The sequence below is a fragment of the Vipera ursinii genome (genome assembly GCF_947247035.1).
Source record: "Vipera ursinii genome assembly, chromosome: 1".
NCBI classification, from domain to species: Eukaryota; Metazoa; Chordata; class Lepidosauria; order Squamata; family Viperidae; genus Vipera; species Vipera ursinii.
In genome coordinates this window covers 272,926,461-272,998,549 of record NC_139512.1, presented here as the reverse complement: position 1 = coordinate 272,998,549, position 72,089 = coordinate 272,926,461, and the positions used below count along the sequence as shown (strand labels likewise).

At 39.7% G+C, this 72,089-nt stretch overlaps 1 protein-coding gene and 1 long non-coding RNA gene across 2 annotated transcripts in view; one reads left to right on the top strand and one right to left on the bottom strand.

The window, feature by feature from the left end:
- Window positions 1-11,213, top strand: part of LOC310631954 — a 177,230-nt gene extending 166,017 nt beyond the window's left edge. The window contains exon 2 of the long non-coding RNA XR_014490746.1: window positions 11,173-11,213. This is a non-coding gene — a long non-coding RNA (uncharacterized lncRNA). The remainder of the gene's footprint in view (window positions 1-11,172) is intronic.
- An 11,241-nt stretch (window positions 11,214-22,454) lies between these two features.
- PPP1R14C (protein phosphatase 1 regulatory inhibitor subunit 14C) lies at window positions 22,455-71,323 on the bottom strand. The gene is made up of 4 exons (XM_083348744.1): window positions 70,895-71,323; window positions 29,112-29,195; window positions 28,589-28,621; window positions 22,455-22,960 (listed from the first exon to the last, which is right to left on the bottom strand). The coding sequence occupies exons 1-4, from the start codon at window positions 71,198-71,200 to the stop codon at window positions 22,886-22,888; spliced, it is 498 nt and encodes a 165-aa protein (XP_083204870.1). The 5' UTR covers window positions 71,201-71,323; the 3' UTR covers window positions 22,455-22,885.
- Between the last annotated feature and the right edge of the window lie 766 nt (window positions 71,324-72,089).

Below are 72,089 nucleotides of genomic sequence, written 5' to 3'. Positions count from 1 at the left end.
TTTGGCGGGTCGAATCCCGAGTGCCGCGTAACAGAGTGAGCACCTGTTACTCGTCCCAGCTTCTGCCAACCTAGCAGTTCGAAAGCACATAAAAATGCAAGTAGAAAAATAGGGACCACTACGGTGGGAAGGTAACAGTGTTTTGTGCGCCTTTGGTGTCTAGTCATGCCAGCCACATGACCACGGAGACGTCCTCGGGCAAGCGCTGGCTCTTCGGCTTTGAAACGGAGATGAGCACCGGCCCCTAGAGTCGGAAACGACTAGAACGCATGTGCGGGGGAACCTTTACCTTTACCTTTATTATGTGTACATATATGTGTACACATAAGTACATACAAATATACAAACAAGTATCTTAAAAGCAGTTTCTAAAAAACATACTATTAATTCCTACATAGCAGTGTTAATGAGCAATGTTTGCCACAATGCTATTTGGAGGGAAAATGTTTAAAAATCTGAGAGCTCTTCATTCTCAGCTTCACATCACTTGGGAATTACTAGTTTCAGACATTGGTCCATTATGCCTATACCAGATGTTAGAGAAATTTAATTTATATTTGAACAGCTTGAAATATATTTTTTTTTAAAAAAATAAAAGAATATTTGGCTGAATCATTTGCTTTTCTGGCACAGTCAACAGATCTTCTCCTGCAATTATCGCATGTGCATTATCTTTGTAAAAGAAGGTCCATTATTAACAAATATTGCTGTCATAACCATAAACTAGCTTTCTAAAAAATATTTATCATCTAACTGATTTTGTGATATGAGCAAAATTTGTAAGATTAAAAAAAAGATTTTTGGCAGTTATACAGATTCTCGTTAATAATGAGAATGATAACATGATAATGAGAGCAATAGCAATAGCACTTAGACTTGAATACCACTTCATGGTGCTTTACAGCCCTCTGTAAGCAGTTTACAGAGTCGCATATTGCCCCCAACAATCTGGGTTCTCATTTTACCGACCTTGGAAGGATGGAAGGCTGAGTCAACCTTGAGCCGGTGAGACTCGAAATGCCAAACTTCTGACAGCCGGCAGTCAGTTTAGCAATTCGAGTCTCACCAGCTCAAGGTTGACTCAGCCTTCCATATTTCCAAGGTCGGTAAAATGAGGACCCAGATAGTTGGGGAAAGGAAAAGGAACTATGCAAACTCTGATAAAAATGTGTCTAGAAGAACCCGTTTGCACAATAGATTATGTCTCTTTACCTTTGGTATTAACATCAGATGGATGGTTCCTAAGAATTTCAGTAAAACATCCACAAAAAATACTGTACAATAGGACTGTGCAAATCCTTCAGCAGAGGTATTTAAGGGACTGTGGAAGCACAGAGCTGACTTTAAGATCATTAAAGTAGTCACATCTTTTCAAGGCATGCAGCTGCTTCTGTCATTATTTCACTGAGAAAAACATGAAGCCAGGCCACAGACACAGCCAAGAGCAGCCTCTGAAGATCCTCTTTGCAAGCAAAGACACAGATGCTTTAGTAATATTTCCTAGAAGTGCTCCACTGCATTCTGAAATCCTCTTTCAAGAGATTTGCCTAGCCCAGTGGTGGCGAACCTATGGCACACATGCCAGAGGCGGCACTCAGAGCCCTCTCTGTTGGCATGCATGCTATTGCTGCCAGCAGCAGGTCCATCAGGCTGCCACTGCCACCCGGAGCAGGAGCCCCACCCAGCACAAAGCAGGCGAAGCGGCCGATTAGCAAGCTTGAGTAGAGGTGGTAGAGCAGAGGTCACCAACCATTGTCGATTGGCGGATTAGAAGAAAAGGGAGGGGGAAGCATTTTACATGTGTGCATAAGCGCACAGGGCTGCGAGCACCCACATGCTGCAAATGGGACGGAGCTAATGCCTGCGTGATACTCACTAGCCCTGCCCCATTCTTGCATGGTGCAGTGCCTTGTATCTGCACCCCGTGGTGCGATGGTGGCCATTTTTGCGCCTTGCAGTATGGTGGCCCATTTTTGTACCCCCAGTTTTTACATGCCAGAAGTGGCACTCAGAGGTGTCCCCCTGCCCCCCCCCCCCCGAGGGCACCATAATGCTGATGCAGCCGTGGCACTTTGCGATACATAAGTGGGTTTTGGGTTGCAGTTTGGGCACTCGATCTCTAAAAGGTTTGCCATCACTGGCCTAGCCCTTTTGGAGAGCTTTTCAGGCTTCCTTCATTAACAAGAATTCTGAGAGTGAAAAAGGGAAAAATGGACAATGAAGATACAAGTGGAAGACAAGATGAGTGACTATACAATACATGTTTGTGTTTTTTTGAGAAACCAGCAAAACAAGAGGGTCACTTTCAAGCTGCATGTCTCTGTCAGACATTTACCGGTCTACTATATAGAGCGTCCTCTCATATGGTATTGTGGTTTGGTATGCTGGTCTGACAGCCGCGGATAGGAAAGTATTACAGAGGGTGGTGAGCACAGCACAAGACATTGTGGGCTGTCCCCTGACACCACTGGATGACATCGCCAGGGCTCGCTGCCTTGGAAGAGTGAGGAAAATTCTCAGGGATGACTCACACCCTGGACGGTATCTCTATTCTCCTACCATCGGGTAGGAGATATAGGAGTATAGACAGCCATACCAACAGGCTGAAGAACAGCTTTTATCCGTGGGCTGTTAGGCTTTTGAACGGGATATAATTTTATAAACTTTATGCATGATTGACTTGCCAGGCCGGTGTGTTGTGCAATTAGCTCACATGGTGTAATAAGATGGAGGGTTTGTGTCACTGTAAGTTGGGGGTGGGGGCACGAAGGGAGGCTCAGCCAATCTCAATGTATACATGGTTGTACTTTGTCAATAAAAGGTTCATTCATTCATTCATTCATTCATTCATTCATTCATTCATTCAAAAGTCTGCATATCAAGGCTACTTTCTCTAAAAGTGACTGAGGCCAGGAGACCTTGGAGGGAGCTCTGAAACTCATTTTCACACCCTGCTTAAAGAAGTAATGCAGCTTAGCAGGTGATAATGTAGCTCAAGAACTTTGAACTAGCCTCCAGCTTTCATCTGAATTGTACTGCCCAACCACTGCCAAAGCTCAGAGTACAACCACCTCCTTGGACTCATTCCAGGGCTGTTGGCAAATAGGGGTCAAAAAAGTTAAGAGGGTAACCACAGTTGTGTAACTGGAGCAATCTATGTAAAAATACAGAATACAAACTGACAGAATTGGAAGGGGCCTTGGAGGTCTTCTGGCCCAATCCTTCCTCAAGCAGGAGACCCTATACCATTCTGGACAAATGGCTGCACAATCTCTTCTTTTAAAAAAAACTCCAGTAATGGAATGTCCACAACTTCTGAAGGTGAATTAATTAATTAATTAATTAATTAATTAATTAATTAATGGGTGTTATGTATTAGGGTTAAAGAAACACTTGTATAACAGTCACCACTAGGAGGCGTTGAACTGTAACTGTTCTGGCGGGAAATGGTTTGGCGGGAAGTAGAGGTTCAATCTGATTGGCTGACTGCATACCTGGCATACCTATATAAAGGGTACAGGTAACCCTAGCCAGTAGTACAGTTATGGTCACCAAATAAAGAGCTGTTTGACTGTACTCATCTGCCTGGCATCATTCCTACTCTTCAGAACCCAATACACAACAATAATTAATTGTTCTTGTCAGGAAATTTCTCCTTAATCCTAGGTTGGATCTCTTCTTGAAAAGTTTCCATGATGTGAAAGTAAGTGGCAATGTTTATTATTAAAGAAAAGCAGAATATCTCTTCTGACTGAAAGCATTATGTATTGATGACCCTCAGATCTGTCCCTTGAATTCTGAAAACAGGAGAGCAAAAGGCCAAACTCTAACCTAAAATTAGTATAACTCAGTGCAAATTGATGTGTTATCTTTTATTATGGGATAAAGAATTTTCCTTCCCTGTTACATAATCAGTCATTGTGCATTTTCTATTTTTCCACGCTCAGCAGTTTGGGGTTTCTTTTTTTACACTTGCTATGTTTGTATTGTTCACTGAAGGAAATATAAAAGAAGCAAAGTGATTTCTGCTGAGTTATTCCCTCATGAAGCAGGGAAGAAAGACCCACCATCCCTCAAACAACTGCTGATTCCATATGTGTAACGAATGAGACAGCAACAAGGCACTGTTGAAAAGAGTCCTACAAAAGAAGTATTGTCTAGCTTGGAAACTATAATATTACACTGGCATCTAGTCAGCCATTTAATTTATACATTAGCTGGAAGGCCACTGCAAATACAGCATTAGTTGAAAAATCTGAGCAAGGTTAAAAGAAGTTTTACTTTACTTCTCCAAAGTCTTCAGCTTTAAGGAAGAAAGTTAAACCATGAATCTTTTGTCTTTATTTATGAAGGGCCCTTTCACAGTTGTAGGGATTAAAAGGCAGAAGTTCTTAAGATGTTGACTCCCAGTTGCTTCTACTGGGTGAGACTAAATTTTAAACAAATGTCCTTCTGTTAACCTTAGACCTGTCCTGTCATTTATTGCATTCATCAGAGGCATGGCAAAGATGCCATGCAAACTGATGGGCCCTAGTACAAACATGTAAGTAGGCCAAAGGCTAGCCCCTAACTGGTGCAACCTGTCTGCCTCAATGAATGACCATCCAGGACATAAAGTGAAATGTACTCTTAAACCCATGCCCTCCTTTGATCTATTAACTTGGGTTGATGATATTTTCTTTTCTGAACATCAGTTTTTCCAGGGCTGAATTAGAGGATCATTTCTATCAGGATTGGGATGAGGATCCAAAGACTTGCATTTCCAGCTGCAAGAGACTTCCCTTTCTGTTTTTCCTTTTCTTCTTTCAAATGGTTTTATGAATGGTTCCTTGATGGGATCCATGATCTTTCTTTGTCACAGACTCTACTTCCTCTCTTAATCAATGTCAGTAATCCTAGCAATCCTCTGAGGTTACCTAGCCCAGCCTTCTTCTTTTCCAGTTTTCCTCGTAGTTTCTCTTGAAGAGATTCCAACTGATCCTATAGACCGGCTGATTCATATGTAATCCTTAGCCATGGTTAACTTGTTATATGTGAACTCAGGTATTGTTGTTTATCTGTCACAGCTGACAATTAAGCAAGAATGAATGGACTCAATACAGTTAATAAACCATGGTTTACATGCAGTGTCAGCCATTGTGGCTTATTCAGCCATCTACCATAATACCCAACCAATGAACCCAGTTGGTTATTGATTTTACAAGCCAGAATAAATTGATATTCTCTACAGATAGATTTAAGTGAAATTCTAATGGCTGCTCTGCGACTGTTCTGGAAGATTCATAGAAAAATAAAAAGTTGGAAATTCATTTATTTATACAATTTACATGGCTGCCCATCTCAAACACGTGAGTCTGACCAGCTAACAAAAAATAAAAGCAACATCATAACAAAACAATAAATAACAAATATAGCATCCCAGATAAAACCAATCCATACTATCATTATATGGGCTCAAACACAAACAGGCCTCAGTAATAGAGCTCAAAGCCCTTATGGCAAACGTATGGAGAGCCAGTTTAGTGTAATAGCTAAGGTGCTGGCCTATAAACCAGGAGACTGTGAGTTCTAAGCTTCCCTAGGCATGAAAGCCTGCTGGGTGACTTCGAGTCAGTCACTCTCTCAGCCTAATCCACCTCATAGGGTTGTTGTTGTGTGGAAAATAGGAGACAGCAGTATTAGATATCTTTGCTGTCTTGCATTTACCAAATATATGAGGATCTAATAATCTCTGAGGGAAATGATGTTTCAGAGGGTGGACACCATAAAATAGTTTAATAGTACCACTTAACACTACTTTCATAATGAGCTCTTAGGACTTCATTTGGAGATAGGAAAACCTTGCCTTCTGAATAGTATTTATTTATTTGTCAAATTTATATGGCCATCCATCTCATATAAAGTGATTCTGGGCAGCATACAATAAAACTTACTATTAAAATTTACTACAAAATGAATTAAAACCAATTAAAATAGTAATCATAGATAAAAGTACATATTGTTGCACTCTAACTTTTATCATCCATAACCACTGATCATGTGCTGAATGGAGATGGTATTCATAGCTTCTCCATCCAAATGCTGAAATGTGTAAGAAATTGCAACAGGGAGGATTGATGGTTGGGGATTTTGCAGCAAATTTAGGGGATGGCTTTGTCCAGTGCCTAGTCAATCTTTGGAAAGTTGAGGTGACAAGAGAGACCATAGTAGGAGGATATTTGCCAACTTCAACTAGACCAGTTGGATTACTCTGATTTACTTAATGTGGTTCTGTTCTTCCCTTGACAACCATCTGAGACTTCCAGCTGGCGCAAAATATGACTATGTGCTTACTAGTCAAATTCATCAATGACACCTGAAACTGCCTCTAGGAGAGCTACATTAACTACCACTTTGTTTTTGTACAAATCAAGTAGCAGATTATAACTTATCAAACATAAAAGTCTTGTTTCCCAGCAGAACTTTCCCACCAGTATGGGAAAACAGACAACATAGTTAAGTGAATTTTGCACCATTTTATGATCTTTCTTGCCACAGTTGTTAAGTGAAACACTCCAGCTGTTAGGTTAATAACGCAATTGTCCAGTGAATATGGCTTCTCCATTGACTTTGCTTGTTGGACTGTCATAAAAGATGATTGCATGTCTCTGGGATATTGCAGCCATCACAAATACATGCCAGTAGCCAAGCATCCAAATTTTGATCACATGACCATGGAGATGCTGCAACGGTCATAAATGTGAAAACAGTCATAAGTCACTTTTTCCAGTGGCATTGTAAGTTCAAACAAACAAATGGTTGTAACTCTGTATTTAACCCTCCAAGATGAACTTGGAAGACCCAATTTTAGGTCCAGCTTTAGCCATGGAAACTCACTGGGTGGGTTTGGGCCAGTCACTTTCTCTAACCCAGTCTCACTCAGTATTGCATACACTAATTGTGTACATTACCTTGAGTTCCTGGAGGAATAGTAAAATCTCAGGCTAACAAATAATGATTTGTAAGCAAGATGAGAAAGCTAAATATATGAATATTGATGAAGCAAAGTGATTTCAAAACAGGAAAGATAAGCAAGTCAGATATGAAATTCATTTCCTCATGCTGCTAAAAGGCAAAGAGTTTGTTAATATGCAAAAGAAAATATTAATTAATATGCTATGGAATACATCTCACAAAATTAATAAACATTCATAAAGAACATACAATATTATGTTTCAATGCTTTATACAGATGCTGAAGACAAAATTCTAACAGACAGCTAATGAGTGGCAGATGATAACAGCTTAGCTATTACTTTTCTGGAAAATTGCCAAAATGGAAATACTTACAGATAACATGATTCTGTAACCATCAATCACGAATAAACACATTCTGTGCCTACTAGTTCTCTCAGAATGACAAATATGTAACCCCCGTTCTCCTGCTGCAGTTGCAGAACCTCACATCCAAAAGGCATTGTATCTTTATTGTATCTTTAGCAGAATGGATTTAATGGTGCATTTTATCCCATTCTTAAATCAAGTATATGAACATATGTATGGCCTCATTGATTATTGCTAAAGGAGAACAATCAAATGCTTCTTAAAATATGACATTTCCATTCAATAACAGGCAAGTACTTAGCAACCCACTAACAAAGGTGGAAAGATGCTAGCTTCCTAAGCAACAAAGATAAAGAATGCTGCAACAGGTGTAATTCAATGTAAAAGTGTGAAACTTCCAATGGCTGAAAGAGATGTAGGAGACTTGCCCACTCAGCCCACGAGAGCCTCTTCAAAGACTCTTCTGCCAACATCATCAACAAAGGCTGCTCTAACTGGACCTTTGAAGAAGAGGGAAATGTTGCCAAGGATAACAGGGAATTTCATTCTCTCAATCCTCCCACATGGAAGAAATGAACGTTATTCATTCATTCATCCATTTCAAGTCCTGACCTTGATATTGATGCATTGGGATAGTGAATCCCACTGAATGATATTCAATTTCCCACTCCAATTCTGAGTAATGTTTTTTTAACTAGACAGTATAGTAATAATTGGCCAGGGAACCTAATCCATGGATGAAACCACCACTCTGTTTGCTAATCAGGCTTGTCGATCAGAAGAGAAGGGGTAGCATTCATCCTTTTTTTTTCAACACTAATTTCAGTGGGCAGAGCAAATGTATTTATGCATTTAATCAATCCGTTTATTACTTCCTTCTTACCTGCTTCAATGGCTAAAGCAACTCCAGGCAGCAGAGATGGTAAGAAACAATTAAAACAAGAAGAAGGAGGAGGAGGAGGAGGAGGAGGAGGAGGAGGAGGAGGAGGAGGAGGAGGAGGAGGAGAAGGAGGCGGAGGAGGAGGAGGAGGAGGAGAAGGAGAAGAAGAAGAAGAAGAAGAAGAAGAAGAAGAAGAAGAAGAAGAAGAAGAAGAAGAAGAAGAAGAAGAAGAAGAAGACCCAGCAACAATAAAAATGCAATATCGTTTATTTGGAAACAAGCAATCCCATATAATACTCAACAGGCAGGGTTCAAAAGCACCTGAACCAAGGCCTGCTGGAAATTCTAGGTCTTCATAGCTTTGCTAAAGAGCAGCGGAGTCTGGACTGTATGGATTTTAGGGAGAATGCTATTGTACAAGACAGGGAATAGGGATACGTGAGACCCAAAGAAGCATTTTTGCCACTGTTCCATATGTTAGGGAAAATAGGAGATTTTTCCCCCCCTTGAAGAGGTAAGTCTCTCTTGATCCTACTGCAATATGCTTTCTTTTTGTCTTTTCCAACGCTGAAGTTCAGGCAGCGTACCAGACAAAAACCATATTTACGGTACTATCAGATTATATGATCCCAAATTTTGTATTCAGTCATACCACACTGTTGAGATAGGGCAGAGACTTTTTTCCCTTTAACAATCCATTATTCAAATGTGGATGGTGTCGAAAACTAGAACAATTTGGACCAAAAGGAGAGCACAACATTGCTCAGGGGTTTTTTTCCATTTTTGAAAGCTTTGTTTTATAGAAAACTATTTTAATGTCGTTTGAAGATCTTGCTATAGGGTACCTGTCCAAAAAGATTGTGGTTGGCTGGACAGAAATAGGCAATCGTATAACAGACAGGATGAGGTTTTTTTAAAAAGTCTTTTAAAGTTCTTTCAACAGGGAGGAAAATCATCAGAGGCATATTTAGAATTTATCCAGTCATTTGGGGGGAAAGGGCATTGAGAAGATTTTTTTAAAATTATTATTATCAGCATTTTTCTCAAAATAGAAAGTACTATATCATTAAACCAGTTTTAATGTTTCAGTCTGAAATGCTATGGCAGAAAGCCGAGTAATAGGTCTCCTAGTCAGAAATTGCTCAGGAGAGCCATAATGAGGAATGAATGTTGTGGGGAATGGAAATTAACAAAGCAGCGGGAAGTTTCTTTCTGCAAATTTCTCCACAGGCAGTGCTTACCTGGACAGAAAACTAAATGAATTCAAGTGATGGGCTAAACTGAAGGCTATTTTGCAATATAATCCAGGTTCTTTCCCTGACATTAGCAGAATAAGGCCAAATCTACATAGACCAGATAACCCAGGGTGGTCTTGTTCCTACAATACCCCTTACCTTGGTCAGTGGGAAATAGTGTAAGAATGCTAAAAAGACCTCAGTTTACCCAATCAACTATGCCCAAGGAAACTAGATTTACCAGTAGTCCTAAATAGGCTCAGTTTCACATGGGTTTATCTGAATTCCATTTAGGCAGGGCTTTTTTCCTCACAGAACGCCCAGAACGGAGTTCCGGCACCTTTTTTGGATGGAACCTTGAAGGGTAGGCAAGGCGGGTTGTATGACATGTGTGAGTTCCGGCACCTTTTTCTTTTACAAAAAAAGCACTGCATTTAGGCATTTAAATCAGAGAAGACCAGAACCAGGCAATTGCCTAGTTTTGTTTAGCCAGGCTTTCCAAAGAGAAAAAGAACAAACTAAAAAAGCAAAACAGTCCACTAGAAACAGCACTGCTGAGATTAGAGAACATAAAACATACCATCCAAACCCTGATTGACAAGTAAAACTATTCCTATCCATCCAGATAGTAAAAAAGGGCATTAATGGTATAATGAATAATGTACAGTATGCAAAAGTTCATAGGATATCGAGAATTTCTTGATTACAGAAACAGAGGAGTTTTGTTTGCACATTGTTTGGCTGCTAGTAAAGAAAGACAAAGAAAGTAGCGACTTAAACGTTCTTGTATTTCCTGTAAATATCTGTTCAGATTCTTTTTATGAGTGTTAGCTTTCTAATATCAATAAATATTTCCTAAAGGTTTATCAAACATAAGACTACTTTTATTAATAAATTACTGGGTTTTGCCACAAATGTTTAACTTCACCTAAAAAAGATTGTAAGTTTTTCTTATAACCAATTATCTCTTCTTTGTGGCTCTTAACAATTAGGTCATTCAGGGCTCATAAAAACAAAATACTGCATTTTAAAACATACTTTAATTTCCTTATACTTTTTTGTTAACTTAGAACTCGCTAAATGTTGAGAAACCTTTCATTCAAAAGCCTTATTTTCAGCCGATTAAGAGAGGGAAATTGCCCCAAATTGGGTGAGTGCATACAGTGTGAGCTATGACTGGAGTAACTTGTCAAAATATGCAAACCATAATCTTTGCAAATTCGGGGTGCCTTATTATTCAGCCTATTTATAATACATTTAATACATAGCCAGTTTGGGGTAGTGGGTAAGGCACTGAGCTAGGAACAGGGAGCCCGTGAGTTCTAGTCCTGCCTTAGGCACAAAGTCAGCTGGGTGATCCTGAGCCAATCACTCACTCTCACCCTTAGGAAGAAGGCAAAGGAAGACTACTTCTGAAATCTTAGCAAGAAAAGGGTCCAGAGAGTCAAAAGTAATCATCATCATTATCATCATGAGCCTTGGTGGAGCAGTGGGCTAATGCCTCCTTAAGTAACACCAGCTGCCTGCAATTAGTGCAGGTTCGCATCCCACCAGGCTCAAGGTTGACTCAGCCTTCCATCCTTCCGAGGTAGGTAAAATGAGGACCCAGATTGTTGGGGGCAATTAAGCTGACTTTGTAATAATGCCGCTTGGGGTGTGTGTGAAAGCCCTAATTAGCAGGCATATACATAGAATGAAGGCTACTGCTAAGCTTGTAAGCCGCCCTGAGTCTTAGGAGAAGGGCGGGATATAAATGGAATTAAAATAAAAAATAAATAAATAAATCATCATCATCAACAACAACAACAACAACAAAATTACAAGATTCTCTAGTACTTTAGGCCCTGAGATAGGCAATGCTCTGTAACAGGTGGTAAGACTTTGAAAGTATGCAGACTCAACAAACTAAGCAAGGCTAAAGAAAAAAATTAAGATTTTGGATTGGGAAATATTGCAGATTAACAATCATTTTCTAAATAAAATGCCCTCAGAGGGAAAATGCCCTCTGAAAAGATTAACATTGGCTCTTGGCTGTAGCTGTTTGCAGGCAGAAGCCGGTCACAGTAACTTAAAACAAAACAGCAGGACGAGCAGAGAAGCATTATTCCGATTCAACACAGCAACCTGAGCTTTGTTCCCAGTACATAAATGTAAAGCATCTCTGGGTGTTATCACTAACCTTACATGCAGAGCATTACAGCAAGTTAAAAATAAGCCAAACAATTATGTATGCAGGATATTTTTCTTATCTGATTTATGTTAAACTAAGTTGTAGGCCGTAGGGCAAGTATTTATGCAAATCACTTCATAGAGAGAGATCTCTATGATCGAGTGAAACTGCTGGATGGAAAATAATAGGAGAATGTTCTCGCACATATAATGAAGAGGGCAGCACTGGAGGGAGACATGGAATGCTCTCCATTCCATCCACATATTGGTTTTCAAAAAAGGAAAGTACAAGAGCAAATACTAATTTCAGTGAAGTGTTATCAACACAATAGACTCTTCATCTAAAGCAGGGATGTCAAACTCAATTTCATTGAGGGCCGCATCAGCATTGCGGTTGCCCTCAGGGGGCTGGGTGGGTGTGGCCTGGGTGGGTGTGGCCTACTGGGTGGGCGTGGCTAAAGTGCATATGGCCTACTGGGTAAGCATGGCCAGCTCTACATCATTCGCATCAAGGGTGCCTATGGGGGCCTGGGCAGGAGTGGGACAGATCTGAGGGTCTCTGGCAGAAGGAGGGTCTCTGGGCCAGGGCCAAGGCAGTGGGGGCCGTTCCCTCACTCTTTCCAGGATGGCTTTGCGGGCCACATGAAACCACTTTACGGGCCAGATCTGGCCCCTGGGCCTTGTGTTTGACATGTCTGATCTAAAGAATTTAGTGAGGAAGAGAATTTAGTCCAAAGAACTAAGGGTATTTTGACTACTTTACAATTCAACCTCAAAATCAAGGAAGGCAATTGTGCAATTAAATGACACTTTCTTAACTTTTGAATAGATTTTCAAAATTAATCATCTGCCTTTCAGTGTCTATGGTCTGCATGCTATTGTTCATATAAATATTCAAAACCTGAATTCCCGATAAAAAGTCAAAAAGATAGCTATATGCACTTAAATCCAATATGTATTGGATTTAAAATATTTTTTTTAAAAAAATCATCTACCCAGCATATAAACTAACAAGAGCTATGTTAGCATCTGTTTCAAGTTTGGAGCAGGATGTGAAAATAATTAAAAACAAAAATTATGTTGACTGTAAAATAATATTTACCAAATTGTTTATCTGTGGACATTATTTTTATTTTTATATATGTATGCAATATATGTGTTTTCTTTGTTATTTCATCTCTAGTCTGAATTAGAAATTCTTGTCAAAAATGGGTTCAGAAAGTCAGATCTAAATGAAATTATGTATGATACAGCAAAATATGTATGTATCCTCTGTTGCATATTTTAAAAGTTGCATTCATCTTAATGCACTGATCATTTTCAAAATTATGAAATGTGAGTAGTTGTATACATTAATACTCACCATTTTATCCTTTCTACAGCTGTTGTTGAAATGCACACTCACACATAGGTTGGAGAATTGAGGTCAGAGATCAAAGTATTAAGACTATTTTATATACAATGGGATGGGAGAGAAGATATTTATAAGGTTGTTTTTCTTGAAATATGATGTTTCTAGAGCCAAATTCCTTTCAAGGGTGAAAGAAAAGAGTTTTGATTCCATGAGGAAGTTTTAAGTCTAGCACCAGACAACCTGGAAGAGGAAAATGTCAGAAAGCAGTTCATCAACAAAAACCTCAGTCAGGTTCTGGATAATTTTTCCAAATTCTATCTTACCAAGTTTTTATTTATCTCTTTCTAAACAACTTTCAATTTGTCAGCTGCTCACCTGAGCGGTTCTCTTTTTTCATGGGCAAGCAGAATCAACACATTTATGGGCAAAAAATTGCAAGTGATAATTTATCAAATGAACCCTGTTCATATGTACACAGACATTCATATTACATTCTCTTGCCCTCTGCCCAATGGTCCCAAGTGTCATATTCTTCCTCTGACTTTGTATCCAATCACAATCACATACTATTTCAGAATCCAGTAGTGAGTTGAAGATGTGAAAGGAGCAATGGAGGAAGCAACAAAAATTGTTTCCTATATCATCCAAGTTTACTAATATATCTTAGATTCCAACCTACCATCAACTAATGAGCTCTATACAGTCATATTTCTCCAGCTGATTCAATATACTAATATTTTTATGGCAACACAGTTCATATGTATTGTGAGCAGTCCTGCTATGCCAAATTAGAGTATCCAGAAGTACTATGTTACAGCCTGAAAGTAGATGTCCAAAAGCAATTAATCAACCAAACGTCCATCAGACTCTGCGTAATCAGATTGAGAAGGTTTATGACAATATGCACTTTTCATATTCTTATTCTTGTCAAGTACACTAAGCAAGCTTCCATTTTCATGGGATTGGTTGGCATAGAGCCAAACTCTGAATCTTCTTTGTAGATGCTTGAAATACTATTACGAGAAAGTAGATGCCTTCTTAGATGGGTTGCATCATACTTCACCCCCAAAGCTCTACATCAGTACATAAAACAAAGATGACAAACAAGTTCTGTACTATTTCTCTGTCACATGACACTGAGCGGTATTATCAGAACTGATTCTAGGCATCCTGTAAATGGAAGGTAATGGGAGGGGGACATGGCTTAGAAGACATTGTGGGATATGCTGCCCCATTTAGGCACGTTGTGGAATATACTTTCCCCAGAGGTGAGCCTGGCCACTTTGCTTTTGGCATTTAAGAAGGCACTGGAGACTCTTTTTAACTGGGTGTTTGACACATAGGCCTGAAGGGGATTGGATAACCATTGTCAGTTATAATTTGTTGCTTATTTTTACATGTGCATGTGGCAAGACTGTTCCTTTTGGGGAAAGACAATAGTCAGAGGCAATTTGGTAGAGTAGTTAAGACATCAAACTAAAAACCAGGAGACTGTGAGATAGGTTGACCAGCTGGATCACACATTGGGCCAGTCACTTTTCTCCTTCAGGAGGGAGGCAATGGAAAAACCACATCTTAAAACCTTGCTAACAAAACTGCAGGAATAATAATAATAATAAGTTGGAAGGGACCTTGGAGGTCATCTAGTCCAACCCCCTGCTCAGGAAGGAAACCCTATACCATTTCAGGCAAATGGCTGTCCAGTCTCTTCTTAAAAACTTCCAGTGTTCACCGCTTCTGGAGGCAGGTTGTTCCAGGTTGTTAATTGTTCTAACTGTCAGGAAGTTTCTCCTTAGTTCTAGGCTGCTTCTCTCCTTGACTAGTTTCCATTCGTTGCTTCTTGTCCTGCCTTCAGGCGCTTTGGAGAATAGCTTGACTTCCTCTTCTTTGTGGCAGCCCGAGATATTGGAACAGTGCTATCATGTCACCCCTCACCCTTCTCTTCATTAAACTACACATACCCAATTCCAGCAACCATTCCCTATATGTTTTAGCCTCCAGTCCCCCAATCATCTTTGTTGCTCTTCTCTGTACTCTTTCTAGAGTCTCGACATCTTTTTTACATTTGTCCAGGCAGTCACTGAGAATTGGACATAATTAAATGGAGGAGGAAAAAAAACCAAGAAGGGACAGGTGTTGTGTGTTTTATGCTTTTATATGCTAAACAATGCAGAACAGTTTGGAGAGATCAATAAATAAATTTCATATTCCTCCTTTGCAGGCAAAAATGTTTCGAGAAAATGCCTGCGTGCTCAGAAATAAGCATGGTTCTGATAGGCTTTCTGGCACTCCCTTCCTTTTTGTTCCAAGTTCACATCAGCAATCTAGCTTCAAATAAATCCAATTTATTGCCCTGTGCTTTGTGATGAAATTCAACCAGAATTGAAAAGCAATATTTTTTCCTTCAAGTTTGCAACAAATATAGATGCTTTGATTTTTTTTTATTTGTTATTGACCCCAGGTTTCACTTCTTTACTTTTGCTGTTTTGTAACCAGAGATATTATAACTGAGCTGTAAGATCCTGCTGGAGAAAAAGACAGTCAATGGCCATAGCCTTCTCCTTCCTCCTCAGAAGAAATCTGAGTTTTATTACTTCATATCCTGGTAACAAAATTTACACAGGAGGGCAAAACCAAGCCTTTGATTTAATCAGATGCCAGTTGAAGTTCTGATCCAGCAATAAATGATGAGTCAGGAAAAGTGGAGAGAACAAGAGGACAGAGCATGCATATTTGTATATATATTGCAAATGTTCAATAATTTACAGGGAATGACATCCTTTCAGTACAATTCTGTTAGACAGTAGATCACTCATTTACACTTGTCAAGTAGACAGTTTCCAAGAATTTAAATGGGAAATCAATTTTTGGTACCAAATTTAATAATAATGTTTTATTAAAGTCACGTGCCACTCCATTCTCAGCGATTCTACTAATTTGTAGAAGAGTTTGAAGGTAGTGTTGGAAAGAGAAGCCAGAAAGCCAAGCAGGAGCTTTTTCAAGCATCTGATTCAATCCACTTCCAAACACCAAGCTGAGACTAGGAGACAATACTAAGAAAAAGCTAGACATCATAAAGGCATTAAGTGCTCTCCGGTTCTGTAAGCTGTTGACATGGAAACCCAAAGCAAGTCCTTTATAATTTTCAGAACGTGAAACTTGGAAGCTCATATATAGTGTATTCTAGTTTAAGAACAACAGGAAACAATAGGAAGCATCATAAATCTCTGCTCAGACTGAGAGTTTGCTAGACATTTTTTTTATCCCAAGAAGAATTGCTTAAAAACAAAGTCCCATGTCCAATTAGGACAACCCAAGTGACAGAAAATTCCACTAAGTCTTCAATTTATAACACTGTTGAGAATAGCACAGTTGACTGTTCTGGAAATTATTAGTTTTAATTCCTATGTGGAAAAAAATTACATATAGAAATGTCTTCTATAGTCAGATACGTGTCCAATTTTTTTAAACGACAGGAACTAAACCAGAGATAGGGTTCACAAAGGGTATGTTCAAGGAAGAATGCCCAAGATGGAAATCCAATGATTCAATTATTTTGGCAAGAAAAAAGTTAAAGGAAACGGGAAGAAAAACAAGCGAAACTTACAAGTAGGAGAAGACATTAAAATTCCATTAATAAAGCAAGGCTATGTCACTTTAATCACGTAATCTGGCTGTCTTCTAACCAATATTGCTCCAAAGTAAGCCTTATTGTCCCAAGGACTGAACACAATCTTAGGTGATGTGCCAGGGGCTGCACGACTAGACTGAACTGAGGGAAAAATAAAAATGGATTTAATCTAAATGGCAATCAATTTAAATAAAAGGCAATCAATAAAATATTCCATATTTTTCCCCTTGTATATTAGAAATTATAAATTGATAATCCCGTTAAAAGCTTTGGCCTTTGTAACCTACTCTTTGTTTATCTGCCTCTGCTTTGACATGGCAAAAGTCAAAATACTTTGCCTGATCTGCTGGAACTTTTAGAAAAGCAAATGCACAGAGAGTGCTTGTACAATTTGTGCGATGCACTGCAATATGCATTAAACTTCTATGGATTAAGGCACTAAGCCAAATGCTGGCATTAGCAAAAAACTAGAATAGAACATCTGTGATCCCTTTCTATAATCAGGCAGCCAAGAAAAGAGGTGGGAAGCACTAGGCTAGAATCCCAACCAAGGAACTGTAGGAGTTGAAGTCCACAACGTTAAGACTCATGGACTTCAATTCCAAGAATTCCTTAGCCAGCATAGAAGTTGAAGTCTACAAGTCTTAAAATTACCAAGGTTGGACACCCCTGGGCTAGAAGATCCCAGATGTCTCTTTCCATTACAACAATTTCCCTGTGACAGTCCATGCAGAGTAGTCTCCTGCAGCAAAAGGAAAGGCTCTTTGTGGCATTTTAAGAAGTGGTATAAACTCCTGGGAATAGGGACCTGGTGGCTCAGTGGGTTAGGACGCTGAGTTTGTCGATCAGAAGGTCGACAGTTTGGCGGGTCAAATCCCGAGTGCTGCGTAGCAGAGTGAGCGCCTATTACTCATCCCAGCTTCTGCCAACCTAGCAGTTTGAAAGCATGTAAAAAATGCAAGTAGAAAAATAGGGACCACTACGGTGGGAAGGTAACAGCGTTCCGTGCGCCTTTGGCGTCTAGTCATGCCGGCCACATGACCACGGAGACGTCCTCGGACAAGCACTGGTGGCTCTTCGGCTTTGAAACGGAGATAAGCACCGGCCCCTAGAGTCAGAAACGACTAGCCCGCATGTGCGGGGGAACCTTTACCTTATAAACTCCTGGAGACTACAAGCTACTTCCGTTCTTATTCTTTCAGTCTTTCCTGACCCGCTGCCACTTTCAAAGTTAGCACAGCGGTTGAAAGTTATAAAGCTAAGGTTTTGCTGCCAAAGTGTGGGCCATCCTGGGTTATACCCATAAGATAGTAACATTGCTTTGAACTAACAATTATAGTCTTAGAAATGAATGTATTAAAATCAGATGTTCTGTAGATGCTGGGTCTATTATCTCTTCAACAGGGAGAACAAACTAAGAATAATTTACAGATTGTTCATAATTCTACAAGTTCCCATTGCTCTGGCTCAATGGCCAGGAAGATGCCAGCATTTTCAAATTAATACATACTAGGTGGTCCTTGACTTATGACCATTTGTTTAGTGATGGTTCAAAGATACAATGGCACTGGAAAAAGTGACTTATGACTGTTTTTCATACTTACAACCATTGCAACATCCCCACAGTACACGTGACCAAAATCTGGATGCTTGGTAACTGGCATACATTTGTGACGGTTGCAGTGTCATCACCATTTGCGACCTTCTGACAAAGTCAATGAGGAAGCCAGGTTCCCTTAACAGCGTGTTACTAACTTAACGACTGTGGCAAGAAAGTCATAAAATGGGGCAAAAGTCATCCAACAACTGTCTTGCTTAGCAACAGAAATTTTGGACTCAATTGTGGTCGTAAGATGTGGACTCGCTGTATCACTATTTATAGCTATAAAGATGGCCTCGTTTCAAAGCTCACCCATCTGGTAGAATTCCTCAGATTGAATACCAAAATGAGTTCGAGTGTACTGGTGGAGGAGGGGGGGAGGGGAGAGGGAGAGAGAGCACAAATATAAGAATTGCCTTTTGAATATATTCATTGCTATGCAAGTTTAAGCTTAATGGCATTCTCATTTTTGAAAGGCAAATGCAATTATACTTGGGGTCAGACAAATCTTCATTGATGCCAGTTTTCTGGCTTGAAGTCAGCTTCCATGGTTTTTTACTTAACAGTGTGCTATTCAAAAGCCACCCCACCCTTGTAAAAGGACTCCCACACAGCTTAACAGAGGTGAATTACAATAAGATCTCTGCTTTATTCAACCATTTTACAGTAGCTCCGAAATCCAAGCTACACTGTGGCTCTAGGGAAGAATCCAGCCCTTTCCACTTGAGCAGGAAATCAGCCAAGGAATTATTTTAAATCCCATTTGATACTTTGTACAGGCCAAAGAATTTTCAGCATGCGTAATCTGGAGGAGTACAAGCCACAACACTAACCGTTTTATGCTTCCAGAGGGCAAAAGGAACAGACACTGCTTTCTAGCAGCTTCCTGGTATACTGTTAGAGGGAATCAATAGTGACACTAAACTTTCCAGAAACATGTTCCATAAGAGGAAGCTGTTTTAGTCATGATGGTACTGTGCAATTCGAAGCATGCAACATCACTAGGTTTGTACTTGGCACCGAACAGGACATTAACTATGGATTTTCAGCCAATGATACAGGTTTTTATATTTTACCACAAATGTGACTCAAGAGTTTCAGATAATTAAAGTCAAACCATTTCTCTTGTTGAACATTTGCTTTGTGTTCTCTGCCCATGCACAGCGGGCGACAAATGCTTCCAAGTTATTCCAATACAAGGAAGGCTGCCATCATGTTCATTTTGCAGGCTGCCCTACCGATAATAGTATGGTTTTTACTTTTTTTAAAAAAATCAAACGTTCTTAAAAACAAGAAAGTTGCCCATCATCCCAATAATAATTTAGCTCAACCCCATATCTACTTGGCCAGCAAGACATTTGTGAATGGAACTAAATAAAAATGCCATTTCTAGTTGCCCCTCACCCAAATAATAACAATTTAGCTCCACCCCATATCTATTTAGCCATCAAGACATTTGAGAATGGAGCTAAATAAAAGTGCCGTTTCTAGCCCAGATTAAGGCAGAGATTATTACTGAGGCTCCTACTTTGTTGCCAGATGATAAAAAGAAAATCCCTTCCATTCTAAATGGTAGTTTTTTCAAAGCCCCTCCCATCTCTTGCTTCTGCCATGTTTTCCATTGGAACACCTGTAATCAGATCATCAGCAGAAGCCAGCCAATCCATGAGGAATCAAGCTACCCATTATGAGCAAAAGTGCAGTAAAACTCTTTGATTCTGGATGGGATTATTCTGGATGCAAAAAAGCCATTGACAATGAAACAGAATCTTCTTTCTGCCTCATGTTGCTCAAGTCCAAACAGTGCCTTGTGTTGATGTAAGAAGGTGTCTGTCTAACCTTACACATGGTTATAGAAGATTTTGAGAGGTTGGGGAGAAGCATTTAGGAATACGGACTAGAACCCAAAAATTGTCAACAGAAAAAAAGTTCTCCACTAGACATATACAATCATCACTTCTCCATTTGAAGGTGTTTTTAATTAGATTCTTCCCGTTTTTAATAAAAAAAACAAACCCCAGCAAAGATAGATACATACCTGTGTGAGCATAATTGAAGATGTGGAGTTACCTCCCTATGTAGTATCAGAGGCAGTACTGGCACTGGAAATTGCAATTCCACTTTATTAGTTTTATTCAAGAATCAAATTTGCTCACTCTCAATCCTGTTTTATATCTGAAACTAAAGCAAAACCTTTATATTGCTACAGTTTTGCTGAACTTGTGGGCAATTTGTTCTTCCATTCACAGAAACCACCCCTCATTTGCCTCTAAGCAAATTATCAAAGTATATGACCAGCCAATGCACATACTGTAGGGTAAATTAAGGATATGGAGTGGGGTGGTAGCATTTTGTTTCCCTTTCGTGTGAAGTGGAGTGAAGGAATTTTTGTTCCTCCAAGACCAGCACTACACTGGGTCTTCTTGAGTTATGATTATGCACTGTACATGGGGCTTTTGACAGCCACAGAAATGAAGATTAGTATGAAGTTATTTCAAGCCATTTTAAAGTGACACACAATGGCAGTGTGAAAGTCCACATGGTCTGCCCTGCATTCAGATGATGATCTTTGTAGTAAATTCTGAATTTCTTTAATGAATTCCTTTAATAATATTATACTATTTAAAAAAACAAGTTTCTGTATTTCCTCTCTTGTCTTAGAATAGAACAATGCAAGGATTATAAAATTAGGATTAAAACCTCATATTGGACAAATCATTTCCCAGATTGTTGCCATTCCCATCAACCTAAATATAGCAGGAACATTTTAGTTCAGCTTTTAAATCAGACAGACGCCAATAATGCCACCTCCTTCCCACCTTAAGTGAGTATTTGTAAGAAAAAAGTGTAATTATGCTAATTATTATTTATAGGTCAGGAACATCTGTTAAAATTCATCTGTAATTATATCGGGATTAAAATAATCAAGGTCACAAAACAACACTTCAGCAACTGATCTAGATAGCTAATTCTTTGTAATCTTTTAAATACCACTTAGCATTCTTCATTCTAAAGGCTATTGTACGTCATTTTTCTCCAATCATTTCTATTAACTGTGATTCCAAAAGCATTTCAGTAAATTTATCAGATTCAAACAAAATGTAGGGGATGAAATAAAACATATTTTCACATTTACTTCAGAGAAATACATGGGACATGAGTTGGCTCAAGTGAGGAAGGGAAAGGTTTTACATATCTTTATGTAACTCACAAGTAATATTAAAACAGAGTACAATGTGCTTGGGAAACACACTTCTTTTCATGAAATTTTGCCATTCAAATAACTGAATCATTTAAATGAAAATAATTCTGAAAACAGAGGAAAGCTGTTGAAATAGTGTGCATATAATTTATGAAGTTGTTAGCTACCTACCCAAAATTAAAATAGCTTTTTCACCTTCATGTTCCAGTTTTCTATCAACAGTTAACATATACATAACAACATCTCAATTTGTTGCATTTATTTGAGTAAATATCTGGTAAATAAAGTCATTAATAAAACGTTACAAAATTAAATACATTTAAAAAAGCTTGCCAGTATACATAAAGTCCACAAACATGTATTTCCTCTTTTTAAAAAATAAAATTATGTTCAGAGCACCCTTGATATAAAATGCCAGACTAGCATCTACCAGCAGATGGTAGCTTGTGAAATATTACAGCAGTGTTTCTCAACCTTGGCAACTTTAAAATGTGTGGACTTCAACTCCCAGAATTCCTCAGCCAGCATGCTATTAAGTTGCTAAAGTTGAGAAACGCTGCATTAGAACAAAGAATGTTTTCCTGAAGAGTTTGGGGAACAGGCTTTCACTTCTACAAGCTAGATCGCGTCTTAGCCAGCCAGCCAGCCAGCCAACCTACCAAGTTGGATGTCAAAATAGGAAGGAATAGCTGGATATTCTTATTGTAAGAAGGGGGCGGGTGGACTTGCATTTCCTCTCTCTGCAAGACTTTCTCATAACGGTATTGGCCTTTTTCTTGCTGTCCTATCAGACCTTTTAGCAGTAGGTTGATCAATCCTAGCTGATCACAAAATGAAGAGAGATTATCTGGCTGAGCCTCAAAGTTGGTAATAGTAGTTCAAACCCTAAAAGCATCAAGCCCTTGGACCCCAGTTTGCTTATGTGTTGCTTTGTGAACAGAGGTGTTTGTTGCAATGCTTTAACAGTGGCAGCACTCCCATGTAACAACCTGTATCCCTCCCTTCCCCTCCCACCCGCAACACCACATTGGTTATAACTTCGGTTTATATTGTTACTTAGAGCACATTTCGTTTCCATCGATGTGAATCAATAGTAACACTCACTTGATAATGTATGTACACAAGCACAAGAACCTTAACATCCATGAGTCTGGTGTACAACTTAATGATCAAGCTGGCTGCCAAGGAACAGCATTTCCCTAGTAGTTTTACAGCAGGCAGAATTTCTGCCTAGGAAAGTCCCTCCAAAATCGATGTTTTTCCATCTATCTTGATCATCTGCAGGTAGTAAAAGCAGCATCCATAACGTTGCTATCTGTGATAAAATAAAATCACACTTTAAAAAACTGCCTTAAACAGAAGGGGTTGAATTCTTTAAAATGTCAGAATTCAGCCCAAAATGAGAAAATCGCTCATAACAACCAAACTAGCAGGTGTCCTATTTTATAGTTCCAGTTTATTGATCACTTCTCTCAAGAGGCTCCGTCTTCGCTTATATACTCTTCTTTTGAGGAGGGCTCAGTTTCCTCATCCCTCTTATCCGAGTCAGAAGTTCTTTGATAAAATCCTAAAAAAAAAAGAGGGGGGGAGGGGAATCACTAATTAAAAACAATAGTAAATATATTCAAAATGCAACTCATCTCCACCCGCCATTGTTCTTACATATCAAATACAGGTAGTCTTCGACTTATTATCACAATCGAGCCCCAAATTTTTGTTGCTAAGTGAGACGTTTGTTACGTGAATTTTCTCCCATTTTACAACTTTTCTTGCCCCAGTTGTTAAGTGAATCACTTTCAGTTGTTAAGTTACTAAGACGGCTGGTAAGTGAATCTGGTTTCCCCGTTGACTTTGCTTGTCAGAAGGTTGCAAAAGCTGATCACGTGACCCCGGGACACTGCAACCGTCATAAACATGAGTCCGTTGCCAAGTGTCTGGATTTTGATCATGTGACCACGGGGGATGCTGCCATGGTCATAAGTATGAAAAGCAGTCATAAGTCACTTTTCTCAATGCTGTTGTAACTTTGAGCCGTCACTAACTGAACTGTTGTAAATCGAGGACTAGCTATATCAGCCATTCAATTCTCTTCAAAGATCCTACATGAAAGTGCATCAGAATCAAGGTACATCCAATCAAATCACCACTTTTGAATTCTAAAGAACTGATGTCATTGCCCAGATTCTATAGCAGAAGGAGCCCCTATAAAGTGTGAGGCTCTAAAGAAGTTAAACTCTTTCTACCATTCAATGACATCACTTGCTTCATTCAGTTGCAGAGGATGATTGCTACCATCATACAAAGGGCAGAATTTCTCCTGCAATCTTCTTTCAGACCACTCACCTTCTCCGTTTAATCCCCATTCAGCATATCCTCCCCGTTCTGGCTATAAGGTAGATATGCTCAAAGGAATGAAAATTCTTAATTCTTTTCACCAAACAAAACAATAGACTCCAGTCCATGAAACACAATTCATCAGATCCAAAATCTACTAAAATGGTTCTTATTTTATTTATTTATTTATTTTAATTCCATTTATATCCCGCCCTTCTCCGAAGACTTAGGGCGGCTTACAAGCTTAGCAGTAGCCTTCATTCTATATATATGCCTGCTTATTAGGGCTTTCACACACACCCCAAGCGGCATTATTACAAAGTCAGCTTAATTGCCCCCAACAATCTGGGTCCTCATTTTACCTACCTCGGAAGGATGGAAGGCTGAGTCAACCTTGAGCCTGGTGGGATGAGAACCTGCACTAATTGCAGGCAGCTGGTGTTACTTAAGGAGGCATTAGCCCACTGCTCCACCAAGGCTCTTAATTTGGGTTCCAAAGATAATGATACAGTACAAGTTTTTTAATATGGACAAACTAACTTAAGTTAATATATAAGCAAAACGTCACCCAAAATACCACATTTCAGAAGGTTTTTGCATTATCATTTAAGATTTTACAAGCAAACACCAAATTTCCTTTGTTGGTCATTCTCAGTCTCATAAAAGTCATTGTTTTGCGGGGCACCAGTAAATAAAATGCAACATTCTGACAATCAGTCAATTATCATCATTCAGGTACAAAATAAGAGTCAACTGTAAGTTGATCATGGGGGGGAGGGGGAGTCCTTCACTGACATGCTACATGATTGCTCTGAATTATCTAACACATTACTCATTCCATATCTTTCAAAGTTTAGTGTTCTTTTCTCCAGACAAATTTTAGGGTAGTTATTTCCATTTTTACTGCTTTTTGGAAATTGCTTTGCATTTTTTATTTTTTTATTTTTATTTTTTATCTACAAAGGCTATGATTTTGTATTTTCACAGTGAGGAGTGCAGCCGCTCCTTATGCAAAGTTCAATAATTCCACTTTGCGGGATGGGGGCGGGGGGTACATCAATTTTTTTAATTCATTCCTACGTTCTACTAAATATCTGCTTGGGGTATTTATATTTCCTTGTGGATTTAATCAGGGAAAAGGAAGAGGAAGGACGAGGAAGAGGAGGAGGAGAAGGAGGAAGAGGAGGAGAAGGAGGAAAAGAAGTTGTTTTCGCTTCTCATCCAAGAAGGTTCATCAGTTCAACTGATGAACAACAAAAAAACAGTCCAGTTGCATTTTTGGGGGGCGGAAGGCACCTTTGGGACAACTATGACCTGAATGACTGAGAATGTCCATAGACATTAAGGCTGCATTGTTTCTACCACATACTGTTTATAGACAGATATCTTGAGATAAAATCAATTATTTCCTCCCGGTAGCTTCTGAAGAATCAACAAGGTCACCTAATCTATGTACTTCATGTCTAACTATGCTAACTAAGGCCCAAGTCTAATTTTAAAGAGGAAAGGAAAAATCTGAGCAAGTTGGCAATTTTTGAAGAAATATGAACTTTTGACATGTGAACCTGCTTCCTGTTTCCAGCCAATTAGACACTGTGGTAATGTATTTTAAAAACATGTGCATTGACTCCTGTAAGAACTGTTTTCCCCAATCCTAGGTTTCATCTGAATAAATCAGAAGGCACTAACAAACATTTTCTGCTCAAATGTTAATGGAACTTTCTTTAAAATGCCATGACTGAAATTTCACACTGAGCATTACTCTATTTTAGGTTGCTATCTGGAAATGGAACTAAGTATTTATTAATAGCGTAAAGCCACTCATTAGTTATAATAGCCAAACATTTCCTGGAGGCTTTTGATGCCAGGGGCTTTTCTTTCCAGGCAATAAAGCTATTTTAAGTGCCAATGGATTGAGACTTCCAAGGGCCCAGTAAAAGGTACAGCTGTACGTACCTTTTAGAGCAAAACACCAATTGTTGAAGCATTGTTTTTTTTCGATCTGCTTCTAGGCTTTTATTTTGCCATTTCCTCATTTGCAAAAGGCCTGAATGCTGTGTACAACTGGCTTGCAAAAAATATCTTCTTCAAGGCTAATGTCATGAGACAGAAACTATTTTTAATTGTTGGCACCCACCAAGCTTAATCTTAAGAGAAGGCATCCCTTCATCAAAAAAAAAATAATAATAATGCAGCATTCACTTCTTGTAGAGCACAAATCCAATGCATGTGAACAACAGAGATAAAGTGAGAACTTCCTGCATGTTAAAAAAGCCGGTGTATTAATGAAAGCCATGGAGAAACAACTCAACAGCAGGGTGTTTGTTTCGCGGGCTATAAAGCTGGTGTGTCAAGGGCCATGAAAGACATCCAAATGCTTTGCACTAGTGCTACAAGCAGCTGTACAGCACATTTCCAGTACTAATCTTAGAGATTGCCGTATATAGTGTATCAGAGCTTTGATCCACTCTTATTGCCTACCTTTAAGTCACCAGTCTTAAATTCACATCAAAGGAGACTTTACTTTAACTTTCCCTAAATGGTACCCTGCAGATGTATTAGTTTTGAATTCAAAAGTAATGAAAAATGGCATCCACCATATAGAAGGCACCATGTGAGAAAGATTGCATGCAGCAGAGAGCCCTGCTGGCACAGTGGTTAGAATGCAGTATTGCAGGCTTATTCTGCATTCCACTGCCAGCAGTTTGATCCTGATTGGTTCAAGGTTGACCCAGCCTTCCAGCGTCAGTAAAACGAGGAGCCAGATTGCTGGGAGCAATATGCTGACTCTGTAAGCTGCTTAGAGAGTGCTATAAAGCATTACGGAGCGGTATAAAGTCCAGTCTATTGCTATTGATACTGTAATATTGCACCAAAGATATCTAAACATAAGCTTGTAGTCCAAATCATATCCAAATGCAAAATGTATTAGATCTCTTCAGAATATCAGCACTGTTACATACTGTAAGCTGTCCAAAAGCTGAACTATGAAGTATTATTATAGAAGGAGTTTTGTCTCAAGATTAAGAGGCAAAGATATTCAAAATGTGCTACCATCACCACAAATAAGTCTAGTCCTACTGTGCTTCTACTGACAAAAATTACTGCCTATAAAATCCTCAGCAGCTTTAGCTCTTAAGAACTTTGGGGGAGGGGTTGACAAACATCCAATATTCTGCCACATGGGTTTACAGGACATAAGCAGTTGTTTATATCAATGCAACTTTCCTGTAAGTTTTTTTTCCTCCTCTGAATTCAGAAACCACAACTCACAATTCATAGTAGGCAAACATCAGGCTCGTTGCCAGGAGCACAAACATGATTGTATATATCTTTTTAAAAATAAGATATATATTTATCTAATCAATGTATTTGGCCACCCATCTCTCAAATGCAGCTAACAACACATAAAAAGAATTAAAAAATTTTTAACACAGAGTAAATTACAGCATAGATGCTGAAAACACAACTGAATTACCTCTAAAAAAAAATCTGTCTTTTCCAGATGGTGATATAGAAATGAAGCCCTTAGTGGTTCTGTGCATTATATTCCTGTAGTTGGAAGAAGCTTTCTAAACTTTGTTTCTGACACAACAGTATAACAATCTATTGAATCAGGAATTACATTTCTTCCACCAAATCTTCCCATGATCTAGGAGAAGACATGGATTCATACCTTGATTATGGTATATTGATAGGATTACTACTATTTAATCTAAGGATATGCTATTCTTTTTTTCCAAGAACTGAAAGGTAAAGTATAGGACAATGACTTTTTCTAAGAGGCCAAAAACTAAACAGGGAGGGAGAGAAGGAGAGGTGTAGTGTAGGTATGTATTTCTAACTCTATATTGGCAGAAATCAACTGTTTAAAAATCATCCCTATTGTCCACATACAGCTGCTATAGTCACCCACACTTCAATTATCACTCACAAGGTAAAAATCTGAAACAACTACTGTGTAAAAGCCTTCTTACAGAGAATAAGGAAGGCATTGGAATAACATATGTTAATTCAGCACCACAAAATCTGTAGTTTCACAAAATTAAAAAATAGTTTTCAAGGTCAAATGATCTAATAAACTCTAGGAGGAGCCAACGTAGGTGAATTAATTGAATTATTTGTGGCAGCCATTAGTAGTTCTTTTTCTAACGGCAGGAAATACTGTAATAAATCTCTAAAAGTTGTATGAACTTGTATTTAAATATGTGTTATTTTTCTTCAAGATGGTGTAATATTTTTCTTTTCCGATCCAAAGAATTAAAAGAAATAAAGTTTATAGGCACTACCAAACAATGCTATGTCTGACGTTAACTCTGTAAGTCCGTGTAGAGCAGACATGTCAAACACAAGGCCCGGGGGCCGGATCCGGCCCACAAAGTGGTTCATGTGGCCCACGAAGCCATCTTGGAAACAGTGAGGGAATGGTCCCCACTGCCTTGGCCCTGGCCCAGAGACCCTCCTTCTGCCAGAGACCCTCAGATCTGTCCCACTCCTGCCCAGGGCCCCATAGGCACCCTTGATGCAAACGATGTAGAGCTGGCCATGCCCACCCAGTAGGCCATACGCACTCTAGCCATGCCCACCCAGTAGGCCACGCCCACCCAGGCCACACCCACCTGGCCCCTTGAGGGCAACCGCAATGCTGATGCGGCCCTCAGTGAAATTGAGTTTGACCCCTGGTGTAGAGATTTGCATTTTTAAATTTCAATTATACATAATACCCAAATGCAAAATGTACCTGAAAGTAACTCTTTATTTGATTATCTGTGTTGATCAGGATAGTTGGCAAATATAACTGTTGTCTATACAGAAGACTATGTCAAGTTTTTACATGTAAAATAATATAAAGTTTGTTTACCTCTGTAGGTTTGTAGCAATCTACAAGCGCTTCCTAGAAGTACAATAATAAAAGCATCAGTTATCTTTCATTCCACTTTCACATATATAAGAACTGGATATTTCTGGATACCTCTCACATCTTTTCTAAGGGGAGCGTATGCAAAACAGGCTTCTCTCATGGGTGTGAAAATCAGCCGTCAACGAAAAGCTTAATACTTTGACTCATACTTTAGTAACATTTTCCCTTGTCACTCAAAGCCATAGCAAAAGCACTTCCCATGTTAAAGTGCACTATTTTCCTGGCCAATAGAAACTGCCAGACAGACAGTGACACATTCTTGGAAACCCCTACAGGTCTGCCATCAATCATAGGAATGCTAATCCTCCTACCCCAATTCATAGGCAGGTGTTACATGCTTAATTTTACCCTTCTTTATTATGCTTTGTTAATCTGCCCTCCAAACCTTAACAGGATGTTCTAGAAGACAGACAGTCCTAATTAACGCCAGATATTCTCCCCAATGGCTTAAAATCAAACTAACTTGTAATTTGAGGGCTCTCTCCTCTTCATTAGCAGCATCAAGAAGATCATCAATATCAATTTCTACATCTGGCATCTCTTCTTCCTAGAAAAAGAGAAAGCTGGGTGAGAAATTCAACTGCATTCAAGCTATATTTTTCACTTCCTTTTTGGTCCAGCTCCAAAACTTGAATGGCAATTCATTCATTCTCTCTAATAATGTAGTTCACACAAACCCTTTTAAGCCTCTCTCCTGACATTTGGCCCTGAGCCAGGTTAGACTGGTGGCCAGCTGGCCACTCCTCTGCATAGAAAATTGAAGCAGGTGCCTAGCCCACTGATTTTTTTAACAGCAACATGAGCTCTCTGGGCAGATACCTGGGCCATGTTATTTATCCTCTAATACTCCCATGTCAATTAGGCCAAGAGCTGGAAAACTGCACTTGAGTTTTGTAAAGTAGATGTCATGCATTCAGATTTGCATTGTTGGAATATCCCTTTGGTGTATCCTGAGGAAACCAAGAGCGGTTTGTCAGCCTTCCAGGTAAACCAGAAAGGAAACAAGGCTAGATAAGCTAATTCTACTTTAATGCAAGATTACATTAGAAGAATCTTGCAAGTCTGAAGGTACAAACTTCCCCTGTCACTTATAATTGTCTGATCAATTGGGGCAGGGGTCTTCAAACTTGACCCTTTTATGACTTGTGGACTTCAACTCCCACGCTGGCTGAGGAATTCTGGGAGTTGAAGTCCACAAGTCATAAAAGGGCCAAGTTTGAAGACCCCTGAATTAGGGGCAGTTCTGCCTAAGTGTTGTTTCCCCCCACCTCTATTTAGTCCTTGGGGGCTCCTCCCTTTCTTGTTCAATTGTTTCCTAGACAGCATCTCTTCCCCTCATTCTCCAAGGTCATACACACATTCCATTATACAGTTCTAGACCTCCTGAAAACTACACCACTACTGCCAAACAGTTGCAAATGTGCCCATGGAAAGAAAAGCAGACGAAAAGGCAGAATGGCGACCTACTTAGGAGAACAAACTCTCTCTCTCCCCTCCCCAAGATGACGGTGTCAGCTTTAGGGGGAAAAAAGTTACCTTCTATAATTGTATTCAGTTTAATCAAGGGGGAATGAGATCTTGTATGAAATTAAGCTGATCTTAAAATAAAATCGTACAGAATGTCTAGTCTCAGCGCATTGCTGAAACAGATTCTATGATTCCATTATAGAAATAGATGAAATGGAGTGAGAAAAGCAATAACATTTAACTCTTTGGTGCACACACTGCCAAATCAAGGCCAAGCAAGCCAAACAAAACCTAGTTCCATTAAAGCAATTAAAAAAAATCAGGTTACTAATAATTGTGGGAACCAATTCTTAGATGAATGTGATTTCTCCATGAATCAGGCATGCTGGCTGAGGAATTCTGGGAGTTGAAGTCCACAAGTCATAAAAGGGCCAGATTTGAAGACCCCTGCTGTAAACTCTATTGGTTTTGAGTCCAATTCAAAATGATGGCTGTCACCTTCAAAGCCTTGCAAAAAGTTATGTTGAAAGGCTGTATCCCATGAGTTCTGGTTGCCCCCAGCCTTCAGAAACATCTTGGAAACATTATTGTTCTGCACAGCATATCAGCCTGACAGTACAAGTATGTCGTAGGTTAAATTACACTGGATTAGTTTATTGCTTTTACTGATGTGTTACTATTTCCTGACAGTAAAATGGTTTAAGAGGAGGGTGTGACTATACATGGAAAATATTATTAAAAGATTAATCAAAATACATTTTTTTAATAAATAACATTATTAGTCTTTAGTTTCTTCCTCATCCTGTCCTACATTTTGGGCTTCAATTTCTGTTTTCCATAAAGCAACCAGAGATGTTTGCCTGTGACCACTCAAAAAAACCCACTGACAATTTACAATCATTTCATAGAATAGCGGCTTCAGCTTTATTCGTGCTCCCAAGGTTTCCATAATGATACCCTTCCAAAGTTGTATGCATCTATTTTTAGAGAGTAATGGTATTCAGACACAATATAGACATTTGTTTAGCAAAGCAAGGTTTCTACTGTTTACATAGCACTTAGATTACTCATCTGACTGAAAGCAAATACCTTCCTTCAATTAGTTTTCCTCAAACTTATCTAGGCCAAGAAATCACATTAGTTTCATTTGCAGAATATTAACCATGGGGACCCCTGCTCTATACATCATTTTTGAGGCTACTCCTGCCTTAGGCATGAAAACTGACTGGGTTACTTTGGGTCACTCTCAACAGGGGGCTGTTGTAGAAAAAATAGGAGAAGGAAAGAATAGGGAGTATATTTGCCACCTGGAATAACTTATAAAGTAATAAAGGTGGGATAAAAATCTAATGTTATAACATATGAAAATAAGTTTACCCAACTGAAATATTTGACTTTTTCACACAGAGATAGTTGATCTTCATTTCAACAATATCAATAGATGCTGCTAAAAGGAGATATAACAAATATCAGGTAACATTTGCATTTTATAGTCCGTTATGTAATTAAAACAAATATAACTACAAATTTCTCATAGGGAAAAAGTTCACCCTATGTTGAACCCTTGGAGCCAAAATCAGAATTAGGTGCATCAGATCAAGTGAAAATTATTAGAATATATAGAGATGATCTGAGAGGAGCCTGGCTAATTTAAACCTCAGATGTTGAGTTTGATTTGCTCTTTGTAGTTGACATAATTACCATGTCTAGACTGTTCTTTGAGGCAATCAGAAAGAAGGTTGAGTCTGAGAAGGGATTGAAGAAGATTGTGAAATCATTAATTGTCCAGAAGATCACCTACAACTGGATAAGATTTCAAACAACTGAAAACTTGGTCAGACCAGACCATCCCAACAAGTTCAGCTGGAAAACTGAAGCAGAGAGAAGTCTCTTAAGAAGCCCAGAATTTTATCACATCCAAACTCTCCAATAATAATAACCTGATGGATTTAGACAACAGATGATTATAGAAAAGTTAACAGATTTCAAGCTCATCATTCTGGGGCAACTTGGCTAGCATCAGAACTGTGATGCCCATGATATATGTCTTGTCTCTGACACCAATGTAACAAGTCTGTAATGAACTGCATTGCTATGTCAAAATGAAGGGGGAAACCTGAGATTCCATTAAGATTTTTAATACAAGAATGCATAGAACACTACCTTGTCAACTGTTAGGCCAAAGCCCAAAGACAACCCAGAAAAATCCAACTTAGTTCAGTCCTTTATTTGTTTACACCTACTGGTAATGGATAGAACTTTGCCAAATTAAAGCTGTAACCTTCTAACCTCGATATATTATGAAGATTCTGAGATATGGCTACCTGGGACCTCTTCCCCGCTTCAAAATCTAGCTCAGGATTGTGTAGTCTCTCAGTCTGGGCCTCCTTCTGGAAACACTTTGTTCTGCCAAAACTCTTTTAAAAAATCATTGAGAAACCACAATGAGTAATTCTGATATGATCCATAACTATAATTATTGAAAGAGGTTTATAAAAGCATTCTCTCCATTATTTCTCCAGTATCACAAATTGAATTTCTACCTGTATTTAGTCTTAAGGCTGCTCTCTGTTAATAATCCTGGATTTTGGGATGGAGAACATCAACAGTTTCTGTGCATTAATCTCTCCTTCCAAATGCAGCCCAGTTACTGTGCAGCACCCCTGCTATTTTAACACAAAATTTGCTAATACAGAATGCTGGGACTACAGCCAAACTCCATTGGTACTATCTGGCAAAGGCAAAACTCCTGAAGCGTCCATTTAGGCCATCAATTCCAAACCTTTGCTCAGTGCATGAATCTAATTTAAAGCCTCCCTGACAGATGGCTGTCCAGCTGCAAACTGAGCACGTTCAGTGAAAGGGAACTCAGCAGCTCCCTGGGTAATTGACTTCACTACTGAAATACATTCTATAATAAAGCATTTCAAAGGCATCACTTCCTAAATCTAAACACCAAACTAGTTGGCATATTTTCCAACTTTCTTCAACCACTGAGAATTTGCCTGCTCATTAAAATTAACGGTCCAGCCTGCCAGCCGAAAAGCATTCCTACTAGACCTGTGCAGGGCTTTAAATTTGATTGAAAAAAGGTGCCTTGAAATATAGTATCTTCCTGCATCTCCTTAAAGCAGCTACATCATTTTTCAGGATTACATGACTGGTCTCTGCAGCTACTTTTCTCAAGGGGAAAAATTGCTTCTTCAAAGACAGGCAGACAGCGCCTGTGTTCATCTCCCTACTTCCTGTCATGCAGTGTCACAGTCTGGTTTAGAAGCACCACTGCTTCAGACAGGAAGGCAGTGCAGAGAGTGGTGAGGATGGCTGAAAAGATCATTGGCAGTTCCCTCCCCTCCATCCAGAACATAGCATAGAAGCATTGCTTGAGCAGGGTCCGTAAGATTGTCTGGGACACGACACATCCTCTTCACGACCTGTTTTCCTTGTTACCTTCTGGGAGGAGGCTCCGTGGTATCCGAAGCAGAACATCCAAATTCAGTCACAGTATTGTGCCAAACAGTATTAACCTTGTGAACTCTAAAGCTTCCTCCTTTTGCTATGTATTCAAGATGGACAGTGATTAATATTTATATGTTATATGTTACTTATATGTAAGGGTGTAGGTCTATACATAGTATGTTTAAATGTGTGTTATATATGTGAACCCTTTGAGAGCAACCAACTAAATTTCATTTTTAATGTGTGCTGTTGTGCCCACAGTAAAAAATGACAATAAAGGTTATCTATCTATCTACTTTCTCCAAAGCACTTTTTGCATGCAAATTTCTGCACAGGTCCAACTTCTACCCAGAAATAACATAACACTGCGTTCAGTAGGATATACTGATATATATATATATCATATACAGAATATCATATTACTATACCATATGATACATTTACTGCATGTTTGTTAGATATGTATAAAATTAGTTACTGGATGAAACACAGTAGGATATCGTTAAGGAGTATTCAGGCTGGAAACAAAGCACATACATTTGAAATGTAAATGGTAAATTCATAATAATATAAATCACATTCCTAGATTTCTATACTTAAACATAACAGAATACAAAATAATTCAAAAATCAAACTTCTCAAAACTTCTTTAAGTACTTTGATCTTTTTCAGAACTGAGAAGAGCTATGATGGTGTCTCTGTCTAGCATCTAGATAAAGTGTGTTTGTCAGCTGGAAAAACCCCTTTTCTGCTGCACAGAAAGATGGGAATTTTTATTTACATCCACTGTATGCTCTAAGTTACTACTTGGAGAGGGAAATAAATTCTCATGTGCTCTCCTATGTTAAACAGAGTTGCTCCATTGGACCTGTAGAGGGCTAGGAAAAAAGCATGCCACATAGAAAGCTGAAACAGATATAACAGTTCTGCTAGGAAGAGCTTCAGTCTTTTAGGTGCTATATTCCAAATTAAATGTGGTGGTGATGATGCTGGTGGTGTCAGCGACTGAACTCTTAAGACTTCTCCCTTCAGTTTAGCTATAGCAAATCAGAATGCAAACTCTGGCTCTTCCTGCTCCAGACTTAACTTCCTCAAACGTAACACATCTTGTGCCAATCCTGAAACCAAGAGGCAGCTAGGTAACTGGGCACTGGCTAGTCTGGTATATATACTCATAACTTAGGCAATAGTTCAGCTCCTCCAATATCTTGAAAGCCCGGGGTGTTTCGGGTGGAGGAACAAAGAATTAAAAAGAAGGAAAAATTCTGTAGTAAAAGGGAAAGGGAGAAATAACTTCTTCCAGGACAGAGTCCATTGTGATAGTCACCTTTATATTAAACAGGAAAGCTGATAATGCTACTTGTAATCTGGTAGGTCACCAGGATGGAACAGCATGACGTTTTGTTCCAGAGGTCATAACTTATAGAGAACAGAGTTACTGCAGATTAGTAGTGAGCAAAGATGTTTGTAAGCTTATTTTGTTTACTAACAACTTATGTTGCCTTTTACAATAGCAACACCCAGGTACATGTTATCAAAGGGATGGGAAAAGAAGAGCCTACATCAAAATTATTTTTCCTCCCAGTGGATAACCAGTGTAAGCAACTCAAAATAAAATCTTTTTAGACCAAGCTATTTTGCTCTTATTCCATTCTGCCATATCATGGCTAGTTCAGTTTTTACCATGTGGTGAACTAGACAAAAGGAGGGGTAGTAATTATTGTTAAAACAGCTCTATTTTTAAAGAAGACTTATCCTGATCATAAATCTGAGCTCAGAAATATAACAGGAAACATTCTTCTACAGCTACATAAATATTTGTCTAGAAATACTAATATTAAGATTGCAGTAGTGGCTGTTTTTACAAGGTTTGAAAGTTTCCAAGGCAACATTATCTGAAAGCAAGCTCTCCGTATTTGAAACAAAAAAAAAGTAAAATAAAATCTCAACATATAATGGACCAAACACCAAGGAAACTATATAATGTCCTGGGATTATGAGCACCATTAGACAGAACAGACCACGCAATCAGTTCCAGAGGAAGGCCAATTTTATTGAGATTGGTTATACAAGTAGTTCTTGCTTACCAACTGTCTTGTTTAGCAATCGTTCAAAGTTACAACAGTGCACAGGAAAAAAAAAAGCTTTGCAATCAATCCCTGCATTTATGACACTGCAGCATCCTGCAGTCACATGATCGTCAATTTTGCACTTCCCATGAAAAAACTATTCCACATTCTGTTCACAGAATCTCTAGTCAAACCTGGAAAAACTCTTGCTTGAAACTGGAAGGTCACTGCCAGTTAATATAGATACAGTTAGTGTAGTTACAGCAATTCAGTGTTGTAATTTCTTATACATTCTATAAAGAGGTGGACAAGATGATCTCCAAAATCCCTTTTAGATTCCATGTTGACTGTGGTACTTAAAGAAAGAAAAAATAATAAAGGACCTAATTGGCTTGAGACCCCTGTAAGACAGTACGAAGCATATTTTGGCATTTGTCAGAGATGCTTTAATCTCGATTCCTACAGTTCGTTGGTATGAAATCTAATGGTCCCTAGATTTTCCCTCTGAAACTAGAATTCTATGGTTCTAAGTCCATTCCCTATGCGAAACAGGTAACAGAAATGAGAGTGGAAAGTGAAAACTTTTTTCTTTCCATTTTTTTCTATTATGATATATATTTTTCTGTTTATTTTTTTTCTGTTACCTTAAAGTGCCTACATTGTTTTAAAATCACAACTTGCCTCTCTGTCTGGAGCAGGTTGTCAAACTACCGGCCCGCGGGCCAGTTGCATCATACAGACACCACGCCCACCCCTGCTCCGTCACGACACATCACATGATGCGGTGAGTTTGACACCTGCGGTCTAGATTCATGATAATATTTGTTCTTCCGCTTCTATCATATTCAAGGACAATGTACTTAAGAGCTTCCTTCTCCAAGAAGTCAACAGCTATATGGATGTTAGCATGTCACAGTTTGGCAGGCCCAATTATTCAACATGACAACTTGCATAGAAGAGAAGGCCAAGTCTGTTAACAGAAACTATTAGACTTTTAAATAAATTGTATGAAAGGGATGTGAAATTTATATGCATTTATTAATTTTATTTTCCCAGAAGGAGGACAACCTACAGCAAAAGAAGAGCTAGGAAATAGTGTTGCAAAAGAATGCCATGCAAGTTAGGGAGTTGGTCAGAGTTGAACTGGAAAGGTGGGGGGTAGGGGGAGGGAGAACAACAGGGAGGGAGGAAACTGAGTAAAAATGAAACAGTGGGGGGGAGGTAACAAAAGAAGCAGGCATAATAACAATGTGGAAGATACACAAGGAGGTTTAATGTATGCATCTCTTTTCCCCTGCTTAATGATTAGTCAAATCTAATCTTTTCCCATTATACTAGAGGTGAGGAATGCTGGCTCAGGAATTCTGGGAATTGAAGTCCACACGTCATAAAGGGGGCATCGTTCCTCACCTCTGCATTATACCTATAGATAACAGGTGTCAAACGCACCACGTCATGTGACATGTCACGACATATCATGACGTTTTTTGCATTGCTGGAGCTGGGGTGGGCGCGGTCTCAGTATGATGCAACCGGCCCATGGGCTGGCAGTTTGACACCCATGCTATAGATTATAGTACTTAATGTAAAGAAGGTCATCATCCACAGCTGTAAGAAAACACCTTTGAATGCCTTAGAGTAGAATAATTTGATTTTTATATTTACTGTGGAAATATTACGTTGAAATTTGGGTTTCATGTCAGTGACAACTAATTAATGAAGAAAGTCCAATTCCACTAGTATGAAATTGCAGGAGAATCTGAGAAGATGCTAAATATGGCTTAGAAAATCAAGAATCATTGGTGGAACATTCCTGCACAAACTCTTTCCAAATAAAAGCTTTAAAAGCTTTAAAAGCTACCTAAAAGTCACAAAGTTATTCTTAAAGAGGAGGAAAGGAAACTAGTGATATGATTTCCATACCGCTGCGCTAAATCAAGGGTTGCTTAACTAAGGTTTATTAAGTAAATTATACTAATCTGTCCTAAAACATCATGCTGAATCTAAGAATCTCATTACAGCTTAGCAAGAAATGTCAACTGGGTCACTAAATGCTGAAAGCTATTTAATGGGAGGGAGTGGGATTCAGACTGGAGATGGGTAGGCAAGCCATCCGTGGCAGCCCTTTGAAGCACTCCTAAGCCGGATTGGGCCTAGTCAGTACTTGGATGGGAAACCACCAGAGAATACAGGCCTGAGGACTTAAAAATGATTCCAAAGAAAGCAATGGTATACATCTTTTGTACTGTTGCCAATGTCAATGAAGATTCTGAGTCATCCAGGACATAGTCCCAAAGGTGCTTTTTCAAAAGGCATTTGGACTATGTTTTTTTCCGCTGAGGAAGAAGAAGGCATCTCACTTCTCATCCAAGAGGCTTCATCAGTTCTGGCTGAACTAATCCTCCCACCATCCAGCCACAACTGATGAAGCTTCTTGGGTGAGAAGCAAAATGCCTTCTTATTCCTTAGGAGAATGAAGTTGCCTTTTAAAAAAGCTCCTTTGGGACAGCTGTTGCCAATGCAATCACATAGATACATCCATGAAAATATTGGTAGTCAAGCTTGATTCAGAGAAGATTTTATTTTTAGGCCAAATAATAAAGAGCGAAGTTAAGACAAACTACATTTATTCACTGCAAAAAGATGCACCTAAAGGTCAAGGATATCCAATTTTTAAATGAATTGTGAAAGGCTGGGGGGTGGAATCCTTCTGCTGGGGCTTTTCGAAAACTTTTCGAAAATCAAAGTTCACGATTTACTGTACTGCTGTAGACAAGGAAAAAATATCCTGTGTCTTTTCATTCATTTCACCAGAAAACACGGAGGTTCAAATTTAAAGTTAAATTTCCTTCAAATCAGGTTTTACTGCTGATGACTTCATGGCCACTTTCCATGTAGTTTTCTGGGCAAATATATGAAAATTTTATTGCAGGATTTTTTTTCAACTTCCTAGTATAATTAACAGTATTAATTGGTATTTCCTGGTGATTTCTACTCCCAGTTCCAATGAGGTTTAATTCTGCTTAGCTTTGGGGCATCAATTAAGGTTGATAAGCTGGTTGAACTTGCAGCAGAGGAAAAGAGGTTTTATTTGTTTCCCACTCCATGGCAGGAAACTGTACCTTAAATTTTTAGGTTACGATTAAAGGGAATTACAAGGCCACAAAATGAGAAGTTCAGGATGTGTATGGACTTCCTGGGGACCAAAGACTGCTCAACCCGTTTAAAGTTCTAATGAACATCACTGAGCATTAAAATGTGAACTATCTTTAAGTGCAATTGAACAGTGAAATTGAACCAGCTCTAATAAGAAGCATGACTGCAGAAAGACTCACAAGTTGCTTTGAGTGCATTGGATGAACTTCATTGCCTCATCTCATTTCATATAAAGAAGCATATATTTGGTGGATAAAAATGCCCAGTGTTATAGACAACTTTTATTATCTCCGACCCAACTGGCATCCACCCAAGATGAACGCATGATGAGCCAAGTGCACCTCATTTCATATATATCAGCAAATATCTACTTTATTAAAAAACATTGGCAAAGGAATAAAATATGTTGCCATTTTCATGTCAGGAATGCTCTCCTAGGAAGTTAATTAATGAACAGCCTGACAGGGTAAGTAGGAACTGAATCTTATACCAGCTGCTTAATAACTCAATAACTTAAATTTCAAGCCAAATTACAAACCAAAGGATTTAATTTAATCGGGTATAAGAACTGGATGTTTATTGATTTATTACGTTTATATTCTGGCTTTCCTCTAAAATCTCAAGGCCATGCAGATAGAGATCTCCCCATTTTATCTTAAAAAGCAACACTTCATCCTAACTTAAGCAGTTAAGAACAAAACATGAAGAAATGGGTTTTGATTTCAACCATCAGCAATTTTAGCACCATATGGGTAATCAATGTGACATTTTATTCTTCCCTATTGCAAAAGAATCACATGAGCAAATTAGATGTCACTTCATCATTCAAGCAGCTACTATAGTATGTAGAGGTGTTATGTTTACTACACCAGGAGATTTTATCCGTAAAAGCAAACCCTTGATATCAAAGCTCTCAAGAAAGCTTAGAGAAACCCATGCTTTCAAACAATGTTCCATATTCATTTTCAAGTGTATATTCAGCTTCTGCCTATCAGTCAAGGGGCTATTCTGCCTTTTATAATACATGAACCTGATGTTATCTGTAGATCTTCACAGAGCACCACTTTCCACCCTCACACATAAATCCAGTTAGTGTCCATTACGTACCCACAAAGAAAGGGTCAGGACTGAATTGCTGTAGCTGTCATTATGCTTGTCATCTAAAGTAGACAGAGAAGTAAGTTTACAACATGATGGAGGCCAAAAACATTTTTATATTATGGAACTACAGTTACCTTATTTAAAGCAGCTTAAAACAGCTTAAAATTATGGCAGTGATTATGGAAGTTGAAGCAGGTTAATACGATAATGTTCACTCAGAAGCCCTAATTATGCTGTCTAAAATTTAGTGTACAATGCGAAGTGTATGGCTGTACAGAGGTTCAGAGTTTGGTATCGTTTTTACTTGATTTTAAAGTACTTTATGGAAATGCAAGTCTTAGGACAGTGGTGGCCAACCTATGGCACGTGTGCCAGAGGGGTCACTCGGAGCCCTCTCTGCGGGCATGCACACCTCACTCTTTGGCTACGTTTTGATAGGAAAAAGCCATTTCTCAGGCCCCTTCCTAGCCAAATCAAGCTCCAGAGTGAGCACACTGTTTTCAGCTTTGAGTTATATCAAATCTGACAGCAGAAACAGACTAACAGAAGACCTGAGTGCTGCATGTTTTGCTCTCAAACTTACAAAGTATAAGCCAAAGTTAGACAAATTATCAGCAATAATACAACAGTAAAAAATCACATGAATTGTTCAAAAGCATGCCAAATGCAAACTTTTACTTTTCAGTAATTTGTATCATTGAAAGCTTTGTTATTGTGTTTTTCTTTTAAGACAAAAGATGTTGATGTATGAGTTGTTGTTTTTCTAAACTAAAACCTCAGTATTCAGATTAAATTGCCGCGTTGGCTCTTTGCAATAAATAAGTGGGTTTTGGATTGCAGTTTGGGCACTCGGTCTCTAAAAGGTTTGCCATCACTGTCTTAGGAGGTACAAGAAAAAAAAGAAATCTGTGCCTTTAAGTCAGTATTGACCCCTGGCAACTGCCTGGCCAAGTCCTTGCAGTTTTCTTAGCAAGATTTCGGAAGTGCTTTGCCTTCCCATGGTCATGTGATCAAAATCCAGGCTTGGAAACCAGCATTCATTAGCAATGGTTGCAGTGTCCTGGAGACGTGGGATCAACCATTTGCAACCTTCCCAGACAGCTTCTGACAAGCAAATTCAAGGGGGGAAGCTGGATTTGCTAAACGATCGCGTGATTCACTTAACAACTGCAATAATTTGCATAATAACCATGGCAAAAAAACAAGCATAAAACTGGGTATGACTCACTTAACTGCCTTGCTTAGCAACAGAAATTTTGGTCCAAAAACCACCTGTACCCCATTTCTGTGGATTATCAGCAATTCAATAATAGTCATATTTGAATAAATGAGTACATGCAAAAAGGCTTTCCTGTAACATCAGTGGACTCTGAGCAACCTGCATCTCTTCTAAAATGCTTTAAGTATACCGCCCTTCATTCCTGGTTCTAGTAAATGTTTGTATAGAAGTAATTTTATTTTATGTAGCTAAAGTCAAGTATTGGTGGCCCCACAGACAAACCTGGCACTATGTAAAGCTGAAGGTAATGTCCTAGACAGAAGCTTTGAAGAAGCTTTGGCTATTGTGGAAGTTTGAAATGCATTCCTGACATTTCCTTCTTGGGCACTTGATAAACCTTCCCATAATTTCATGATAACCAGACAAATTTGGGTATACCTTTGCCTAGCAAAATAGCGATTTAAACAATTTCTAATCTGACACTGGTTTCACATAATTCAAGGTGCCATGCACTTTGGATACATCTCTACTTGTGCAGACAGACACGCCTCAGATATACAATAATGTCTGAATATACATTACATGTGTAGATATGAGTTTGTCTTCTGGAAGAATGGTCCATCTTTTCAGTATTATCTACTCTGTCTAACCATAGGAATAGCAACAGGAGAATCAACAATAGGACTAGCAACAGGAAGCCATACTGGATCATGGTAAACAAAAGCACATCCATCACACAAACTATTTATCAGTTTAGCTTTCTATCCCACAATTATTACAAGGAGTTACGTACATTACAGAACAGTTCTTCCTCCTATTTTTCCCCATCATAATAATCCAGTGAAGTAGACTGGGTTGAAAGAGGGAACTTGCCCAAACCTATCTAATGAGCTTCCATGGCTGACGGGGTTTTAAACCTGAATCTCCTTTATATTATACCAACACTTTAATGACGACACCAAACCACAATAGAGACAGTTGGACAAATGAAATCAACAGTATGGCGATTTAACAATCAAAATTGAAATGCTCCCAAAATAGACATTCCAGGAGTTGTTTCTCCGGTATAAGACAACCAACCATTCAAAATGAATGGATTCAAACAGCTGTTGCTCTGAAAGAATGCCAAGGCTTTAAATGCAGGGGGCTAATAAATCATTCCTGAGCAATCTTGAAAGATCCTTTCCTTAATTCTGCATTGGCATTCTTCCTTCTTTTCTTTTCCAGTTTTCTGCTTATCTGGCCATTCATTTTGAAATTCAAAAAATAAGTCAAATGTAGCCATTTCCACGTTCAGCTAGCTGGAAGCTTGGACAAAGTAAGTTAAATCAATTACCAAATAACTTGGCTGAAGATTAAGAGCTAGCTTGAGCTGCCCTGCAATTGGTTGGAGTCTGGCTACTGTTAGACTGCAGTTTTACCCAGATACTATGTTCCTATTTCTGAAACACAGCGATAAGATGATGTACAGTAAGTGCCAGTTTTAACGAGGTTATTTTTATTTCAGACAGGTATGTGCCAATAATGAAACGGAGAAGACTTTCAAATAGACCTTAGTCATACAAATCTAAGTGCTACATGGCACGTTAGAGGTTGGGGATAATAAGGGCATGGGGCAATTTATGGGCAGGAAATAAGTATGGCTAAGGTGTGAAAAATCTACTTTCAGCCCTTCAGTGCACAGGGCATGGTTATTTCAGGGCCAGCTTTCTCCCATAATGTCTGCCCATCCAATAAGATCAGGCAGAGTGGTTATGCTCCAGGTCCCTTTGATTAAACAGTGTCACTCATCAGAATCTAGGAAATATGACTTCTTTGTCTTGTACCTGCCCTCCGGATCATCCTCACACACCCACACCCTGGAAATCTGTACAGCATTAACCCTAATGAAATTCCAGAAGTCAGCTTTTCCTTAACCTTCCCATATATTCCAGACAGGAAACACACCAGATGTGCTACTTCTACTTTATTGTAAAGCTACATTAACAGATTCGTGCAAGTCTGATAGTAGAAATCTCCTGCCATCTTTTACAGCCTAGGTTAGGGAGGTTCCTTGCTGAGTTTCTTTCTTGCCCATTCTGCAGATGGGGGCCATGCCCTCTCTTATTTGATTGTTAGTTAGATAGCATCTCTTCCCCCCACCTTCCCCAGGTCATTTCCACATAGCATTAGACGTCTTTTAAGAGCTGGCTGTTCTCTCTGGCCTTGGGGTAGGGTAGGTGTCAAGCCCATTAATTGCTTCCAATTATGTTGTTGTTGTTGTTTGGGTTGTGGATGGTTCTTTTTTCTCTTTCTCTTTTATATTCTTTTTTTTTTAAACTTTTTAGATTGTAGGCTGCTGAGAGTCATCTGGAAACTGGCAGCTTTTAATTTTAATTAATAAGTAAAAGAATAAATGAATATTTGGCATGGGCACTTAAGAGGAGCCACTGTAGCTGTGCCTGCTAATAAGCCAGACTTTGTTGGAACTGCCTTCAATAGCTTTGGTTTCTAATTAAATGGGAATTTTTCCAACAACACACCCTTGCAGCATTTACCCTAGGACATCCCTGCTTGGATTGTTTTATGCTACACATCACACTCCTGTGATATGTTCTTTCATCGGTGGCCCTACAGAATTAATTTTTGGAGTAATGTATAATAAAAACAGCTGAAATGACATAAACATCAGAGCTGCAAACTGTATTCAAAACAGGAACTTTGAAATTTATGTTGGCACCAGAGAAGTATCCCTCTTTAAACGTTAAAGCATTTGGATCCTCTGGCATCTCCTTACAGTTTCGTCCAAGAATTTTCCTGACTGTCAGTGCAGATGTGCAGGCACAGCTGGTTCATTTCACCAGTAGTCTAAATGGTGTGTTGTTAACAGTCCTTTCAAAGGCTTTGTGAAATGATAATCAATCAACTGCTGCTGAAAAAGTTACTGTTGTTTAGGGCAGCTGAATTACAGCATGAAGATTAACATCAAACAATAATGGGCTTTTGGGGAATAAAATAGTGTCCCTCTCTGGGCAGAATATCCCAAATTTGAGTGGTTGCTTCCTCAACAACAACAAAAAAAAACAGTAAGACTTGCAAAGAACCTTTCAGACACACAATAATTGCAAGTGTAAAATATTTTATGGGTTGGTACCAGCACACCTGGGAAATGAACTCTGTGATAAGGACAAGGATAAAATACAATACTGCTTATAAAAATGTTTAAAGAAAGTTAAAGAAGGTGACTCTGCCTTTCATTTAGTCCTGATTTATCTCTGTTCCAGGAATGTTTAAGTGCATATTTATATTCTTTACAGTAGCCATTTCTGATGGGTTTCTGCATATACTGCAGACCTTAAATCAGAAAACTACAGGGGAGGAAAATTTAGTACAGCTTCCTTAGATAAGCTCCCTGATGAGAGACAAGATATATGACTGAAATGAATGAAAAGGATTCACTTTCTAAACCTATAACCTGAAATTATGTCAGGCAGAATTTTATTCCTATTTTCTTCTTCTCTGGAGTGAGAATGTTCCTTCCAAGCCCTATGGATCTTGTGAACTGAAGTTCTGAATCAAATTACTTGGCATAAATTAAAACTAGTCATTTAAAAAGCCATCACTCTAGAATGTCTATGGAGATTCTCAGACATCCAGCTCATAGTTATCCCAAAGATGCTTTTTCAGGAGGCAACTGGACTTTGTTTTTCTTTGAAGATGTTTTGCTTCTCATCCAAGAAGCTTCTTCAGCTCTCCAAGAAGCTTTTTGGATGAGAAGCTGAAGAAGCTTCTTGGAGAGCTGAAGAAGCTTCCTGGATGAAAAGCAAAACGTCTTTAAAGAAAAACAAGAAAGTCCAGTTGCCTCGTGAAAAAAGCATCAATGGGACATCACTATAGAACATAATCTCCTTAGAAAGACTGCTTTTAACATGTTTACAAATTCTTTAATTTAAACTGATGATTCATCTTCACTTGCTGGAAGGGATGCTTCTCCTTATTTATACAATGAATCAAACATAAACATCTTAGAAAGTAAAACAAAAGTATATTTTTAAAGCCAGAGGGTATGTTGATCTCTGTGAACTGAACACCGGTCTTTCTCCTGCATTTGAGATATTCCATCAAATGCAATTCTCTATAAAGAAAATGTAGCTATTATTTTACTTCCTATAGAAATCAGTAGGACAGATTAGGGAATGCATGCTATTTCTGTTTATAGCTTATAATGAAAATTTATCAGCTAGCCAAACCATCAATAAGTATATTCAATTCAAATTGCTGTTTGCAAAATTTAGGTATATGGTATTTAATAAGCCCAATGTTTTGGCTTTAGCAGGCATAAGTATACTATAAACACAGCCTTGGAAATGCTTGTTGTCATTAATAGTGTGCTTGTAAAATAAGTATTAATAATGGTTTAATTTCTTAAATTACTACTGTTCATATAAAAAGGATAAAATTATTCAAAAGCTTCTGATAACCCTAGCAATTTCAGAGCACATCTAACAACTTCTCAAAAGATAAAGGGAAATTTTCATCAATAAACACAGCTTTGTAAAGAATAGAGGTGTAGTTTACCTATCTGGGTTCAACCATTGCATAAATTCATGGTTTGTTGAATAAACTATAATGGCTGCATTCCAACATCTATTAACCACTCTTCCTCAACCTAAGTGTTCTTCAGGTACACAGATTTCAATTCCAAGAATTCTTGGCAGTGGTCATCCTGGTTAGAGAAATCTGGGTACTGAAGTAGTCCAGATTGAAGAACTTTGAATGAAGCCATAAAACAGCATTTATAAACCACAATGACTATTTATCAGTGACTGGAAACCCTTTACATACTTTTTGCTGACAGAAGAGAAAAATGAACTTGAGCTTTACAGTTATGAAGATTACAAAGGGTAGTCTACAGAAAGAAGGAAATTATGTTGTCACAGAAAAGAGAGGGTTGACCTATTCTCTAAAGTAGGGCAGCACAAGAAGTAACGTGTGGAAAACATTAAAGAGAGATGCAACCTAGAATTAAGGAGAAATTTCCTGACAGTAAGAACAATTAACCAGTGGAAAAGCTTTTCTCCGGAAGTTGTAGGTGCTCCATCACTGGAGGTTTTCAAGAAGAGACTGGACTGCCATTCTGAGCAAAGTGTTGGACTAAAGGTCCCTTCCAACTCTATTATGCTATGTTCTATGATACAATTTTAAACAAAGAAGGTAAAATATGAATGCTATCAAAAAGATTGATTCTTTATAGTGTACTTTTTTTCTGTTTTCTTACTTGTAGTCAATATTCTTTCCCATTTTGTTTCTTTTCTAATATTTATGTTGTTTCAGCTTGTTAAAATTTCTTCAATAAAATTGTATTTTAAAGAAAAACAAAACCAAATTACAATGGCTGAGTTCACCCAATATGCTACATCAAAAAAAAAAAAAAAACACACACCCACCCCTTACAGCTTAGAACTGGGGTCTTCAAACTGGCCCTTTTATGACTTGTGGACTTCAACTCTCAGAATTCCTCAGCCAGCATGCCTGGCTGAGGAATTCTGGCAGTTGAAGTCCACAATTCATAAAAGGGCCAGTTTGAAGACCCCTGGCTTAGAAGGCTGTGGGAACCTCATAACTAAACTGCCAATTTCCCAGTCCCCAATACAATGTACTTATGTACTCAGGTATGATACTAGGATACCCAAGTATCATCACTGCATGCTAGTAGCCAGCCATAATCATAATCTTTTATAATAGCTTGGTACTCGCTGCCAGCATTACATAGCAGCTCTCCTGTTCTAACAGTACACATTAAAAAAAAACATACACAAGGTAAGTCTGGGATATGACAACAGGGCCTGCAAACCTCCATCAGTGCTGCAAAAGGCCTGAGATTTAAGAGTTGCTGTAGCCCCTGAACCGAAACGGGGAGTAACCATGGCAACTAGCTCCATCCTGAACTGCACTGCACACAGTCAGGTAGGAAGATTCACTGGAGCAGGTAAAAGCAAATATAAGTATTAATATGTCAGTTAACTACTAGCACAAATCAAGTTCCAGGAAATGATAAAAATTTTTGCATAATCTACCATATGGCTATAAAGACACATATACTAAGATACCATTAATACTGAGCCATAGATGTTAATGGTGATTATTCCCCCTGGTAGAAAAAACCAAGACAACTTTCTACAATAGCTCAGTCCTTTCCTGAAAGACCTGTTAAGCCAGCAGCCAAAAGAAACCTGCTTCTGTATAAAATATAGTTAGGATAATAGCCCTCATGAGCTAAAGGAAACTTTTGGACCATTATTGCAATAGTAAGAAAAACAAGCCAGATACTTCAGTGGACACAGATATGTCAAAAAGCACGTTATTTTTTCATTTTCTTAATCTGTTCTAAGATCCAGGATAAATACATTTTCCAAACTGTCATTTCAACACAGAGCAGAACCTAAGCCAACATAATCGGCCATACAGTTTATATTTCCGGACAAAGAGATTTAAAGCACATACAAAACACTTAGGTACCTCTTTGCCATCAATAAAAAGTTCGTTACCACGTCAGAATGCAACAGAAACCACATTATCTTGTGACTGTGAGGATGGTATGGAGGGGTGTTGGAATATTGTGGTGGAATATTGTTCTCTTATGACTATGTAAATATACTTCTCCATAGCTTCAATGAGAATGCACTTCTAATATAACCAAATGCTATTCTACTTTACATATTAGAGCAATGATCAAATACATACACTCAAACGCAGGGGTCCCCAACCCTTGGTCCGTGGACCGGAAATGGGCTACAGCATGCCAACAACCGGGCCACACAAACAAGCAAAGCCCCATCTGTGGGATGCAGGAAGCACACGAAACCACACCCACTCCGGTCCATGGAAAAACCTCTCTTCACAGAACCAGTCCCTGGTGCCCCAAAGGTTGGGGACCGCTGCTCAAACAAATACTAAAGGTTCTGCTTTTTCTTTATATTCTGAACATTATATATACCAAAAATTATTTCAAGGTAGTTTTATATTTATGTCCTTGAAACAAATACATGCATGTGCTATACTGATCGTGATAAAACACATAACACTCTTTCAGGTCCAAATCCAAAGACAACACAGCAAAACTCAATCAACTCCAGTCCTTTATTTGCTTACATATAATGGATGGAATCTTGCCAGACTACAGCTATAACCTTCTAACTTACTAGATACTGTATATCTTGAGAAATTTTTAGGGTGTGGCTACCCTGAACCTCTTCCTTCCTTCCCCATCCAATTCGAGACTGTGCAGTTCTTTAATTTGGGTTTCTCTTTGATGGAATGAACTGCCTTCTTGGGAAAGCTCTGTGCTGCCAAAACTCCTCCTCCATTGCTTCTCCAGGTGAACACTCCATGACACCATCAGGCTAAATAATGGACTTCAAATGGAAGAAGATAATTGTATAGGAGAGTTACATCTGTTAGTTCAAGGTTTGCCTTGGGTTTACCCAGAGCGTAAATGTTCACACTCTCACACTTGGCAAAGTCAGGATCTGAGAGGGAAGGGGGGAGGAGGAGGGATAAAAATAGGTATCTTCAAACTTCTGCAAAGCTTAAGGCAGTGTCCTTTAAACACCACCATCCCTATCTAAATATGCAAAACTCTTGAAGTATCTAGGATGCTGACTATTTCAAAATGGTCCCTTCAAGGAAAAATATCTTCCAATTTGGGGAAAGGCTGAGCTTACGAATGAAAGCTAAGTTTTATCTGTAGGAGGGAAGTAACATGAGGAAAAATCCAGAGTTACTATTCCTCTAACTGCAATTAAAACTGACACACCCCAGCAGAACCTCCACCACATTTATCCATTGATATCTGTATTTAGAATTTACATCAATGGGAATGTCAAGAACCCCAAAATATGATCAGAAAAGCAATCTAGTAGAGGAGTCTGCAAATTTAGATTATAACTTCAGTGAAAATCCCGGGAAGAATTACAGTCAGGGAAAACTGACTTGCAGATGATTACGTGATGCAGGAAAAGAGCTTCCTAGCACAGGGCATATCAGAACAATAGAATCATGTTCGAATACAGGTAGTCCTCAACTTACAACAGTTCATTTAGTGACCAAAGTTATGACAGCACTGAAAAAAGTGACTTATGACCATTTTTCACACTTACGATGTTTGCAGCATCCCCATAGTCACATGATCAAAATTCAGATGCTTAACAACTGACTCATATTTATGACTGTGGTAGTGTCCTGGGGTCTTTTGCGACCTTCTGACAAGCAAAGTCAGTGGGGAAGCCAGATTCACTAAACAACTGTGTTACTAACTTAAGAACTGCAGTGATTCAGATTAACGGATGTGGCAAGAAATGTCATAAAATGGGGCAAAACACACTTAACAAATGTTTCACTTAGCAACAAAAATTTTGGGCTCAGTTATGGTCGTAAGTTGAGGATTACCTGTAAAACGTTTCTCAAGTTTAAGTCTCCGGGACCAGGCCACTTATATCTGAGAGTCTTTGGGCAGCTTGTAAATGCCATTTTGAGCCTCTATGATTTTTGAGAAATCACAGAGGATGGACAAAGTACTGGGGAGTTGGAGAAAAACAAATGTTCTTCCAATCTTCAAAAAGGGGGGGGGGGAGAAAACCAGGATAATTACAGACCAGTCAGTTTGACATCATTACTGACCAAAACTCTGGAACAGATTAAATAGTTGGTTTGTGCACTTTTTTCAAAAAAAAAAGCCTCTCTTGACAAGAAGCAGCATCAGTTCTTCAGGAATAAACACATGAGAAACCAATCTTATCACTTTTGCTAGAGTTTACACACTACATTTTGATTTAGCATTTGATACAAACATTAGATTTTAGAAGAGGAGATGGCAAAGACTGCTGGCATGAGATGGACATACCTCTGTATCTCCATATGAAGCTGGAAGGAAATATCAAGTGCTGTACCTCAGGGCGCTGCACTATACTGCTCAATATATTTACAAATGATTTGGACAGAGATTAGAAAATAGACTTATTAAGTTTGCAGATAACACAAGGACGACACTTTGGAAGGCAATAATAGTCAAGAGGTGCTTTTTTTAACCACCTGGGATAATGGGCAGGATCCCCAAAGGTGAATATTAGCAGGTATAAATGCAATCTGTTGTTTTGGGAAAATCAAAAGTAGGAATATAGGAGAAAAGGGGCATCATACTGGCAGCATTACGCATAAAAAGGATCTGAGTGTCTTGGTATCTCATGCGCTGATCATGAGCTTGCACATACAATCCTAGGTTGCATTAGCAGATAGATACTGTCAAAATTAAGAAAAATCTCTGATCCTGTCTATTCCAATCTAGCCAAACTGTAACTAGAATAATTTGTCCGGTTCTGAGAGCTGCAATTTAGGAAAGATGGTGAGTGCATTCAAAGAAAGCAACTGAAATGATGATGGGGTTGGAAGGATATCCATATGGGAAATAACTGGTGCCATCGCTACGTTTACCTTCAAGAAGAACAAACTGCATGATGCATGATAGCTGTCTGTAGAAGATGAGGCAGACTTGTTCAAAGCTGTTTCAGAAGACAGACAAGAAACTGGGTTTAAATCACAAGGAAGAAGGTTTTGCTTGGACATCACAAGAAATTTCCTAACAATAAGAACTGTTCAACAATGGAATAAATTGCCCTAGGAGATGTGGACTCTCTTCTCTGGAGATGTTCGTGATAATTGTTAAATTTGATGTGACAAATTTCCTCCCTAATTGGGAGGAAAGAAGAAGAAGAAGAAGAAGAAGAAGAAGAAGAAGAAGAAGAAGAAGAAGAAGAAGAAGAAGAAGAAGAAGAAGAAGAAGAAGAAGAAGAAGAAGAAGAAGAAGAAGAAGTAGTAGTAGTAGTAGTAGTAGTGGTAGTTTTTTGGACATAGTTCCCAGTGCCCCGATGATAGTGATACCCATTGTCATCAGGGCACTGGGAACTATGTCCAAAAACTTTGCAAAATACATCAAGAAATTGCAGCTTCCTGCAATAACTCCAGCAAAGCTACAAAAAACTGCGCTACTCGGAACATCTTACATTTTAAGGAGATACCTGGTTGTTATCTAGGATGCTGGCAGCAACCCGTGTCAACCATTAGTGCCAGTCAATTTGAGTGTTCAGTTGACTGAGTTTCATGTTTTATGAATAAAAGTTTATAATAATAATATAATAAAAATAAAAAAATAAAAAAAGTTGGAAGGGACCTTGGAGGCTTCTAGCCCAACCCTCTGCTCAGGCAGGAAACCCTATACCATTTCAGACAAATGGTTGTCCAGTCTCTTCTTAAAAACTTCCAGTGTTGGAGTATTCACAACTTCTGGAGGCAGGTTGCTCCACTGATTAATTGTTGTGTCAGGAAATTTCTCCTTAGTTCTAAGACTAGATGGTCTCCAAAAATCCCTTCCAATCTTTCTGTAAAGTCATTTATTTCCACAATGAGCATCATAGGAGGAAATATACACTTTGAACAGATGCAGAATGCTACTATTAGCATTTAAGTAGCTTTAAAACCAAAAAATACAATCTACGTGGAGAGCCATGCATTTTGAAGTAGTCTTGTAAGTGTGCAGCAGGTATCACTGCAACAGTGGTTAGAAGTGGTGCTATAATGCTTAGCAAAGAGTGTGGGGGAGATGCAAGTTCAAATTTCCACTTAACCATGGAGGCTTCCAAGTGACTGTTAACCTGTCATTCTCTCTCAGTATAGCCTACTTCATATATCTATTCTGGGGCTATATAGCAAAGCAAGGTTCCATGAGGAAAGGCTTGATATAAATGTAATACAGATAGTCCTCAATTTTGGTCATAAGTCATGATGGTGTTATTAAGTGGGTCCCCACATCCAATTTCATGATCATTTTTGCAGTGGTCATGAACCGAACACTGCAATCATTAAGCAAACTCACTGTTTACTATGGGGTGTTTTTTTGCCAGAAACAGGAAGTAAACACCCAAATTGCATAGATTGGAGTCAAATGTCCTTATATCTGGTCAGGATGCCAAGCACCCAAAACGCAGCCACATGACCACATTGGAACTTCACATCCAGGTGGTAAAAAGTCCCCCCCCCCCGTTTAACACTGAACACTTGCTAACTGACCAGGCATAAATTGAGGACCATCTGTTAAATGTGTTTCATCAGCATGCATAAGGGCTCAGACAATGCTAATAAAATACAGGCAATATTTTTTTTAACCTTGGTGACCTATATGTATCCCTGTAAAAGCCTTCAGAAAGTAGCTGCCTTTTATGCATATTAACCTATAACAAGTACACAAAACCACTTTCACAACATTGCAGCAACTACTAGATTGTAATAAGTGTGCAGTCATAGGTGTAGGGCTAAAACATTCAAATCACTTAAAATACACCATCACAATATTCAATATATGAATCTTGAACTCTAGAATATCGCTAGAAAAAGAACAGCAGCAGGAAAATACATTAATTAAAAGTGTAGCCTGCATCCATGTGAGAAAGCAGCGAGTCAGACCATTAACACTGCCTCCACAATTTAAAAAGGAGCAAATCCTGTTTTTTAGGGAAAGACATTGTAGAGATGGAAGGCAACATGAAATTGAGACTGGAAATGGAAGCAGTGGGCCATTTAAAGCAGAGATGCAGTTATCTGAGCAGACTCGTGAACTTGAGATTGAATGCCATAGGTTGCCTAGTCTGGAATTAAATTGAATTTCATTTACATTGAAATGTAAGCCAAAATAAACACTGCATATATCACTCCTCTATTTAATTATTGTTGAACAATACAATTTGATAACAATTTTATGAAATTGGGGGGGGGAGAAGGGGCACATCAAATACTTTACATTTTACATCGAAAGGAGGGATGGGGATATTCAGATTATGTACTTCTGATTTAGGCAAGAGGGTGGTCCAATAGTAGGACAGGTTGATTATCTTCAGGAAATGAAAGAAATACAGTACTTGGAAAAATCAGTACATTCCAGAGTATTAATCAAGACACTCCTAACAACCCTAGCCATGGATCATACCTGACAGAATTATAATACTGCACAAGATTCAGTTTGGGGAAGCAAAAATCATCTAACTTTGCAGAAGTTATTAATTATATAAAATATAATTAATAAATCTGCTTTAGTCTGGAGATAAAGTTGTCACATTTCCCCCTCAAGATTAGTCAAGTTTATAATGTGTATAAGATTACACATTAGGCATAACAAACATGCTTTCCCAAACAGGAAAGTAGATAAACACTATCACAAAATTTTTGAGAATAGAATAAAAAAAATCTAAAGTGAATGATAGGCTTTTGTGGATTCTGCAAGGTCATTTCCTTAGGACTAAAATATAAATATTTATATATTTATATAAATAACTTATATTTCAGATAGACAGAGAGATAACCCTTGACTTATGACCTACCCCAAAAAAGGTAACTTATGAGTTTTAATAGTCTCCTCTACAGTTATGTGACTGAACATAGGGTACTTGGCAAGATGGCCACATTTACGGCTGTTTCAGCATCCTGCAGTCAAGTGACTGTTTTATGATAGTTTTGCTGAAAACTGGCATTTACTTCTGGATTTTTGGCAAAACCACAATGATAGCAAATCAATGATTCACTTAACAACCATGGTATTTGCTTAACAATAGCCACAAAAAAACATTGTAAAATAGGATTGGTCACATGACTGACCTATTTTACAACCATTATGACATACAACTGTAATGAGCAGGCTCCATTATGCTCATATGTCGATCTCTCTCTCTCTCTCTCTCTCTCTCTCTCTCTCTCTCTCTCTCTCTCTCTCTCTCTCTCTCTCTCTCTCTCTCCCTCCCTCCCTCCCTCCCTCCCTCCCTCCCTCCCTCCCTCCCTCTCTCTCTCTCTCTCTCTCTCTCTCCCTCCCTCCCTCCCTCCCTCCCTCCCTCCCTCTCTCTCTCTCTCTCTCTCTCTCCATGAGATTCTCAGAGACTGTCTAGACATGGCCCTGCAGGTTTTTTGGCAAGAGTGGCTGGCTCAGGAATTCTGGGAGTTGAAGTCCACGAGTCATAAAAGAGCCAAGGTTGCCTACCCCTGTCCTAGCTGCTTTGTGTTCAATGCAGAAATACATGGGGGAGTAAAAACCAACAACCTCAAAATGAGATTTACGTTATTTTCCAAAGTTCTAACAACAGTTCTGTAATCTTAGTGGGTCTTGGAGTGACAAATATTCTTCCACCTAAATTTGTGCAAGAAAAAAATGGACCTCACCCATGCTAGTGAATATAGCTGATGCTCTGGTTAGTAGTTTGAGCAGAAGAGTCTGCAGGATTATAATTCCTGCTGAAGCTTTTCTACTGCTTGCAGTGTGAACACAGTTCTCTGTGTTAATGCCACTCCTGCATCATATACTTGAGAAAGTTATTAGGTTAAAGTAAAAATCCTCTCAAGACAATCTGACCTGAACTCCTGGAACAAACTTGTTGATAAGTGAATTTTATTGTTATCTGAGCCTATTTTAAGAACATGGAAGGCATTGGTTTTTCTTTGTGTCTGCTTATATATGAACCCAATTCAATTTCATATTATTAAAAATCAGATATGGGCTACTTTAAACATGCTTACTATACACTATTTTCCTCATCCTGTGGTATTAAATGGCATTCTTATTTGTGGGAACCAGCATTTTGAAATCCCTTCCTGCTGCCTTAGAATACTATTAAAAAGGGTTCCTTGAATAATTTATTTATATTCTAAATACAGGTAAGCCCATCAAGTTTCCAGATTTTTAAAGCAGCATACCCTACAAAACCTTTATTCATTATTTCCCAAATCCATTAACTGAAGAGACTAATTAAATCTGAATTATAATGTTAAATATTGCTGTGCTGGGTTGTGTGTGTGCTCTGTTTCCTTTTTCTGTTGTTCAAGATTGCTACAATGAGTTTGTGCTCCTCTAAATAAAGTTCTGATGCAGCTTCTCTTGTGGGAGGTTGGGTTATTGCTTTGGAAGTGGAGTGCTTGATTAGTGTGATTTCAACTTTTATCCCAGATTACTTATCCTTAGATAATGTACGTTAAAATTATTGCCTCTAGAAGTAACAAACTACTCAGTCTAGAGCAGACATGTCAAACACAAGGCCCGGGGGCCGGATGCGGCCCGCGAAGTGGTTTCATGTGGCCCGCGAAGCCATCCTGGAAACAGTGAGGGAACGGCCCCCACTGCCTTGACCCTGGCCCAGAGACCCTCCTTTTGCCAGAGACCCTCAGATCTGTCCCACTCCTGCCCAGGCCCCCATAGGCACCCTTGATGCGAGCAACGTAGAGCTGGCCACGCCCACCCAGTAGGCCATACGCACTCTAGCCACGCCCACCCAGTAGGCCACACCCACCCAGGCCATACCCACCCGGCCCCCTGAGGGCAACCGCAATGCTGATGCAGCCCTCAATGAAATTGAGTTTGACACCCCTGGTCTAGAGACTGTCCTACAGATCCATTGATGTAATCCATGTAGACAAGTATTCCTCGACTTAGGACTACAATGGAGCTTAAAATTTCCATTGCCAAGCAAGGCAGTTGTTAAGTGAGTTTTGCCCCCTGTTATGATCTTTCCTGCCACAGTTGTTAAGCGAATCACTGCACTTCTTAAGTTAGTACCGGTAACACACAATTGTTAAGTGAATCTGCCTTCCCCATTGACCTTGCTTGTCAAAAGGTCATCCTTAATGGAACTGCATATAGATGGAGGGAAGTAAGCAGTGGGATACTGTCTTAGGCCCAGTAATCTTCAATATCTTCATCAATTATTTAGACAAAGGGATAGACGGGGAATTCATCAAATTTACAGATGACACCAAACTGGTCGGAATAGTCAATACTCCAGAAGATAGGCTTAAGATTTGGAAGGATATTGACAGACTTGAACACTGAGCCCCATCTAACAAAATGAAATTCAATGGTGAGAAAAGTAAGGTTCTACATTTAGGCAAAAAAACACAAATGTACAGGTACAGAATAGGTGGTACCTGCGTCAATAATAGTAACTTTGAGAGGGATCTTGCAGTCCTAGTGACAAGTCACTTAAATATGAGCCAGCAGTGTGCTGCAGCTGCCAAAAAAGCCAACACAGTGCTAGTCTGCATTAACAGAGGGGTAGAATGAAGATCACGTGAAGTGTTAATGCCATTTTATAATGCCTTACTAAGACCACACTTGAAATATTGCATCCAGTTTGGGTCGCCAATATAAAAAAGATGTTGAGACTCTAGAAACAGTACAGAGAAGAACAACAAAGATGATTAGGGGTCTAGAGGCTAAAACATACAAAGAATGGTTGCAGGAATTGGGTATGTCTAGTTTAAAGAAAAGAAGGACTGGGGTGACATGATAGCAGTGTTCCAACATCTGAGGGGTTGCCACAAATAAGAGGGGATCAACCTATTCTCTAAAGCACCTGAAGGAAGCAATGGATGGAAAATAATCAAGGAGAGAACCAACCTAGAACTAAGGAGAAATTTTCTGACAGTTAGAATGACTTGCCTTCAGAAGTTATCGGTGCTCCAACACTGGAGGTTTTTAAGAAAAGACTGGACAGCCATTTATCTGAAATGGTATAGGGTTTCCTGTTTAAGCAGGGGGCTGGACTAGAAGACCTCCAAAGTCCCTTCCAACTTAGTTATTCTGTTCAGTCGCAAAAGGTGATTTAATGACCTGAGGACACTGCAATCATAATAAATATATGCCAGTTGCCAAGCACCAAAATTTCAATCATGTGACCTTGAGGATGCAGCAATTGTCATGTGTGAAAAATGGTCATAAGTCACTTTTTTCAGTACCACTGTAACTTTGAACGGTCACTAAACAAGAGGTTGTAAGTCAAGGATTACCTATATAGGGCCTCCTACATCTTCCAGAACTTTTGCGGAGATGCTGAAGGACAACAAACGCAGGTCACAAGAGTTGCTTTGCAGCATGACAGCCACGTTTTCTCAAGGGCCACATAAGGCCACCCGGGACATCTGATGTGGCATTCAAGACAATGATTCAGTACAACCATAATTGGCTCCTTTGAGGCATTACTGCATTGTAGTGATCCCTATGAAAATTACTAAAGTTTAGTTTGAGAACTAACCACTGCTCCATGATATAAAAATCAAATAGTTGTCTTGTTTCTAAAAGTGGGCAGCTCCAGCTTTTTGAAGAAATATAATAAGGGGTAAACCATCTTTAAAGAAAAAAAAACTATGGGCTTTTTACTTCAGAATGAAAAACTTGAATGCTTTGGGACACATCTCCTATGCTGCCAGAGAATGCTTGCCAGAAGCAGTCATATGGAGAAAGAAACATTACAATTATTTCTCTACCCAATGGGCCAATTTTTAAAGATAATGAGACACTAGAACTAAAACATACAATCCTGTAAATATGTAGTTCCTATAGACCTCAGTCAAACAGTGGAGAAAATGATGATAGAGAGGTAATTCCTAGCATCCAGCTGAATCAAAATCTGTCAAGCGACTATATCTATTTATAAAGAACTCTCGTCTCTGCAGAACTACAATTCCCAAGCTTCAGTTTTCAAATTTGTTCAAAGCCAGCAGGGAGGTTTCACGTTGCTTCAAGCAGCAGCAGTGCAAGGTACTGTATAATGGCTAAGCAAAGAAGCTTAAAAACACAGTATAAAGTTTAGATTTAAATATGCTTTTGAAATATCCAGTTAGTCACTTTTAGTTTTAAAGAATTCTACTGCCCCTGAATAAGATGCTAAAAGCAATGTACACCACAATCCTCTTGCAGCTATACATGTACTTTTAATAACTAAGAAATCATAGTTTCCTCTCCTGTCAAAATGCAGGTTTATAGACTCTTTGGATCTAACTCTTTCAACTGCTATATAACATAAATCATACTGCTGAACTATGGATGCTTCTAAACGGGCAGCCTTATGCCTATTCCAAAGCCTAAAGACATACAGCTATTCTGAGATTCTCTTGTAATCTGTAAATTGTCCCATAATTTATTCAAACTGAAACTGTCTGGATGTTCCCATCACCTTCTCTGAACACGGCAGAGCAACTGCTGGCAACAGCAATCAAAAAGGTTATGCAACAGGAAATATAAACTGAACATGACATAAAATAGAAATGAAGACGCACCAGAACTGGGGGGGAAAATCACATTTGGATAACTGTTAATGACATTAATGAGATTTTTCATGTTCTATTACATGGCTTACTACTGGTTATTACTGATGGTCCACCTGATAAAGTCTTCAGTGTGTGTGAACCAAAAACCACTCAACAGTAAGTACTATTTTAATCTATATTTGATTAACATTTTGCAACATGCAGCCTGACATAAGATTTCTCTTTCTTATACTACAGTTCAAGCATTTCAAGGCTTAAGGAGGAAAAAAAGCAGATAAAAATTTACACTACAATAATAGTGCACGCCTGGAATAAAAAAATGTTCTCTCATGTTGCAGCTATTAGACAGGAGATACAAGTGGCAATGTGCAAACAGATTCATTTTCTAGCAGAAGGATTACTTTGGGGGCTAACATGTATTCTAAATTCATTTAGAATCTATGCAAGCTGTACCGGTTTTGTAAGTATTAATAAAAGTTTTACTTAACAGCTCTCAGTTCGAAGAGCTAATAATATAACCTTTAATATAATATAAATCTTGGCAGGTCTGAATTATAAAATTCCAGAGTAAATTCTTTTAAGCATGAACATGTTAGAAAAACATGAAGTTCACTGCCTTTCTTTGTTGACAAACTTGTGTATGGTATAACTTTTCTTGATGAGGATAAGATAGAATAAAAACAGATTTCTGGCTTGGTGACTTAATTTTCACAATCTATCAAAGGAGCTTGTAGCTTCATTAACACAATTCATTTTTCCCTTGCAGAGAATGGCTGGGTTCCAACCACTTACAGTATATAATCGCACTTAACTTTTTTTATGCAAAATCAGCAGCATTGCAATTTATTCATTTAGTTACTGATGTCTGAAAGGTACATACAGTATTCAGGCAGAGTATTGCCATAAGTACTGTACTTACGCCCTTTGAGCTAGTAATTATCCAATTAGAACTTCATGAAAGCAAAGCAGCCCCCCCCCCCATCCTCCATCCACCCACCTGGGAGGGGAAATACTTACATTAGCCTGCAGACCTAATATTATTTTAAACAAGAACTTCCACCATTATTAGGAGCCACCTAGAGTTGGTTAGAAGATGGGCAGTTCTATTAAGTTTCTTAATTAATTAATTAATTAATTAATTAGTCTATTATCTGTTATATTCTAAAAAGCACACACATTCTATATAATCCACCTTGTATTCAGTGACCCACATATACTGTTCAGAGAAACATACACATGAAATAAGGGAAGTTGATCCTAGGATAATATCAGTTTGGGTCCGAAAATATATTTGGGAGGGGAAAAAAGCAAAGGGAACGAAAAAGCTGTTGGGAGATATAATGTAAATGCTTCCTTGAGTAACACCAGCTGCCTGCAATTAGTGCAGGTTCGCATCCCACCAGGCTCAAGGTTGACTCAGCCTTCCATCCTTCCGAGGTAGGTAAAATGAGGACCCAGATTGTTGGGGGCAATTAAGCTGACTTTGTAATAATGCCACTTGGGTGTGTGTGTGAAAGCCCTAATAAGCAGGCATATACATAGAATGAAGGCTACTGCTAAGCTTGTAAGCCGCCCTGAGTCTTCGGAGAAGGGCGGGATATAAATGGAATAAAAATAAAAATAAATAAAATAAAATATTTGAAGGATCTAGGGGGGGTTGAACCAACTGCAGGGTGTGAATACAGGAGAATGTAAAATTTTAAAAAGTTACACCTTTTTTTTTCCAGGACATCAGGGTCTGTTTTATTTATTACAGGTAGTCTTCAAATTACCTCTATGCTGGGGACTACCCATTATGGTCATAAGTCACGTCAGTCAGAAACTGTGCTGAAAACCAAAATGTGGTCACTTGACTGCAGGATATGGCAAATGGCCCTAAATCCAGGGCCAAGCACCCCAAATTCACTATGGTCATGATGGGTGGGCAATTATCAGAACTTTGAATCTGGGTTGTAACCCCAAAGTAGGTCTGTTTAACTTTGGAAGCTCAGCAACTAGTTATAAGTCAAAGACTACCTGTAATTATTTTAATGTGTAAACAAAGCAAATATTACAAGCCATTTGGATAGGTCTCCCTTTTTTCCAAAGCTATCAGACATTCCTTTACTTTCCAAAAGGACCCCCATTACTGCTCTAAAAAAATTATTTTTGCAGAGGGCAGGTTTTCTTCTTGAGCTCCTTGTATGCTATAGCTGCTTGGCATATATATCACTTTACGTTTTTAAGGGATCTGACCTTAGATTTTTATATGTATCTTTAATTTTCCATCAATGAATCTTTTGAATAAATTGAATTCTTGAGATTTGTCCTTAAATTTTTATTACAATTGCAAACGCTAAGTTGATATAGGATATTACTTTGTGTATTTTTTTAAATATTGTCTGAAGGAACACCTAATTCTTAGAAATAGTAGATGAAACACAGATTTTCCCTGCATTTATCCTCAATTCCATCAGCTTTTGTGCATATTCAGTATCTGTGGTATATTTCATTCATTAATATATTGTTTATATTTAAAAAATAAGCGCACTCTTTCTTAATTTCAATGGATGTGGAGGCAATTCATTGATCTCTAATGAATTGAGAACTGGTCTTGGCTACTTATTTCCAGCCTCTTTTCTGATTATTTTATCTACATTGTAGATAATGTTTATGTTTATGTTTATGTTTATTGGACTTATATACCGCCCTTCTCCCGTAGGACTCAGGTCGGTTCACAAGGACCAATACAAATTACAAAAGTTAAGAACTATTAAAATAATTAAATTTAGTCCTTGAATAAAATAAAACCCCTATTAAACTCCAATTAAAACCCAATTAAAATAAAATTACAATTAAAATTTTCAGTCCTGGCCGGAAAGCTCAAAGAGCCAGGTCTTCAGGTCCCAGCGGAATGAACAAAGGTCAGGGGCAGTCCTGAGCTCTACGAGCAGCTGGTTCCAAAGGGCAGGCGCACCCACAGAGAAGGCCCTCCTCCTGGGTGTTACCCGCCGGCAATCTTTTGCCGGCGGTACCCTGAGAAGGCCCTCCCTGTGGGAGCGCACAGGACGAAGGGAGCTTGATGCCAGCAGCAGGTGTTCCCTCAAATACCCAGACCCAAGCCATTTAGGGCTTTATAGGTCATCACCAGCACCTTGAATCTCACCCGGAGGGCAACCGGAAGCCAATGCAGCTCGCGGAGAAGAGGTGTTACATGGGAGTATCGGGAAACCCCCATCACAACTCGCGCAGCTGCATTCTGCACCAGCTTAAGCCTCAGAGTGGTCCTCAAGGGCAGCCCCATGTAGAGAGCGTTGCAGTAGTCCAACCGGGAGGCCACGAGTGCATAAGTGACTGTGTGTAGGGCATCTCGGTCCAGATAGGGCCGCAACTGGCGCACCAGGCGAACCTGGGCAAAGGCCCCCCTGGTCACGGCTCCTATATGATCTTCAAAACTGAGCCGCAAATCCAGGAGGATGCCCAAGTTGCAAGCCCTATCAACGGGGGGGGGGGTAACACCTCACCCCCCCATCATTAAAGGTAGAATAGACTGGTTAACTCGAGATTTTTTTTTATTTTAATCCCATTTATATCCCGCCCTTCTCCGAAGACTCAGGGCAGCTTACACTCTAAGCACAAATCAATGTGCTTAGCAATAGCCTTCATTCTATGTATATGCCTGCTTATTAGGGCTTTCGCCCCCCCCCCAAGCGGCATTATTACAAAGTCAGCTTATTGCCCCCAACAATCTGGGTCCTCATTTTACCTACCTCGGAAGGATGGAAGGCTGAGTCAACCTTGAGCCTGGTGGGATGCAAACCTGCACTAACTGCAGGCAGCTGGTATTACTTAAGGAGGCATTAGCCCACTGCTCCACCAAGGCTCTTGCCGGTACGCACAGCCACTCAGTCTTGGCAGGATTGAGATGAAGCCTGTTTCTCCCCATCCAGACCCGGACCGCATCCAGGCAACGGGACATCACGGCGAGGGCATTGCTGGGTTGGTTCGGGGTGGAGATAAAAAGTTGGGTATCATCAGCATACTGATGATACCCCACCCCGAAACCACGAATGATCTTGCCCAGCAGCTTCATATAGATGTTGAACAGGAGGGGAGAGAGAACCGACCCCTGAGGAACTCCACAAACGAGAGGCCTCGGGGCAGATCTCTGTCCTCCCGTCAACACCGACTGCGAGCGGCCCAGGAGATAGGAGGAGAACCACTGCAAAACAGTGCCTCCCACTCCCAACCCCCTGAGACGCCGCAGTAGGATACCATGGTCGATGGTATCAAAAGCCGCTGAGAGATCTAATAGGACTAGGACAGAGGAACAACCCCTGTCCCGAGCCCGCCAGAGATCATTCACCAGCGCGACCAATGCTGTCTCCGTGCTGTACCCGGGCCTGAAGCCCGATTGGTACGGGTCAAGGTAATCAGTTTCCTCCAGGAACAGAGGAAGCTGATGTGCCACCACACTCTCAACAACCTTCGCCAAAAAGCGAAGGTTGGAGACCGGACGATAATTATTTAAAATCACTGGGTCCAGGGCAGGCTTCTTGAGAAGGGGCCTCACCACCGCCTCCTTCAAAGCGGCGGGGAAGACACCCTCACACAAAGAGGCAGATATTACTGCCTGGAACCAGCTTCGTGTCTCCTCCCGAGCTGCATAAATCAGCCAGGAGGGACACGGGTCCAATAAACAGGTGGTGGAGCTCAGCCTCCCCATAATCCTGTCCACATCATCAGGGGAAACAGGATCGAACTCAGTCCAGATAACATGCTCAAGACCATCCGATTCCTCCACGTCAGACTCTGCCCAGTCAGAGTCCAAACCGGCCCGGATCTGAGCGATTTTGTCCATCAGATGATGACTAAACTCCTTGGCCCGACCCTGCAAGGGCTCCTCCCTCACCTCCTGATTAAAAAGGGAGTGAGTCACCCTAAACAGGGCGGCTGGGCGATTATCTGCGGACGTGATGAGGGCAGCGAAGTAGTTAGACCTTACAAAGGTTCTTAACTGCAATGATATGTATTGCATGAATGATATGTATTGACTAATTGATACCGTATATGATTATCATTTAGCATATATATTATAGCTATTTAATGTTATATTAATTAGTCTTAACTGAACATATGTACCCGGACAATAGTCTGTTTGCTAAAGCTTGAAAATGTTATTGGGAGGCAACCCCAATGTTGTTCCCAACCCCGTTCCTACCCTAATCCCGATTCTAACCCCATTCCAAATCCTGATCCTTACTCTGGTCACATCCTCTTCCTAACCCTAAAAAAATTAATACTCTTATTAAAAAAAAAAGAATGGGCCTGCTGGATCAGACCCCTGGCCCATTTATCGAGCAGTCTGTTCTTATAGTGGCCAACCAATTGCACAAGGAAGTCTAATAGTCTCCCAGGAGATGGCCTTCAGAGGCAGTCACATTTCCAGCAATACTAATAACTACTGATCCCCCAAATTTTCATGAATTGGTCAATCTCTTTTTTTAAAAAAAACTAATGAACTAGTAGCCAGCACATGTCATGGTAACAAATTTCAAAGCTGGATTAAATATTATGTAAGGACAAACAAAAGGAAGTATTTTTTTATATTCTTTCAGGATTCAATTTCATTGCGCCACCTCTGGTTTTAGTATTTTGGGAAGGGAGAAACAGCTTCTCCTTGTCCACTTTATTAACCTCAGTCTCATCCCTTTTGTTGTGTAGTGGGTTTCTTGGAAGCAGGAGGCAAGACAAGAGGGTTCAAACAGGAACATTGCTTTATTGTGGTAACAGGAACAGAACTGAGAACAGAGGCTTCTATGCAGCTACTTATATGGTTGGCCACTAGGCGGCGGCCAATAGGTTTAAAGGAACCTATTCCCGCCCCAGAGCCAACCAATGATCGTCCTGGAGACTGCATGTCTGGGCAGCCAGCGACCGTTACACACCCTAATTAGGCAATCTCAAGCAGCATTCAAAGACACGTGAAAACAGTTCAAGTAAAAGGCCCAATACATTACACCTTTCATTCGCCCCCAAAAGTCACAACCACTCCTTATAGGAAAGCTGCTCCACCCCCTTGATCATCTTAGTTTCCTTCTTCTGAACTCTCTCTAGCTCCATGATACCCTTTCGAAGGTGTGGTAACAAGAACAGGGAATATTATTTAAATACAGTCTCACCATTGATTGATATATAGGCATCATCACATTTATATTCTTATTTTCAATACATTTTTTTTATTCTCCCTAACATGTTTTTTGGCCTTTTTTACAATAAATTCACACTGGGTTGACACCTTCATTGAACTATTTACCATTAGATCTCTTGCTTCATTTTTCACTGTTAATCTCTGATCCTATTGATTTTCATGAGTAGATAGGATTTTTGGCACCAATATGCAATCTTTTAGACTGGCTTATGTTGAATGATATCTGCCATTTTGACGCCCATATTTATATCACAACTTTAAAATTGTGCATTCATCAAATTCTTTGTTTGTATATTCGTTTTATAGCTCGTCTTTACTGTAGATATAACATGGATGCACACATGACTGAAGTTTGGAAGGCAAAATCTCACATTTCCCTTTCCCAAGAAAGTGAGTCTGAAATATTCAAGTGGCATTATCTCATCAGGCAAATGGATTACACACATGCTTGGAAAAAGGCAACAAATAAGCCTTGCCTGCAGGCAACTCACATTTTAATCTGGGTAATACAGTTATGGTTCAAACAAGAATTTACACAGTGCTCAAGTTATTTGAAAGACATAATTGCTTTTTCAGTAATCCAAATTGCTTGCAGGCATAGGACATTTTGTCTGAGAATAGGTCCTTATTTGGATTTTTGTTTATGCTCTAGTCCACTTGAGAAACCAGGTTCATCCTCTTGAGATCCTCCTGGCTATAAGCAAATATGCTTTTGTCCACTTCAAACTAGCAGACCCATTTCTAGAGCTGTGCCCTAATCACATTATCACCGCATCAGTGAAATCTTCTTTACACTAGATTGTCTTTCTGAACATTTTAAGAAATTTCTTTGATACAATTCAGTACCAGCAATGTTTCTGACACAGGTCAGTACTTGGGAGGCTGTGACTCTACTTTTTGTAATTTTTTCACCAGCTTCTAGTTCATTTGTGGTCTCATCTTTTTTACCATAAATCTTAAATGAACTAAGACCAAGAAAATCTCCTATATAAAACTAATAAATGTATTGCAGATGGAATTCTTATTGCAAACGAAGGTGAATATATGTGCCCCGAGATAATATTGCAAAATCCATTTTAGGTCAGCTACTGGCAATTTTTATTTTTTGTCAAACATATGGTTTGTATTTGGTTAGGATACAGGGTGGAATTTTCTCTTTAAGTCCTCAACCAGAATATCTGCCCATCATAATCATGCCAGCAAAATCCCAGAAGGATATTCCAAGTTGAGAAGGTTTACCTAATCTGTGAAAACCCTTTCTCTAGGCTAGGAGGCTTCTGTTACATTCTCCATGATGTTCTGCAATTGGCTCACAATGGCTTGTTTCAAGCAGAAAAATGAGATGGCAAATTGCTGATCTATTAATTTTCTGCTACATTCCATTTTTCCCATTTACCTTGTGATTTTAGAGTGCACTTGTCTTATTTGAACCGTAGCTGTAAGTCACTTTGAGTATTTTAATAGAAAAGGAAGGTCATGTTTACAGAAAAATAAATGAATGATTTTGGTAGTTCATTGTTCTCAAATATTTTGCTCCCAAGATTCAAGCAAAGTAATATACATTACACATCATATTTGAATAGAGCTATAATGAGGGTATCACCAAAGATGGCAACATCGAGTCAATCACAGTTGAGTTCTAAGACAGCTAAGCAGGGTCAGACTTGATTAGCACTTGGATGTCCATACACTACATTAGGAAATCCCAGGACAGCAGATTAGATTGGGAAGTTATAAAAAAGCTCCCGAAAGAAGACAGTGGCAAACCAATTTTTTACTGCGCTGAGAAAATGACATGGGTTGTCCCTGTAATCACCAGGAATCAAGTTCAATTTGGGGTAGTCTCTGTTTATAATAGCAGCATGTTAGGATTTGGTGTCTCTTGCCCTCTGCCAATAATATAGAAAAAATAAAATCCAAGTTCTCTTTCATACGGACTGTAAGAAGTTCATTTTTGTTCATTCTATTCCTGAATGAGAATTCATGAATGAACAAATCTCCTCGGAACATCAACTGCATTGTCTTTATCTTAAGCAACAGAACTTAAGCACAGCAGTGTGTCAAGAAGTACAGGTAGTTCTCAACTTACCACCAAAATTCAGCCCAAAATTTCAGTTGCTAAATGAGACACTTGTTAAGTGAGTTTTCTACCATTTTATGACCTTCCTCACCACAGTTGCTAAGTGAATCACTGCAGCTGTCAAGTTAATAACAAGGCTGTTAAGTGAATCTGGCTTCCCCATTGATTTTGCTTGGCAGAAGGTCACAAAAGGTGATCCCCACATGACCCCGGAACACTGCTACCATCAAAAATATGAGTCATTTGCCAAGTGTCCGAATTTTGATCATGTGACCATGGGGATGCTGCAATAGTTGTGTGAAAAACAGTCATAAGTCACTATTTTCAGTGCCACTGTAACTTCGAGTGGTCGCTAAATGAACTGTTGTAAGTTGAGGACTACCTTTAATGCATTTTGAGCCCTTTCTCATTCTTCATTCTCATTCCCAATGTTTAGTTATAGCAAGCTGAACAAGACCAAGCAATAAGATGTTACCTGGATGAGGGCACTGAACAGGAAAGGTAATAGATCAAACATGTGTTTCCCACTCCCACTCCTAGGACAGTGACAGTCTATCACCTTTTCCCTAAATAAAAAGACTAGGCAAGAGTGAGAACAAGCAGTGAGGAAAGATATTACCCTTTCATTGCCGTCCAATATTGATTTATCCCTGGTGGAGGGATACTGGCATTCATACATTCTCCATGCAAGAGAGGATACACCCCAAAAATGGGTTTGGGGGGGAAAGGAAAAAAGATTGAGTTGGCTCTTTTCTCCACCCATGCTATTCTTTTGATCAAAGTCTACAATATGAAGGATAGGCTTCCAACATGTCCATTCTCTGATGTATTTTATTTTTAGTCTTGAACGGGAATGCCATCTTATATGTAGTCAAAACTGCAGGTTCCACTTGTAAATGTCAGATGACAACAGACTCCAGAGAACTATTGGCGGTGTGTTAGTTCAAGAAATCTTTAGAAAGAAAACTAAAAATGGAGCTCTTAGGACTAAACATTAGTTGGGTACTGAAATGACTCGACAAGCCAAAATGTGGCTTATTGGTGAACACGTCCACTGGTGAGCATCTCCTTTCAAGCATGAAAGCTAAAAAGCAGTTGCCCAGTTTGTTTTAACTTACTTTGTCATCTTCACAGTAATTCTGTAGCACCTAACCAGAAAATGATCTACCACCAGCCACAGGCATCTTTCCTGAATTGTTCTGGAAAAAGTAATTTACATGTCCACAGGCATGGAGGTGAGCTCTACCACACAAATCAGTGAAGAAAAAGTAAGATGCGCAAATAACTGGAAGGGGGCATCTGTCCATCTAGCCCATTCCAGTTTCCCAACTGAAGAAGTCAGCAGAAAAGAGACATATTCCTATTCTTTTCTAATCCTGTCCCTATTTAGCATGACATGTTAAACTAATAGCCTTGTTCATAAAAAGCATTGCCCGTCTTGCAGAATGGAAGGACCTGGTAGACAGCAGGGTATGACAATCATACAACATGGTTCACACTACATATTAGTGGTTCATAGTAATCTCACAAGCTCGGGTTGCCCAAGTTGCTTAAACAAGTTACTTACCCACCTAGCAGCTACATTTACTAACAGCTAACTTGGTTAGTTTTTCTCTAGCAAGAAAAAAAACACAGGTCATTTGGTTAGACCAGGGGTAGGCAACCTTGGCTCTTTTATGACTCATGGACTTCAACTCCCAGAATGCCTCAGCCAGCTGGCTCAGGAATTCTGGGAGTTGAAGTCCACGAGTCATAAAAGAGCCAAGGCTGCCTACCCCTGGGTTAGACTAAGGTTCAATCTACTGTGCAAACTCAGTACACTGGCTGATTCAGTAGTCACATTATTTACGTTGGGTGAATGCAGCCTATGATGTCGCCCAGCTATATTAAATTTTGAATGAAGACTGAATGAAATACAGATTATAATATCCCATAATATTATCCAGTATTTTTATTTCCTTACTGCACTGTAGGTTAGATAGAAAGAATAATATGTAACAACCCTCCAACATCATTCGCTATTTTATTCCAATGTCGTTCTCTATTCCACCTCTACTGTAGACTGGGTGGTTGTGCTAAGACACAGCTTACAGGAACCTTGCAACATAATCCATTGTTAATTAAATCCTTTGTTCTTGTTAGGTTGCAACAAAGCCCCATCTCAGACTAAATTAACCTCTACTGACTTGAAACAGCGTAACTGCACTTCTCAATCTTCATAAAGTTTTGCAGTTTAGAGGATACCTATCAGAGCAGAAAACCTTATATTTTGATATATGCTTTCCCAATGGAAAAAACATAGGTCAGACAAATCTGGAGTGGTTTGTCTGACACATATGCCAGGCATGGTGGTAAGACAGCCCAGAGCAGCTGGCTGTGGTGAAGAGATGATACCGACAGGCAGGGAAAGCACAGAGCAGCTACCAAAGGGGAAGACTGCATGACCTCACCTGACATCCAGAAGTCAGGTAGTCCAGTCCGACCTATGGGATTGGACCTACTGTCTCCACTTTCCTGTTGCAGATAATTAATTTCTAGGCTTCTCAACTTAAGCAACTTTAAAATGTGTGGACTTCAACTCCCAGAATTCTCCAGAGAGCTATGCTGCCTGGGGAATTCTGGGAATTGAAGTCCACATATCTTACAGTGGCCAAGGTTAAAAAACACTGCCCTAGTGCTATCAAAACTGATATGGAGCTACACCAGCTTTCCCTCCTTAATGAACTTTCTGGTAAGCAAAAAGATAGAAGGGGTGATGGGAAAATATGGGAGATTTTGTAAATGCACCAGTTTCTTAAAAATTCCTTTGCCCAATTGTTCCTCAGGTTTTAAAGAAAGGTCTGTTTTCAAAATATTAGCTGTGTAGTAAATTGACAAGTTTCTCAGGAAACTGACTTTGGTATTAGAGGCTATCATGGCAACTTATAAAAGAGCAGACTTCATTTATTTATTGCCACTGCTTGAGGCAGTGAAAGATTTAAAAATGGCAAAATGTTTATGGAAACCAATGCCGTCATTGTGTAATTTTGTCAATTAACATTTTTTTTTAAAAAAAAATCAAACCCCACTAGAATACATTGAGAACCAGAAGAAGCTGAATACTATCCCTTCAGATGCACTACGTAAAATGCTATTTGCTAATCCAGGGAGCATTGTATTTCCTTTGGCTCTAGGGACAACTAATAATCTTTTACTAAAGTGTTTGCTTTCACTAGCGCACACATCGAAATGTCACTTTTCACTCAACCGGAAGATCCTTGGTGCAGAGGAAAATAAATCAGGTTCTCATTTAACGTCTCTATTCACAAGCCTCAACAGATTCCGGCTCAAGCTTTAAATGCGCTGGGCGGGGAAGGAGAGAAGAAGGTTCATCCCTAAAGTTCGTTCCACCTTAGGTAGCTTTATTTAATCAGAAAAGCCCACTTCGCCTAACCAACTGAGATTAATAAAACCTACGTATTTTCATCCTAAAACTGCAGTTTAGAATCCCAGAGGGAGGGAATTGAGCCGTTTAAGAAAGATGAACAGGCATGGCATCTACAATTACAAAAACCGTGCAGTATATTACATGTCACTAGGAATTTTAAACCCAGGAAGGCCGGGAAAGGACACCTCTTCCTTCTGGCTCAAATAAATCAGAGCTTCACTGCCTTGCAGGGTTAAGGACCTCAGCTAAACTGATGTTAGGCAGAAACACACAGAGTATGCATGACATGTATCACATGGTACATAATGCACACACCGCATGCATGAACGTTAAGCTTCCCCCCCCCCCCGCCCGCCGCCGCAAAGTGTATACACACGGTCTAGTTATTTTCAAGAAACAACCAAGGTAACTATTACTGTGCGCAAAAATGAGACCCTTTCCTTGATGCACCGACTGCCCTGGCAGATAAAAGCAGGAAAAGGCGGCAAAGAAGGGAGAGGGAAGACCAGGAATGTCATTTGGAGGTGGCAGCGCTCAGGGACACACTCACGCCCGCTCCCAATAAGGGAAACTATATTTCCCTCCCCTCCCTCCCCGCCGCAAACCCTCGTCCCTTTTCCAACTGTTAGGAAAGGACCTTCTCGCTAGAGGACGGATGGCTCCGTCTCTACTCCGGAACGTCTGAACGGCAAACACGCGAGTAGAAAAGCGAGAGACTTAACCCCGCGAGGAAGGAGGAGTCGCGAGGCGGCCGAGAGCAGCGCAGCCTCCCCTCCACAGCTGCACCAGGCAGGGGCAGCCGGAGCCCCGTCCGCGGCTCCGGCTCCGGCTTGCCAGCGGCTCAGCTCTCCCCGAAGGGGAACCGGACCGTCAGGGGTGTGGCGGGCTTGGCCTGGGCGCCTCGACGGCTCGGGGCGTCCACGGTTCGGCCGCGCCTGCAGAGCGAGAACGGGCGACAGCGACGGGTACCTCGCAGCCGTACAGCTGCCCGAGCTGCTCCACGATCCACTCCTCCAGCACTAGCCTTTTCCGCAGCTCTTTCCGATCGTATTTGACCGTCACTTTGCCCTGCTGGTGGCGCCGCTGCTGCTGCTGCTGCTGGACTTGGACCACCGCGGCGGCGGCGACCGAATCTTCCCGGGAGGCGCTTCCCCCGCGCGGGCTCTGAAAGAAAACCCGGCTCCCTCCGCCGGCGCCTCCTCCTCCTCCTCCGGCGGCGGCGGCGGAGGGGGCGGCGGCAGGGCCCGCTTCGCTACCTCCGGTAACCACCGACATGTTCCAGCTCAGCCTCGTGGGCAGATCCGTTCCTCCGGGCGATCGGGGCTTCGGGGAGCGCCGCCGGAGCTAGCGGGGTCTGGCTGCCGACGAAGATCACCTCCTCCGGCCACGCCGCCGCCGCCGCCGTGCGGGAGCGCTCGCCTCGCCTACACCTGCGGCTCGTAGCCTCTCCCGGCACGGCTGGCTCCTCCGCCGCCGGTTCGGCAGGAGGAAGGCGGGGTGTCCAGCAGACGGAAAACGGGGCGGGGACTAGCGCCTTAAAGACACCGCGAGCGCCTCGCTACGCCAGACATTTGCCCCTTCTGGGTCCTTCGAGGGCCGCTCCGGGCCTTTCCCTCGACGGGTCGCCTGCGCCTTTAAGGCGATTGCAAGAGCTACTACTACTTTGGGGCCGGCTTAAGAGCTGCTGGGGGTCTGGGCTGAAATGCGCTCGGTAGAGCTTTGCCCTCCTGTTCGCGCAGCTCTTTGAGTGGGGTGGGAGGAAACATCCCCGTCCGGGCTGATCTTTTTCTCTCATACTAACGTAATTTTGGTTCCGCCAAATGTTTGTGTGGGACTTCAAAACTCTCTTGCATCCGTCAAAGTCATCTGGAAGAGACGACCACAAAAGCGAACCTATTTCGGCAGCTGCGTTTGCTTATTTGTGGCTTGTAAAATCAAGATTGGCATGTCAATCTCACGTTTAGCTGTATGTGCGAGCAAAGAGAGTTTGGGCTCACCGAAATCGTTAGGAGCAAGCAAACTGTGGGTTTACAGGGGTGATGGAAATCTGTCTCTGTGAATAACCATTGTTGGCTTGGCTGCGATTAATTTAAAAAAAATGCATTCGTACAAATTCATGCATAATTAAAGAATAAGGCTGTGGAATCTGAATTCAGGATTAATG

Excerpts from the sequence above, each read along its gene's own strand:
- PPP1R14C (XM_083348744.1), bottom strand. The coding sequence starts at position 71,200 with ATGTCGGTGGTTACCGGAGGTAGCGAAGCGGGCCCTGCCGCCGCCCCC. Across the intron at positions 29,196-70,894 it reads GGCAGCTGTACGGCTGCGAG|GAAGAAGAGATGCCAGATGT; the intron begins GTACCCGTCGCT and ends CTCTTTTTCTAG. Across the intron at positions 28,622-29,111 it reads AGAGAGCCCTCAAATTACAA|GAAGCGCTTGTAGATTGCTA; the intron begins GTTAGTTTGATT and ends TTGTACTTCTAG.